General features: G+C 37.7%; 2 protein-coding genes and 1 pseudogene across 4 annotated transcripts; all 3 read left to right on the forward strand.

The window, feature by feature from the left end:
• The first annotated feature begins 28,062 nt into the window (after positions 1-28,062).
• On the forward strand, positions 28,063-55,448 carry LOC149179289 (uncharacterized). 2 transcript variants are annotated; one of them, XM_089420587.1, is made up of 3 exons: positions 28,063-28,419; positions 28,974-29,051; positions 50,178-55,448. In XM_089420587.1, exon 3 carries the CDS (start codon positions 52,190-52,192, stop codon positions 53,306-53,308), a length of 1,119 nt encoding a protein of 372 aa, XP_089276713.1. In that variant the 5' UTR covers positions 28,063-28,419; positions 28,974-29,051; positions 50,178-52,189; the 3' UTR covers positions 53,309-55,448. The 2 variants fall into 2 exon arrangements, with proteins under 2 accessions (XP_089276713.1, XP_089276712.1); XM_089420586.1 differs by having other exon boundaries at positions 28,063-29,051.
• On the forward strand, positions 29,062-36,016 carry LOC149179290 (uncharacterized). The gene is made up of 2 exons (XM_089420585.1): positions 29,062-32,929; positions 34,038-36,016. Exon 2 carries the CDS (start codon positions 34,123-34,125, stop codon positions 35,350-35,352), a length of 1,230 nt encoding a protein of 409 aa, XP_089276711.1. The 5' UTR covers positions 29,062-32,929; positions 34,038-34,122; the 3' UTR covers positions 35,353-36,016.
• LOC149179291 (protein DETOXIFICATION 27-like) lies at positions 54,984-59,949 on the forward strand (annotated as a pseudogene). Its single transcript, XR_016258455.1, has 7 exons — positions 54,984-55,082; positions 55,468-55,542; positions 55,697-55,772; positions 56,252-56,777; positions 56,872-56,958; positions 57,051-57,107; positions 57,240-59,949. The product of XR_016258455.1 is annotated as a protein DETOXIFICATION 27-like (transcript).
• Positions 59,950-72,089: the final 12,140 nt, after the last annotated feature.

A 72,089-nucleotide genomic window follows, 5' to 3' on the forward strand; every position in this document is an offset into this window, starting at 1 on the left:
GAGATGTAACAGATCTTAAACAACCATCTGCCAGTGTTTGACAAGCCTCATGAGCTTCCACCCTCGAGAGGGGAACATGATCATAGCATTACTTTGGTCCCAGGGGCCCAACCACCAAATGTGCGCCCATATAGATATCCGTTCGCCCAAAAGAATGAAATAGAAAAAATAATCAAGGAACTCTTGGAAGCAGGCGTCATTCATCCCAGCATTAGTCCTTATTCATCGTCGGTGGTCATGGTGCTCAAGAAAGATGGGGAATGGCGTATGTGTCCAGACTTCAGGGCCCTTAATAAGTTGATAGTCAAAGATAAATTTCCCATCCCGGTTGTCAATGATTTGCTGGATGAACTAAATGGGGCTCAATTCTTTACTAAGCTCGACCTTCGCTCGGGCTACCACCAAATTCGCATGAGAGAAGTAGACATTCCAAAGATTGCTTTCCAAACTCATGAAGGCCATTATGAGTTCCTAATCATGCCATTCGGTCTTTGTAATGCCCCATCCACTTTTCAGAGCCTTATAAACCACCTACTCAAACCATATCTCAGAAAATTTGTCCTTGTTTTCTTTGATGACATCCTCATCTACAGTCGCACCTGGGCCACACATCTTCAACATGTAGATCTTCTCTTGCAACTGCTCCACAAGAATAAATTATTTGTCAAGATGTCCAAGTGCTCTTTTGGCATGGAAGAAGTTGAGTATTTGGGCCACATTGTGGGGCGTGAAGGTGTCAGGGTGGACCCCAAAAAGATCTAGGCAATGTAGGATTGGCCTCAACCTAAGACCTTGAAGAGCCTGAGAGGATTTTTGGGTCTCACAAGCTACTATCGCAAATTTGTCCACAATTATGGTCATATTGCTAGGCCCCTCACTCAAATCCTTAAGAAAAATTCATTCCTCTGGAATGATGAAGCACAACAGGCCTTTACAGCTCTCAAACATGCCATGTGTTCCACTCCAGTCTTAGCACTACCCGACTTCACCAAATCTTTTGTGATTGAATGTGATGCTTCGGGTACAGGTATTGGGGTGGTCTTAATGCAAGAAGGTCGAACCTTGGCCTTCACGAGCCAACAACTAAGTGGGAAGAATCTGGGACAATCTACCTATGAGAAGGAGATGATGGCCATCTTACATGCAGTAGATACCTGGCGACCATACTTATTGGGGCAACGTTTCCAAATCCACACAGACCATCAAAGCCTTAAATATTTTTTGGAGCAACGCCTATCCTCACCACAACAAAATAAATGGCTCGCCAAAATGCTGGGATATGATTATGAGATAATTTACAAGAAAGGGTGCGAAAATATTGTAGCAGATGCATTATCCCACCAATTTGAGGAGGAAATTACCCTGCTTGCAATTTCTCTTCCCATTCCATAATGGATTGAAGAGGCTCGCAAGGAATGGTTTCACATCCCTGGCTCTCCCAACTCATTAATCAATTGCAAGCGGATCCAAATTCCACAGCGGGTTACTCGTGGCAGGATGAGATTCTTCGCTACAAGGAAAGAATCGTAATATCACCAACATCCACCCTCAAAAGCCGCATTTTGGCAGATTTGCACTCATCTCCCACTGCAAGACATTCAGGCTTTCAGAAGACGTATGCTCGCACTCGAAGATCATTTTTTTGGACAGGCATGAAAAAGGACATTCTTACTTTTGTAGCTGAATGCAACATCTGTCAGTGCCACAAAGGAGAAACAGTCAAATCCCCAGGCACATTACAATCATTGCCCATCCCGGCCTCAATCTGGACAGAGGTTTCTATGGATTTCATTACGGGTCTTGCAAAGTCAGGAAACGAGTCAGTCATCATGGTGGTTGTGGATAGACTTTCTAAGTATGCTCATTTTTGCGCCCTATCCCACCCTTTTACACCAACTTTGGTCACTCAATCTTTCATGGATCAGATCTTCAAATTGCATGGCATGCCCACTTCCATTGTGTCTGATCGTGACCCGATCTTCACCAGTAACTTTTGGCAGGAACTCTTCCGACTACAAGGTACCCAACTACAACTCAGTACTTCCTATCATCCACAAACTGATGGTCAAACTGAAGCAGTCAACAAATGTCTGGAGACCTACCTTAGGTGTTTCACTTCAGAAAAGCAACATCTTTGGGTACAGTGGTTACCTCTAGCCGAATGGTGGTATAACACCAACTATCATGCCACCACCAAAATGACTCCATATGAAGCAGTTTATGGTCAACTCCCTCCTTCCCCTACTTCTTATATCAAGGGATGCTCGAAGGTACAAGCAGTGGATCAACTCCTACAGAACTGCACAACCATGCTATCCCACCTTAGAGAGAATCTTCATCAAGCTCAAAACTGCATGAAGTAATAGGTAGATCAACATCACTCAGAATGCAAATTTCAAGAAGGGGATCAGGTATTTTTGAGGCTGCAACCATATAAGAAAACATCACTCAAACACAAAGGTTGTCAGAAACTATCTCCAAAATTCTACGGACCATATCAAGTACTTTAGCGCAATGGAGAAGTTGCCTACAAGCTAGCTTTTCCACCCACTGCAAAAATCCATCCAGTCTTCCATGTCTCATGCCTCAAGAAAGTGATTGGGAACAATTGCAAAATTCAAACCAGTCTACTTGAACTGGAAGAAGAAGAGTCATCTGGCTCCAACCTGAACAGGTTCTTGACACACGAGACCAGTACCTGCGTGGCCGCATGATCAAGGAAGTCCTCGTCAAGTGGAAAGACACCTCTCGGAAGATGCAACCTAGGAACCAACCACTATTCTTCAGCAGTTTCTGCAGCTTCAGCCTTGAGGACAAGGCAATTCTTATGGGGGAGGGCATGTTAGGGTCACACCCTAACCCCCTTATTTATGTAATAGGATCGAGTTATAGTTATAGTTAAGTAAAGAGTCAATAAAGCCCATATTAATAATTGTAAGTGGTTAACCCGCATTTAATGAAGGGACCACAGTTAGTTGCAAATGGGCCATGGTATTAGATAGATGGTATTAATAAGAACCATGGTATTGCCCCATGGTATTGCATGTATGAATCCTATATAAAGGATTGAGACTCCCCTCGAGGAGCATCGTGTCTTATTTGTAATTGAGCTCAGCTCTATTGGAGGTTGCCCCCTCGAAGAGGCAAGTGAACATTGCTTTTTGAATAATAAAATACTTGCTGTGATTTCTCATTGTTCTATGTTCTGGGTATATTTCTTCGCATATTTGGTATTCGGGTATCTTCTTGCAAGTTAAGAGCATAACACCTAAAGATTGCTTCTTTAACTTCTTGTAGCGCTTCGTCAATACAGTCAAACCCATCTTTGAAGTTGAACGTCATTATGAACCCTTCGTGCAGAATATCCCATTCGCCTGTGCCATGGCGGAGCTCTGTCTCCAAGTACCAGTTCATCAAGATGACATCCAATGTGTGACAAAACAAGTGCACCCATTCAGGTTGGGGCTTTGCTCCATAGGACTTAGCCCATTTGGACAAGTGTGCACGTGGATTGTCCTTCCCGTCATACTTGTCTGTCACTTGTACTTTCAGCTTCCCAAAGTGTGTTCTCATCATCCTCCTACACTCGCGCCAATCATCGAAACTACCCTTGTGCATACCCCACCATCTCGTGGTCGTAGCGCGTAGTGCCCAGTCCAAAGCCTGGAAGCGCTGCTTCTCTGGTACTTCCCTCTCAAATGCATCCAAAAACACATCCACATCATTCAAGCCATCATAAGTGGGCATATTTCGTACCTCTGACGACACATAGCACAACGACTGGGTCATCATGTTACAGCTTAGCGTGGTTACTTCATGTAGCCAATTCTGCCAGCGCTCTAATTCTTTGTCTGAGTCTAAGTTGCAGGAACTCTCGCGATCCCATGTAATTCGGCCATCCACTGTCAGATTCACCCAATCTTGGTCTCGCACTGTTATTTTATATATGCAGTCCAAATCGTCATCACTTTCGTAATCGCGGACTGGTTCAGTATAGCGTGATCCTTCAGCAGGATCTAGGGGTACTATTACGCGAAGCGATTTCTTTTCAAATATCATCTTTCACTTCTTTAGGTTGATTACCCCGTTCATGTCAGTAGCCCAATCAATGCCAAGGAGCGCAGGGTAGGGGTTGTTGTCATCCACAATTTCTATTACTTCAAAATCAGCCAATGCGCTCGCGCCTTCAATATCTACAGTTACTCCTTACAACCGTCCCATGGGGATGATTTTCTGCTGATTTTCCATCCTTAACTGAATCAGAGACCACTGCAGTGCGGGTCTCCCCATCCGCTCCCAAGTCTGCTTCGTCAAAACGTTCGCGTCTGACCCTAGATCCAAAATAACCTGATCCATTTCATATTCTCCTATCTGTGCAGTGAGTCTCATCTCTCGCCCTGTCCTTGCCTTATGCTTACCAATCTTCTGTACCACGCGTGGTTCACCCAGAGTGTTTCTGGTGCATCTATTTATAAGTTCCTGTAACCCCTTCACAACCTTGCTATCGTGCAGCAACTTCATGCAGGTCTCTAGAAAGGTCATAAGCATAGAAGGGTCCATTTCCTGAACAGGCTTATCTCGGCTCCCTGAGGTAGAGGCCTCAGCGAAGCTCTTCTTTGCTTCCATGAACATTTCGTGTGCGCGCTCCAAATCAAATTCAGCCTCCTTTGCCGGAGCTTTATGAACCCATGCACTGTCTTTGGGTTGTTTCCCCTTATCGTCACCCGTTGCAATTCCACTTCGGAGCACTATATTCACATTCGAATCCTCTTCATGAGGCTCAGCCCTCATCATCTGCAGGTTCTGAGTCGGTTGTGGTGGTAGCACCCCTTTGTCGCGTATCCTCGCTATTAGTGTAGGATAGTCCTCCGTCTCATGATCAAATTGAGTACAATATTTGCACGACGGACGCGTTGGGTTAGTGCATTCACGGGCATAGTGTCCTGGTCCTCCACAATTGTAACAGATCAGTTGTCCCCAACCTCTGCCAGGTCCTCCTCCACCTTGTTGTCATCCTCGCCCTTGAAATCTTGTTCACACCATCCCAACACTCTGGTCAAGAGGTCACGTTTCTACCTGAACTCTATATGCATGTGTTATGTCCATCATCAATTCATAACTTTGGAAATTGCGCTTATCATGCCCTAGCGACCTGCAAAAGTTGCAAAATACTTGTTGCGGTTTTTGTACAAACTTCTGCAACAAATGACAGTTATCAGTCATATGTTTCCCTGCTACCTGACATATACCGCACCACAACGCAGGCCCTGCGCTCGGTCCTGCTTGGGCTTTTGGCCTCAAAGGCATCAGTCCTCCTCCTACAATATAGTTTGCAAAGACCAGGCAGTGGTCTTTGTCATGCCCCTGACCTTTACATTTTAGGCACCATATCTCTTCGTGCACCTCCGATTGAACTATTTTGTTCGTCTTCAAACTTTTCATTTCGAGGCAAAGATTTTGCAACTGCGCATGGATTTGTTGAACCCCCATATTTGGATCTTGCATCAGTGTTTCATGTAGTCTTATTGCAATCTCCAAGGCCTCTGCCTGAGTTGTAATCTTCTGTTGTGACAGTGCAACCCTTAGGTGAGGCAGGAGCGAAGCCACGAACCACTCGCGGTGTTGTCCATCTGTTAAGTTCATATTAGCTTCGTGGATTTTACACTTCAATCTCTGATCCAATTCCCAAGGTGTCTCACCTGGTTTCATCGTGATTTCCTTGAACCCCACAATCGATTGCACCTCAGATTTAGGCCTACTGAACTCTTTATTCAGCGCGGTCTGGATCTCTGCCAACCCAGCGTTTGGGTTATCATTAGAGTACTTGATGTACCAAGTTAGTGCTCTATCCTGTAAAGCACTAACGAACGTTGCTTCTTCATGTGATTGTCTGTGACACCCCGAGCATCCCATACAACTTTCACGATGAACCAAAACTGGTCCAGGTCCTCATTTCCCAAGCCCTTAAACAAAGGAAACTTCACTGAATTCGCCATGTTGAGCTGTGGTGGAGGTGGTAGTCGCAAGAACCCTTGTTTAATCAACTGAGCTGCACTTCGCGGAGAAGCCTGTACTACTCCCTCTTCGTCACTCAAAGGAGGTGAAATCAATGGGCTATATTCAGGACCCTTTCTTCCTTCATTCCTATAATTCTTTCCACTTTGCGTAGCTCTGAACACCAAGGTAGCCGCATAACCCATTTTTCGCACAATGACATCTTAATCCAAGTGTTTAAAGACTTCAAGTACTTACCTCGCGGACCTTTGAAAAAGTGTCGCTCCGCCTCGTTGTAACTGACTGAGGTATCGACTGCAAATTCAGTCACAAATCCTCCTATGATACGATCGAGCCAATGATCAATAGCGCAGGCGATCTTATCCCCAGAGGCTTCTAGTCTCTGTACTAACTCTGGGATCCGTACAATAGGACCGTTAAGCCTCCACCTTCCTTGGCTATCTTCTAGCTTCGCGATCCACTTGTATAACTAAACGGGAAAGGAACAGAAAAAGATCTCGTGGATTTCTATATACAAGTACCTGTCTAGCCACTGTTCCTTTGTCAGCCATGGATTTATGTTCTCCTACACCTCAAATCGTGGATCTTTCTATCCAACCAGTCTTCGATCTCTTTCTTAGTTGGATTCTAGTGATACAACATTACACATCTCTCATCTAGATTCTGGTCCCGGCAACGGAACCATTTGTTGGCTTTGTGGGCCCTGACCTAGGTTCAACGTTAGTCAGCCAAACAAATCCCTACACTACTGGCCCTTTCGGCATCAGCCCATGGAGCGTGGACCGAAGTCTCGCCCGGAGTAGTATGGGGGGATGATGGAACCAAGTTTCCGCACCCTGAGATGGTGTGTTTTCGGTTTATACCCTCTGCCACTACTTTCGCGTAGGTCTCTTAAGCCTTAGGGCTCTGTCAGTCTACCCTTTATTCCGCCCCTCAGTACCTCTGCGAAGGTGTACTATTGACCTTCATGCAACCCTAACCCGTGGTCTAGGTACTTTCACGCAGCTATGACAATGTATTGTATAGGTTCCCAAGTTATCTCAAGTGTTTTACTTATCTTACTAATCAATCACACTTAGCGTCGTGTAAACTGATATCTTTACTTGCATTCAATTAACTGATACAATCACATACATTCATGCATCAAATAAACATTGTAAATTAAATCCAAAAGGAAATACAATCAGATGCATTAATAGGGACTAAATACACAGTAATTGTAAAATACTTATCTTTATTGATATCTTTCAGTTTAATACAGACTCTATCTGCCCTGCACACACAGCTACAGGGGTCCGCGCACTCAGCTGCAGACTTCCACCCTAGGCCTCTACACACTCAGCTACAGAACCTCTACCTATGCTAAGACCTGAAACACTTAGACTTCTCTACCAAAACTCCAATGCTTCTTTTTCTCATTTTCTTTCTTCTTCTCCCTTAGAGCTTACTTACTTAGCTCTTTTTTATACAATTCCATGGTCCGCGGATCATGGGTAGATCTTTACAGTCGACTTGACACTTTACAAAATAAGGGCAGACAACCCTTTATGACTCTTGACACCTTCGCGCTCCGCGACCACAAAAATGCGGAGACTTTACAATTTTATTACAAAATTGTCCCAAAATATGGGCTTTTAGCCCCAAAACTATTCTTGGGAGAACTCATTCCCAACAACCATGTAAACTCGAAGCCACGTGGTCTCTAACTCCCTCCATGATAATCCTCTTGGCTTTTGTTGTATCTTTCTTCCACTAAGTCAGTTGTTGTGCATTTGATGATGTTGGTTTTGGAATATTAGTTTGTTTGTACTCCAATACTCCATTCTCATCTATCATGACTTCCATTCTATCTTTACAATATATGAAATTTGAAGTTCCCGCCAATGCATACTCAAGCCTTAATCCATAGAAATACATTGTTCCTGCACTAAAGAAAATTCCCGCACCACAAATCTACTATTCAAAATTTCTTTGAGAGATGATTAGGAATTTTGTTTCTATGTAGTTTTCAATACCTTTGATACCATGTAGAAATAACTCAAATTTTGCAGTTGCTAATGAAATCAGATTGAGATCAATAGACACAAATTTATTCTGCTCAATCTGCGGAAAGTAAAACATACAATAGAAACACATGCAATCATTCAATCAAAATGAACACAATATTTTTACTGCGGAACCCAACTTGGAAAAACTCATCCTCAGTTTGTATTATATTAGATGAGAATTTAGATATATTACAATGAATGCTTCAATCCTTGAATCTCAGTATACATTGCAATATTGATCTCCTCTTAAGTCTGCTCGGGCCAATACTTAGCCAAATCTAGGTCTCATACTCCTCCTATTTCCTTGTGCAATTCCTGAGGAAATTAGCTCCTAAAGAATAGTAAAACCTCCTATCTTCTTGTGCAATTCCTAAGAGAAAAGCATCACCTGCTACTTGCAAACTCTGTACACTCAACAATATACAACAATAAATACAATTATGCCTTTTCCCTCCACTCAACTAGGCGATTCGAATTCCATGCATGACTAGGGATAATTTTAGTAAATTGACTAGTTAACTGAGAGATCAATGAGTTAACCACAATTACAACTACTCAAATGAACTCATACTAACTTTATTCATGACTAGAGCTCAAATAACTGAGTTTCACTAACTATAACTCCACTAGATTGTTATATCTTAGCATTCAACTCATGCACAACTCTACTTCGTGCCCACAAACTTGAATTAAATGACTTGACTAACTGACTTGGCCATGTCACTCTTGTTAATTGCAAATAGAGTCATCTTGCTGATGTGGAAATTCAAATTTCTCCATTTGAATAAGGCACAAGTCAAATGAAACCTTGTATTGCTACAATTTAACAAGTGCCACAATTGTCATAATGAGGGTCATATGGCATGAGATCGCAGACTCAACTCTAAATTGTTCAATAGAGAAGGATATCCTATCAATGCTAGTAGATGGGGAAGAGGTCAAAGAGGACCTCAATTAGGTATGAGTCCTCTGATCTAATACTTTGAGGAAATATTCTTCAAGACCATTACTTGTCAAATAAAAACTTGAAGAAGGAATTACATGCATGAGGGAAATACATAGACTATGATTTGATGATGATATATCATATGTAAAAGGAGAGGCAGCATATGGTAGGTATCTATAGATAAAGGAAAGAGTATTATCTTAGGGGGAATACAGGAACAAGAAATAGTGGAAGCATGGTCTCAAGGGGAGACAAATTGTCAGCAGGAAGGAAGCATGGTTTATTCAGGCCCATAGGATAATCACGAAACAGGTACACATACAAGATCACCAAAATGACAATTTTATACAAATATATGTGAGCCTTTTCCATTGGTGTCAAAGGGGGAGAGACTGCAAACATTGATGTAGACCGTGATAGTGAGAGTGGCAGGGAGATATTGCATACATTGCACTTACACTTGAGCAGGGAGAGATGGTATACATTACAATATCACTTGACTAAGGAGAGATTTCAGACACCACATTTAAGTAGGTAGAGCTTTTGGATTTGACATCAAATTACCATCAATGTTTAGTGGTATTGCCATCAATGAGAAAGGGGGAGATTTTTGCACATAGTGTTGTCATTGATAACAACAAGATGTCATTGATGTTAAAGGGGAAGTATAATACAATAAGAGTATCACTCATGATGCCTTAAAAAGTAGCAGACCCTATCTATGATGCAATATGACTGATAAATTTCTTACAAGTTCTTGACAAGTGAAGTTGAAGTTACTTAAAGTTAATTGAGTTTTGGATGTACTTATGATATCCAAATGATTCTATAAACTACATGATTGCATATAGCTTGTCAATAATTCTCCAATGGTATATCCTTTTAAGAAAAACTCCTCCTAGATGAGAAGTTATGGCCAATTGAAAATAAGCATTAGCTGGGTCAAATTGAAAGGGAAAACTATAGGGAAAAACCAAAAATGCTAAAGGGTTGAACAATGTGCATATTTTGGGTGAATCTATTGTTCATTGATTTGGTCAATGATGGATCTCAAAAGACTTTCAAGCCCATTAAATGATAAATAGTGTGCACCTTCTCACCAATCAAACAATTTAGGATCAACATTGTTAAAATGGATGATGGATGAGGAAAATAGTTGCATGACCTTTAAGATATATTCATGACCCAACATAATTGTGCCACATGGACTAGTCTCTCTGCAAAACTTAACATAATTTCATTGGCCAACAACTTGGACACATGGAAAACATCTACAAGATGTGACATGGTATAAAAGACAACGTGGCATGACACATTAGCACTGATGTCATCATGATGACATGGCACCAACAATGGCTTCCATGTGGCATGGTGATTTGAAAATTTTAGATTGGTCAAAATTCAAAAAATAGGTGACATGTGGCACCCCTCATGGGCTACCACATGGCATGATGACATCATGATTATGTCATCATGTGGGAGACCTAAGACCCCTAAGGACCTAGTCTCAAGGCATAGTCACATGGAGAGGTTGTATTGAAAATAAGGGGCCAAGGTGATTGACAAGCCCAAAGTCACATTAACAATGGCATATGGCATGATCGGCTTTGGTCAAAGCTCTGGATTACCTGGATTTACAACTAGTATTTTAGGTCAACTCCTACACATGGATCCTTTATATATATCGACACCTTCCTCCCAAGGAAACAACATACAAAAACATCAAATGATATTAGTATTGTGTGAACAATAGTCAAAGTATTTGGTTCTGGTATGGTGTATCTAATTAGCATTGTGGTTACATATAGGATGGAGGTCTGACAATCCAACAAATTTGATTACATTTTCATTCAGTGCAAGCAAGGTTTTAATTTGAATTCGTTTGGCAACATGGTTACATACAGACTAGAGGCCTAACTATCCAACATTGGTTATGTTGCATTTGACTTAAATCTCAGTTTTGATTGTGGTTGGTGAGGTTGAGGGCCCAACAACATGGATTACAATTGCATTTTATTTGAGTCTCAGTTATAATTGTGGTTGGTCGAATGCATTATACAATTTGGTTGCAGATAGCCCAAGGGCCATTGATCCAACAAACATTCGTTGGGCCTTGCGCCCGTCCATATGGGGGTTCGTGGTTTATAAATGAATAATGGTGCCAACACCTTGCAGACCAGGAAGTGCAGCATGATTCACATGGAGCTTTGTTGAGAACTTGGTGGTTACAGGTTCGATCCTCAACGGTTAACAGGTTGTCTTATTTTTTTATTTTTTGTATAGATTACCATTGTGTCACATAATTTGCATTATTCAATGGTTGACACTTGAATCTAGAAATCTAGTGAAGACTGCCCAACAAGAGCTTGTTTGTAGATTATTTAAATTGTTATATGGTTATATTTGGTTATTTTGGGTTTTTGGGCTCAATATTAGCCCAAATTTGATTCCAAAAGAAGATAGATGATTAGGAATCAGAGGCAGATGTAACTAAGGATGCATGATTCTCTTTCAACTCATATTTGATGGAAAAAATATCCTATGTTTGTTTTGAAGGTCTGTGAGCATGCTGCATGTGTTTTTTATATATGAAGTAAACATGTTCCAAGAAGGGGTTTGAATGACCAATTTAATGAATTGGTTGAAGCAAAGCATGAGAAACATTATTACAACTAGCAATAGTGATTTATATGACTTATGCAATAGTGATTCAATATAATGGTTTCATATTGTGTGGCAATGTAGTGATTGCAGATTATGTGGAAGTGATAAAACTTGTTATTACAATTTATGGTTGTCCCTTTATATGCAGATTCAATGGTATATGATGGTAGTGCATCTAGTTTAAAAATGATATGACATAGAGGTCCATAAGGAAGTTGAAGAAGGAGATCGATGCCTCTGCTGAGGTTGGAGCCTAGAGCGTGTTGGACCCTACTCGTTCTCGAGGTTGGATCCTAGAGCAAGTTGGAGCCTACTCATTATCGAGATGGAGCCTAAAGTGAGAAGCTACTTGCATCTTTTAATGTTGGTTCATAAATCAGTTTGTAGCCTACCGCAAGTGGTAGCTTACATATCTTGGGGGTAGTTGCCAATAGGTTGGATCCTGCAAATTGGTCTAAATGAATTTAAGATAAAGAAGAAGATTAATGGTTTTCTCCCATATGGGTTTACACCTAAAAGCTTTGACTCTTTGTGATGTGATGGTTTCTTGATCTATTGCTGGCTTCTTGATATATTGTTTATATGATGATGCATTGTTATAGTTGATGATATAATGTTTATGAATCATTTCTATATGGATGTATGATTAAGAAATGTTGTGAAAATATAAAATTGACCTCACACTGATTCACCAACCCCCCTCTCAGTGTAATCTTTTGGCTAACAATTCTAACCAAAACTTGATGTACCAAGTAAAATTTATTATAACCTTCCCATTTACTTGCTTATTCATGGCCCTTTTGTGATAGTGAAATTGTATATAATGTCATATGTCAAATATTTTATATCTTCTACAGAAAATTTACTTGAAATTCTATAGTTTATATTATTTCCAAGCGAACTTATTAAACTCAATTTATACTTTCCAAACTTTAGATATGACAACTCTACCATGAACATCTATTTGAGACTAATTTTAGGGATAGTAAAAAACTTTAATTTTTGCGGCCCATAATTCCAAAATCATAGGGTATCAAAACCCTAAATTGATACCATAGGTGCCTATATATGTATCCTTATACTCTATAAATTTTTGTAGGCAGTATCTTCATTGAAAAAGGTTATGGAGAAAATTCCAAGATGACTAAGACAAATTTTAGGACTAGTAAAAAATCCCCATCTCCCATAGGCTTTATCCCATAAATTATAATGGTACAAATCATGGAATTTTTAGAACAACCACTTTGATATGTCCCATCATTATTTGGAACATTTTACAACATGAAACTACCCTTAAAAAAGTTATAGCAAAAATTCCAATGACTCATTTGAAGTGGCAAGGCCCTAGTTTCATATGCTCTATTACCAAAGGTTAGGAAACGGACACCTAAAAGGCCTACAAATAGAAAGATAATTAAATCCACAGTTTGAGAGGTAGATAGAAGAATGAGAGACAAGGTTGTTCAAGGGGGGAACCTCTTTTTACAATAAAACAAATGTACAAGATGAGATGATTATGAAACTTGGCCTTATTAGATAATATAGGAGATAAAGGGTACAATTACAATTGAAGGATCTAGCTAAAGACCTCAAATAACTCAATATATAGCGACTTACATTGGTGTTTATGTTTAACATGGGGCTTTAAATATAACTTAACACCAAGGAGGAGCCTTAAATGCTTCAAGACACAATCAATAACTACTGCATTGAAGTTTTTTATCGACATATGAAAATCCTAAACATTACAGCAATACAAAACAAATTATTTCAAGTTCAAATTGTTGTACACATATCTAAGGTATCTATTAAAAGGAATTTTAATTATAGACGAGCCTAGTTCCAAAAGTTGGAATGTGCACACAACTATTATTTTCAAAGCAACATAACATAGTATTATTATGAAGAGTATTGAAAATATAACATCATTCACTCCAAAATAGCAAGAATTCTACAACTACTAAAATATAAACCAAGAATACCGCTATATCAAAAGATCATTAGATTTCAAGTTAACCTCATTAATCCAAAGGTTCTCAACACCAAGTTTCCAAGGTAATACCTCTCAATATATTTTAGGAATAGAAAGAAGATAGTGAAATAGAGAATGCTAACAACAACAAAAAAACAGATTTTGAAATTTCTTAAAGGGGAATATTTTCATCTCACTTTTATGAACAAATTTCAAAATATTCCTCTTAATCCCTCGATTAAAGATTAATATTAGATGAAGATAAGGTTCCAAATTTCAAACTTGAAGCATGTAAAACAACTTTGAGGGCTATAAAGGACAACATATACATGGTATATAATAACCTTAAGTTCCAATATTTATATACAATGAAGTCAATCTTCAAATTTCAAAAGAGATCACCCAAATCACAACTATAGAGATCATCAAACATGATGTCAACTTGACAAGCTTCAAATCCAACGATAACCATAAACTTCAACTTATTACATTTAAATCCTCATCTACTTTTCATATCCCTTCCATTCCATCTTAAAATATTTCATCACATTTTCCTTCCATTCCATCTCACAGAATTTCATCTACCATTTCACTTCACTCATTTCTCTCATCCACATAATCTTATCCAATCCATAGGGTTCATATCACACTCTCATGCACTAAAATAGATTTCTATAGGAACCTACGAGAAATTGCAATACCCATATTTATATAAGAACCTATATGAGGTTTCATGCTTAGATTTATATAGGAGTCTACATGCACTAAATCTAAAAAAACCTATGAGAGTTTATCTACCAAAAACTTATATATAAGAGTATGTTCTTGAGCCTATATTAAACCATATGAATCTATCTACCAAGGTCCTACAAGAGAATATATACCCATACTTCTACATAATATGCCATGCACACATATCTATGAGATGCTTTGTCTCCACATTTCATTGTATAATATGTGTTATATCTGCATTGCCTTCTACAAAATACTTTATCTACATGCAACAAACATAGTGGAGACTTCAACACCTCCAACCTGCTACATGAAAATCGCCACATCCAATAATTACTAACATATCTTACACCTCCTTGAAAATCATGTACTCGTAACTTGTAATGAATTGAAAATTACTCATCAAGGTGAGACTTCTAACTTGAGCTAGGTTGGGAGTGTTATTGAGAAAATATCTAACATAAGCTACCAAAGGGTTCTAATCCAACAAGTAGGAAATATTTAGATTAGTAAAGGCATGCCGCTCATTTCAATTACTACAAGGGTAAATGGATTTAAACAAACTAACAAGGAATGAGAACCAGAAGCAATTGGATTGAAAGAAATAAGCTAGTTGGATTTGATTCCAAAATTGTAGGAGTAAAATGTTAAATCTCTAGGCACTTGATAAATAGTTTTCTCACAAAAACGGATGCCAATTTTTTTGGAGTAAAATACTATATCTCTAGGTGCACAATAATGACGTCTCTTGATAAATCTTCCCACAACTACATGGTTAAACACCTCCACAAAATGTTTCAATTTTTTAAGAGCTTGAAATTTTTCAGTGAATTTTCTCTCCACTACAAGTGTGACGACTTCAAAGAAAGGATTCCTAATAACCTATGTAGAAATGAGCATAAGGTTCAATAGTAGATAAATCACAAAAAAATAAATTCTCTATAATAATTGAGAGGTAGTAAAAATCTTCTAGGAATCTAATTGGCTAAATTATTTCAATAGTCTACATGGTCACTATGATAATATAGCTAGGAGTTTTCCCTAAATCTCTAGCACATAAGAGACCAAGAATACTCCAAAATGATGAAGGGGTTATAAATCCACATGAATTACCCTGTGATAGTCAAAGTGTTAATCTTACCAATAGGGACACACTATGAAAAAGAGGATAGAAAACCAAGTATGGTTGCCAAGAAAGTATCCCTCCTTAGCTAGGAAGAATTGGAAGAAAACAAAAATGTGGTGAAAAGGGATACACTACCTAAAATCTTGGATGAGGTAGAAATACCTTCTTAAATCACATTATGCTTTAAGTAAGGTTAATTATAATATATTCTTACCACTTTAGATGTCTTAGGCTAGTTGGGAAACCTATTTCATGAAAGACTTGAAGCGAATGTTAGTGTACCCTAGTTTTTATTACAATCCTTTAGGAAAATGTATGTCAAATTCCAAAAGGGTAGGGAAGAAGCATTACCCCATCATGGGTTAGTAAAATTGATTGTAATTGATTCCCTGGAAAGACAACTTGCAAAAGTATCATCATAATAAACAAAGAAGAATTGATAGTCCTCCAAGATGCTAAGAAATAAACCAAACTTGTAAGGGACTCTAGGAGAAACAAAAAACTAGGTAAAGTAGAATTTAATAGGACGAAGAAAGATCAAAAGAGAACCAAGGTGGAGAAGAAAGATAAGGACGTAATTTCCACCTTGATCTAGATGGGGATTCTTAACAATAACCCTACAAAACTCAAGGAAAGGAGTTATTCCACATTGAAGAAAGAATAGTGCACTAAAAAAAAGAGTTAGGAAAATGTCATAGCTAGATGGGAAGTTGGAAATAACTCTTCCTACCATCCCTATGAATATAGGTGAATACCTAGGTCCATTCAATGATCTAATTAAGATACAAGAAGAATAAATAATAGAATTTTCTACAGAAAATAAGACAGAAGTACAAAATCTCATGGGTGAATTAGATGAGGTCAATGTTGAGGCCTTCAAAAGGAGAATTCTTGAAAGAACAACATTATGGATGGAAGGCATTGGTGAAGGGATTGACTAGTTCCATCTTGAGCAACAAATTTAGAACTTGTAAGAAAAAATTTAGATCATGAAAATGTAGATATTAATAGAAAGAGACAATAGAAGGAAGAAGACAAGACTTTGATAACTTATGTAGATAATTACAAAGAATAATTGACTAGAAATAGTGAAAGAATTGACATCATGGAAGCCTCCATTTCCAAGATGGAAAGTTTATCAAAAATGTTGTTGAGATTCAGACCTCCAACTAAGACATATAAATTTTTATTAAAGAACATTGGCACAAATCTAAATTGAAAATAATAAGCAACCAACTCCATTACCAAGTTAATACACATAAGGAGTTCATAGAAACACGCCAATAAGGCGGTGGAGGTGAAAAAGATTAGTTGAGTTACGTATATCTTTATAATTATGTGCACAACCATTACAAATAGTGTAATATTCCTAGGGAATATTTACAATAAATAACAAAGAAAACATAGACATAAAAACCATGAAAATCAAACACATGAATCAGTCCATGAAATTGCACCAAAAACTGCTTTGCTGAGCCATTTTATTATAATATGAAGAGGGTACAATGAGGTGCTGGAAAGAGTGCACTTGGGCTTGCTCAAGGCAAGCTAGCTAAGCCCAAATGAATAATAAGAAGTCCCTCCCAAATCTGATGCGACTCTCTCCTGGCTCTGCGCTGAAACTGTCAAGAAATATGTTGTTGGCTATGAAGAACTGCTACTAGGGCCTCCTCTGGTGCTCAGAAAATTATGGGAAATTAACCCCGAGCTCTCCACCAAAAACCCGCGAAGGAATTGGCCAAATGTTGACCTTGAAATTTCGGCCCAAATTTCCCCTAGCTCCTCTTGCTGCTGGCTGAGTTGGGACCCTTGTTTGACCCCTCAAATCTGCCTAGAAAATTCTGTAATTTTAGATATGAGATCCTTGTCAAAAACCCAGAAAAACCCAGAAAGGGTTTCCCTTGGTTCCAAACTTCAAAATTTGACCCTTCACAGCTTGGCCCTCCACCAAATTCAAATTCTATTACTGTGGCTGCTCCTATCAATCTCTGCTCTCCAAACTACAACAATCCTCCTCCAATGGCCCTCCAAATGAAATCCCAATAACTCAGCTCCTAAATCCTTCTCTCAAGCCTCCCCACAATTAGCTCCACCAATGATTGTGCAGTCCTGGGACAAGTCTACGTAGGCCCAACCAAAGAAATATGTCTTGCTGAGAAGGGCACTCTCAACTCCCATAAATTCTCTTCCTTCACCTGCAATTTGGACAAGGAATTGCCCAGTAATGGTATAGCCTCTAATTTCAGTACCCCACTTCACCCAAGAACTATGTGGTTCTTCTTCTGTGTCCAGGCTGAAGCTAAGGCAAGTCGTACCACCTGAGACTGGTCCCCCAAGTCTCCACAAAGTCATGACAATACCTCCCTAGGGTGGCACTTGTGGTCCACTGAAGAAGAGGGTGAGATTTCCCCTTGGAAACCTCTAGTGCTAAACAACACTTGTGACTCAGCTGAACAACTAGAGCAACAATGTGTAAATGTCAAATTATCAAAAGGTGCCCAATGTTGCCTTCAACCCTCTATTTATAATTGTTGCCTCACCTTTCCTTGTGGGTCCCTCATCCAAATATTTCGACCTCCTTTCCACAAAATCAATTTTTTCTCCAAGGGATGCGTATTTCATGAGGGGTAGCCCCCATATTCCACTAATATTGAAGTTTTCAATTTCTCCTAAGTCCCAATTACCAAAAATGTCTCCAATGCACATATTACAAAAATTTGCTATGCTTAGCGATTCCCCAATAAACTTAGTTAATCTTGTTAAATAAAAAATCAAAATTGGGGATATCACAATCCTCCCTGCCAAAAATTGCTTGTCCTCAAGCAATGCCTGAACAAGCACGCTCTCTGGTTGTTGATCCCCACTGTCACTGCAAAATATGCTAGGGTCCCAGATGCACCACTGAATCGTCCTCAACCTCTGCACTATCATGTCATGAAGGAATCCCTCAATACTAGGATCCCAAGCCATCCTGTCCAACATGAAGCTCCCCTTGCTCCATTCACTACCCTGCCAGGTATAAGTACCAAAAGCCCTCTGCATACCATCAATGAGTAGGGAATCATGATAATGTGGCACCATGTCCAACCCCTCACGAAGCAGCCCTACCAAGTAGTCCATCTCATACACTCCAAGAGTAAACTCTTGAAGATACCACCCAATCCCTGTGGAGATAAAGTCTCGCTCACATGAGCTTCTCTAGATATCATCCTGGTGACCAACCTTCCATGCTAATGAAGTTACCGACGCCATCAATGACTCATTAAATCCCAATGGAAGATCTGAATGATCTCCCCATGTAGTAGCCAGCTCATCCCTAAAGGTCGTTGAGCTGTGAAGTATTGTGTTGCTCGGGTCCCCTGCTAGTCTCAGAAGGGTGCCACCATGCTGGCGTTATGCCACTCTGACTATGACATACTCCCCATCGTGACCAGACTGTACCCTCCTCTCCTAGGACCTGATGGCGAAAAATCTATGAAGGCCAAGCTCATCTTGCCCAGGAATCTCCATGATGCCAATGTCTACCCATCCACTGCCAATATTGGTCCTGAGAAACAATAAGATAAATATGCCTCACCATATAGTGGAGGTCTCAGTGATCCCCCATGTGTCAAATCCAAGGTGAACTAGATCACCCTCTGCCATGTCTCTGATCATCACAAAGTGGAGTGACATGTCAGCTGACTGAATCCCTGGATCCCATAACAAAATTCACTGCGACATAGACCTAATGATTGTTGGAACCCTCCTGTTCCATATCTTTTCTCCTTGTATGTAATCAATGTATAGACTCTGCATGTCGTGAATCAACCAGGTGAACTCAAATGTGCCTTGCACCTTCCATACCACATCGTGAAATCTGTGATCTTGCCTCGTGAAAGCGCACCCCGATATTGCCTGGAGTCCAAACATCTGCTTGTAGATGAGGTCTACCATCCACTGCACCTCATGCTCATATAATGCCTCAGATTGTCTTGCTGAAAGTGCATCATGCAGCTCCCTCGCAATCATCCCCCAAGTGTGAGCCTAGGGGTGGAACATATGCTACCTCGGTAGTAAACCATGCCATCCCTAAGCCTGTATCTGTCAGCTCGTGCACCCACCAAATGTCTCAACTGGAGAGTCTCCCTCTTGCCCATGACACATTGTGTCTCATCCATCTGCCTAGGGTGAGCCTCCCATGTCCTATTACCTATACTGAGAGCATCAAAGAGAAACAACCAAATGCCCTGCGACTGTAAGAAATACTGGAGCGTGATAGGTGGGTAAGTCCCCAAGGGTATGACCCCAAGGGTATGACCAAGAGTCTATCGGGATACTGAAGAGTAACCCTATGGATGTCCCTCCCTTCACCTTAGATCTGCTGATAACCCAATCGAAGACCTGTCTCCATTGAACATGTTGTCCCTAGATGCTCAACAATGTCCCCATCGATCCAAGGTGAGTTGCTCCTGATGGTAAATATAACGTCCATGCCCATAAGTCTCCTTGGAGGAAACACTCCAAGAGCCCATTGTGTCACACCATATGTCACTGCATACCACCAAGTATCCTTGTACTCAATGTGATGTGAGCTGCTCCTCCTACTCCACAACGCAATCCAGCACACTATGACACACCACAATGCACCTCCATGTCCACCTACCAACCACTGCTCAACATTGGATGCTCCTACGCATCCCTGGGTGTCATGGCCTAAAGTTGTGATAGTACACTTCAGCCTGCACTTGACTGACATCATCACCTCTATAGTCACATCACCAGGTCCTATAATGAATGGATCTCCATAATCTCGGATAAGTGGATCTCCCCTCCTGATCCTCCCTAAGATATCTAACATGAAAATCTCCCTATGTACCTGTGGGGGTGTCCCTAAGGTGCTATTTCTCGGCGACCATTGTGCCCCATATATACATGGATAATCCTCCTCTCCATACAAGGAACTATCTAGTGGCTTGTCGATACCACCACATTTGACAACCTCCTGCTAAGGTACATTGATCATCTTATGCCCCCACACATCGCCAACATGCCAAGACAACTCACGACATCTTCATGCCCCTCTATCAGCTCGACCTGTCATGGGTGTTTCCCAAAACTCCGGTGGGAATATGAAAATGGGGATGATTCCAATCATTGGATCCACTATCCTGCTACCACCCTGACTGACCCAATCCATGGAGTGGTGGGGAGTCCCACCTGGGTCCCAATGATGATCCAATGCTCGAGCCCCTCTGGAAAACCACGACTCCTGTTGAACTATGCTCCCGACCATGGATGTATCCCAAAACCTAGTCAGCCCTACCAGGTACTAGCTAAATAACTCATGCCACCCAACCCCATGAGAGGTTTCAAATGAAAGGGTCCCCAAATACATAGCAAGTCCATCATGCAAGTGTTGCAGCCTACGCATCTCATGTCACCTCATCTCACTGGCCCGATCAACATATACAATCTGTCTATGTAATTTAGGCACTATCCCTCCAACGTGCATAGGTAGCCTAACAGTACTATAGGCCCCATCTATGTAAGCCTGAAGAGAGCTACTGAATGGAAGTACTGCAACTTTGCTAGCTTCCTGTGCATCTATCTGCTCCATGTTGATGACAGACCCAAAAGATGACTGCCCATCCTCCTCCATCATGGACTCAACCAGAGTCTCGAGTTGCCCCACCACAGATACCTCCTCAAGCATAACATCCTCATCTAGCTCATGCTTCTCAAGGTGTTCTCCATGCTGTTGTATGTAGATATCGCATGGGAACTCTGTCACAGATCTGGGTACCTCTATGCCTACTGGCACCCCGTCAATGGATGGTCCCATGGGTGTGTGCCCAACTGTCTCCACCAATGTGTCAATCGGGTCTACCAAAGGAAACTCCCACAAGGGTGGCTCCTGTGTCACGCTATGTGTATCTACGTGCTCCTCACAACCTTGTGTGGCCTCAACCTCATGTTCGACCTCCTCATCAGTCTCCTGATGTCTAAAACCAGGTCTCCACTGGCAAAATTTCCCCCGGGTCTCATCCTCTAACTACCCACCTCTACATGATGATATCGTCCTTGACCCATGCCTCTCCTTTGGCTCGTCCAGAAAATGAGGGATGGTAGGACAACCAAATTGGCCATACGTATGGGTGTTGTATTATTGGGTTGTGCGTGCATGCACATGGCTTCTTTGCTGGGTATGACTCAACATCCCCACCATTTGTTGCATCCTCTCTAGAGCCTGTTGGTTTTGTCTCCTCGCTTGTTGGTTCTGCCTCATCAACTCCTCCATGATCCCCTGTGTACTCTTCTCTTTCTGTTTCATTGGAGTGCCCATAAATTCACCAGTCACTATGCATGCATGGCCAAAACCTCCATGATCTTGTTAGCTCCCCAACAAATGGCCAAGATCATGCTCTAATACCACTATAATATTCCTAGGGAATCTTTACAATAAATAATAAAGCAAACATAGACATAAAAACCATGAAAATCAAACACATGAATCAATCCATGAAATTGCACCAAAAACTGTGTTGTTGAGCCATTTTATTATAATATGAAGAGGGTGCAATGAGGTGCTGGAAAGAGTGCACCTGGGATTGCTCAAGGCAAGCAAGCTAAGCCGAAATGAACAATAAGAAGTCCCTCCCAAATTTGATGTAACTCTCTCCTAGCTCTCCGCTGAAACTGTCAAGAAATATGTTGCTGGTTGTGAAGAACTGCTTCAAGGGCCTCCTCCGGTGCTTGGAACATTTTGGGAAATTAACCCCCATCTCTCCACCAAAAACCCACAAAAACTCACGAAGGAATTGGCCAAATGTCGACCTCAGAATTTTGGCCCAAATTTCCCCTAGTTCCTCTTGCTGGTGGCTGAGTTGGGACCCTTGTTTGACCCCTCAAATGAGCCCAGAAAATTCTGCAATTTTAGATATGAGATCCTAAGTTGTCAAAACCCCAAAAAACCCCAGAAAGGGATTCCCTTGGTTCCAAACTTCAAAATTTGACCCTTCACAGCTTGGCCCTCCACCAAATTCGAATTTTGTTACTGTCGCTGCTCCTATCAATCTCTGCTCTCCAAACTACAACAATCCTCATCCAATGGCCCTCCAAATGAAATCCCAACAACTTAGCTCCTAAATCCTTCTCTCAAGCCCCCCCACAATTAACTCTACCAATGACTGCACAGTCCTGAGACAAGTCTACATAGGCCCAACCAAAGAAATTTGTTTTGCTAATAAGGGCACTCTCAACTCCCACAAATTCTCTTCCTTCACCTGCAAATTGGACAAGGAATTGCCCAGTGATGGTATAGCCTCTAATTTCAGTACCCTACTTAACCCAAGAACTGTTTGGTTCTTCTTCTACGTCTAGGCTGAAGTTAAGGCAAGTCGTACCACCTGAGACTGGTGCCCCAAGTCTCCACAAAGTCGTGACAATACCTCCCTAGGGTGGCACTTGTGGTCCACCGAAGAAGAGGGTGAGATTTCCCCTTGGAAACCTCTCATGCTACCTTCAACCCTCTATTTATAATTGTTGCCTCACCTTTCCTTGTGGGTCCCTCTTCCAAATATTTCGACCCCCTTTCCACAAAATCAATTTTTCCTCCAAGGGGTGCGTATTCCATGAGGGGTGGCTCCCATATTCCACTAATATTGAAGTTTTCGATTTCTCCTAATTCTCATGCACCAAAAATGTCTCCAATGCTCAAATTAAAAATTTTTGCTATGCTTAGCACTTCCCCAATAAACTTAGTTAATCTTGTTAAATAAAAAATCAAATTGGGGATATCATAAATTGTCACCAAACCATTATGTAGGAGATGTAGAACTAAAATCAATATTCTCTTAGATTAACCATGGGGAGATAACAACTATTGAATTACAAAAGTATAAAGAGGAAGAAATGAAGAATCATTTATGGATTAAGGCCTAAGAAATAAGGCTTGCGGAGGTAATTAAGAACCATGTGACCTTGACATCAAATATAGAAGTTAACATCTATCTTAGAAGAATAACTAAGGGGAGAAATTTCCCACTATGAGGTAAAGATTAATTATTTCAAAGAGAAGAAATTGAAAGCTTGCCAAAGTAGATGGCATGGGCTTCCCAATAATCTCAAAAGATTGGAGCCTCATTCTCTCCAAGACCTATAGGCTACTTTATTCAAGGCCAAGTTGTGCAAGGAAACCTTAATAAAAGCAATGCTCAAACAGATTGATCTTAAGTCCAAATCCCCTCTCCTTTCACATGCTACACCTACAAGGGAATTGGATGAGAATACGACAAAAATGAGTTGGAAAGTAGAGTAGGAAACAAGCTATCATGATATAAGTGGCATAACATAGTTTGTAAAATACGATTTTAAACACAAGTGTAGAGAACAACATGATGGACTAGCAAGCAGGGTAAGTAAGAAGACTCTTGTGGGAGATAACTTTTGTCCAACGAGGATTTGCAAAATTTCCAAGTCTGGGGGTGGTGATGCTAGTCATTAGGTGGTAGGATTTCAAAGCTCATCTTATAGTTTATGAGTTTCTTTTTGTTCCCTATGAGACTAAGGCCTACATGAAAATCTAAATATTATGATGAATATGAAATACTTGGATTATGCATGTTTGACATTTATGATTGTTTTAGTCTCATAGTATATAGATATCTCTTAATTATGATTTTTTCAATGAATTTATGCATTTTTAAGATTATGAGTTAATGTTGAAGCAAGTAAGTTAAATGTTTGGCCCCTTTCAAACTAACTCCCATCACTGAGCAATTGGCTCCACATGAGAAAAAGAGCAATCATGTCAAAATAACTGAGGAACCCAGGCACTTAAACCACTCAATCATCCATTATCCTCATTTAATTTGTTGTTGGAGGCACTCAAAGTGAAGGGAGGATAAAACAAGTCCCTTCAAACAAGGTTGCTTGATTCTAGGAACCAAGGAGGCAATCATTCTTCAATCAAGGATTGATTGAAGGAATACTAAGGATTTTTCATTATGAGTAAGGCTAGGATTACGGTGAAAAGGGGAGAATTTTTTCTTGGTGTAACATTTCCATAGTGCATTTGAATAGTAGATACATTATGTTGCTATGAATTTGAGTTTTGATTAAGGAAGATTACTTTCTTGTATTTGAGTATTTGTCACTTCATTAAAGGTTCATGTGATAAACTTGAATAGGGCTCATTCAAGGGATTGAAAGGATCCCCTATAGTTATAATAATTTCAAATCCACACTTGATTACAATTTTTTGTAGTTGTGTTATGAAAATTACTTCAACAATCTTTATTTGATTTTGCAATTCTTTCTTTTCATTTCAATTCAGTAATTTCCCTTCTTGATTTGAACATTTACATTACAATTACGGTGTTTAACATCTTGGTATATATCCTTTGAATATAAAACTAATGACTACTTAGATATTCTTTAATGGTTGAATGATCTTTGTTTACACAAGCTATTTCACCATAGAGAATATCAACAACCACCTATTTTATCCCCTATTTATTAAATTGGGACTTAACATTGCATATCACCAACCTAAGTGGATGGATAGATAGGAAATAAGGGACTAAGGTTTCACTTCCCATTTTCTTTTGAATTATATGCCTTTTTTTAGTATCATTAGTTCTATTATCATCTAGTTACCTAGTTTCCTAGATATTTAGATATGCAACACTTGAATATGTTCATATAGTTATCTTAGGGTGTATGAAAATGAAGAGTTTGTTGAACCTATGACACATCACCTCATTAACTATCAAACTCCATGCGATTTAGCCTTATAGTAACCAACTAATAACCCTATAATGTTATTTTTTTCTCATAGAAAGGGGATTGAAGGATTGAATTAATTGCTTATAGAAGAAATCCCATACACTATTCAAGAAAAGTGTTAGATTGCATTTACCCCATTAATTCATAATTTAGATTTCACTATTGTAGATGCATATTAAATGTATCATATTATAAACAAACATGGTCCTATAATGTTAAGTTGAGTTCAACAATCTTATTGTAACTCTTTGGCCCATCAACTAATAAGACTCAGTTATAGCCACCACTGAGGGCCATGTATGCATTTGAATAAGTAGATCTCTCATGCTTATAATTTTGTAGAGTGAAGCTATTATGATGAAGGTAATTGTATATATCTATTGATATGAATACATGGATGACTTAGCTATGGAACAAGAAATTGTATTTATTATGCTTTGGTAATGCCATTGTTACCTAGTTGGCTTGATCTTTAAGGTTGCATTATAATGTGTCTTTTAATTGCTAGTTTCAAGTGGGTTGTATGTCACTCTTTAGAATGAGCCAATGTGAAATTTATATAGCAAGTGTGTAAGAGTGTTATGCATGACATGGTACAAAGAATCTCTTCTCATGTTGTTAGCTACCATATGAAAGAGTGAAACACACTTTAGGTATGCCTTTGAATCTTATCATATAATGATTGTGAACATTCATATAACAACTAATCTGAAGTCTACATTGAATTCAATATGAATTGTTGCTAAATTATTGAAAAGATGATTTAGATAGGTAAGTGAAGCCATTATATGTAAATTGACATATGAATTGGCTTCTCTTGATGATGTTCAATTATTTCATAAATAATTCATAAATGACCTTGGTTAATGTGTCTTATTGAGTGGTAGAAGAATACCACCATTTTGAATGACATTAGGCCATTATGCCTTGGATTGGGCAAAGTTGGCAAAGACTCTAGTTGGTAAAGAATTGATGTAAGTGGTTTCTTCTCAAGATAGTTCTACATTATTTTTATGACATTATGACATTAGGCCTTGGATTGGGAAAGTTGGTAAAGACTTGGGTTAGGAAAGAATTGATGTTTGTGGTTTCTTGTCAAGATGATTCTAAACTATTTCATTACGTTTAGAAGAAGGGGTTTTCTTTATGTATAAAAGAAGCGATCTTGCAAATTATGTTTTTTGTGGAAACATTTTAATATTGTCACCACTTTAGAATTGAATTGGACTAGTAGGCCCTATTTTGGTGATTAGATAGCCGTGTTGCTACAAACAAGAGCACCATAAATGCATATAAAATATGGATAATAAACTAAATATTTCAACAAAAGGGAGGCATATTGAGAAATACTTGAAATTCTTGATTATGTGTAGGTGGGTGTTCGAAACCCTTCATAACATTTGACTTCTTTTCCTTTTGGGTATTCACCTTTTTCTTAATGGATGCCTTAATGAGCTTAAATTTAGAGGTTTTAAGATGTGCATTTGCAATAGGTTTGACAAAAACTCTATAACATCCCTTTGGCAAATAACTTTCCAAATAATCACTCTTCCTAAAGTTTTTGTAATTGTAGGGACTGGTCTCATTTGTAAGTCCACAAATAAGACCAATTTTGTTACATTTCCCTCTATTATAAATTGCTACAATTGAAATTCTATCTTTCTCTTTTTGGCAACTACCAAATCCCATTTCTCATTACCACTTAAACATAACAATTTAGAACTTATGTCAATTGATTTTAAATACATTCATTCAATCAAAGCTAAGATTCACATATACCTCTATCATGTTTCAATATTGATAAAAAGACACCAAGATTTACATATACATCTACCAATTTCCCCATATTGATAAAAAAAGTCGCCAATGATGTGTTGGCTAGGAATCCATTCACCAACTTTATGAACCTACAACACAACAATGTCATCTTTTTATAGAAAGATTATTATATAGTCTTTGTCTATGTGAGAGTTCAACCATATCAGAAGGTTTAGTTGTTGATAAAGTTTATTGTTCAACCATATTAGAAGGTTTAGTTGTTGATAAAGTTTATTGCAATGCATTCACTGTGATATATTTCTAAAAAAATTAAAGCTATTTAAATCTAGATTCTCTGCCATCAAATTCAACATCTAGTTGTCAAAACCTTAATGACACATTTCTCAATAGTTTACCAACTAAAAAATAAGCCTTGAGCAACAATATAAATACCTAAACAATGGCATATCAATTACAATTTTAAATTATTATCAAAGAAAATCACATTTCATTTAACTTCAAGAAGAGTTCATTCCATCTGATCGCTATATACTTATACCAAAGTAGAATATTTTAGATCTTTATTTTCATTAGAATGTAATTAAACAGTAACACATAATAGTTAGTAAAAATGTAATATAAATCAGTTGATTTGACTGACATTTAATCCCCACCAAATATCCTCGTAAACTCATAAAAAAAATTAGAATATAAATCAAATTAGGAATATAAATGAACCACTTACAAAGCCAAATAATAAACAATAAATGAACCACTTACAATATGCCAGATAATAAAACCCTCTGTAATCATTAACTTAATACGTCTTCATAAGATATAGAGAAATAAAAGAATTCAATATCTCTTCATGATATATAAAGAAGATAAAAACAGTGATATATATTTATTAATTAAACACACTAAAATCAGTCTCTCATTATTAATTTAATAATTCTTACCTGTAATGAAGATAGAAGATGTAATATATTATTAGTGCAAACCCTTTAAAGTCAATAACCTGAAATGTGGATATTGTCGAGTTGTACCCAACTTCGGTTATCCTTATCCTTAGCTGCATCCTTATCTGGAGTGCAAATTCCGGTGTTTTGGTTCTGTTTCACAAACGAGTGAGCGTTATTCTCTTCTTTTCTCAGCTGCAATCAAGGACTGAGTGAGCGATATTCTCTTCTTTTCTCAGCTGCAATCAAGGACTGAGGAGGATGAATGTATTCCATTTGTGGTATAATGGCTGCCCTTTTATTGGGTATTACAACTGCCTTCTTGTCAGCACCAAATGACTGTAACAGCATCTGAATTTCTGCGGGAGGCAATTTGACCAATGGTACTGGAAGCATGTTTTACCGCTGAAACACGCGGAACCTTATATCTGGTAAGTCCCCTATTAATCCGAGGAGGGAACGAGGGCTTTGTGTGCGATCTGCTATTTATATGAATGTTACCACACTGACCATCTACATTGAAGCAGTAAAGAACAGAACGTTGTGGGTTGTTACAGGGATGCTATGCAGTGTGGGAACATTAGGCATGGTACGATTGGGAAAACTTGGTCGATTTGTTATACTCAGTTTTCCCAACCCCTGCCATGCCTTTATTCCTCACTGCACATCCCTGTTTTCCTACCCACTCATGCCATTGCCTCCGGATTTTGTTTGTGGATTTGCGGGCCTTTGTTGTTTTTATGGCCGTTTGCTTGTTTGGGCGTTGTTCTCTGCGGAAACAAGGTCGATCTGAAGAATAGGCAAGTGAAACCCAAGCAAGCTACCTTTCATAGGGTACTGTGGGATATCTGCAAAAAGTAACTATAACTTTGACAAGCCATCCCTCTCCGTGGCACGCAAGTTCTCAGGGTCAGCCTTCAGTCCTGTTTGTCATGATCTGTGATACACATGTTTGTAGTAAAAACATGGGTTGATTCTATTCCAGGGATTCATATGATATTTTGTGGAGTCGGCTGCTCCTGTTCCTCGGATTCAGATTGACCTTGCAAGCCAGCAGCAGTCGGTAAGTGGAATGATCGAAACCTTTTTCTGTTATCTTTTAAGAATAATGTGAGATTACTAGCCTCAAGCAGTGGAGTTGTTTTTAATCTGTTATTTTTTTTTTTTTTATGTTGGCCAAGTTAATCTATGTGTTTTTCAATTCTTATTTTGAAGTTTTTTCACGTTTCTTTGATTTGGTAAGAAAATATAGAGTCCAGGTGTTACAAAAATCTGAGTTTATATTTACTGCATATTTGGGTATTCAATGAATATGCACTTGGTTTAAATAGGTCACGTTTTTTTTGTTGAAAATAATAGAAATTTTAATATATTTAAAAAAAATTGGGGGAGAATTTTTTTGCAGCGGTCAAGTTTTAAGATTTTGGATGCCTTAGGAGTTTTTGATGGTGCTGAATCCATTTTCATTATAAAAAAAACCTATTTAAAAATTCTTATAGACAAAATTGTGGATAAATTCCTTTTTAATTATAGATAAATTCAAGAAAAAGAACGCCTTGTGGCAAAAAAACCAAGAAAAGCTAAACTAGAATAATCCAAGTTGGTAGAAAATATGTACCAAAGGCAGTGCATTACTAGGAATATATTATTTTTAATTTTAAAATTTTATTAAATTTATATTGTGTCTTTTTCAGATATATCAATAACTTCATAAAAATTAAAATGTCCAAACCTCTATCCTTTTAACTTCATTAAAAAAATCAACATTTATAAAAAAATCGATATTTACATCTAAAAAAATTAATCGAAGTAAACAAAATGACAAAAAAGAAAAAAAAGAAAGAGAAAGTATTCCCAACCACCCCCAACGTAAAACTGACATTTTATTAAAATATTTTTTTTCATATAATTATAATGAATTTGAGTAATTTCAAACACCTTTACCAGCTTTGTTCTTCACTTCCATTGATATAACTTTTGCTAAATTTGATTAGCTTCCAACACATTCCCAGTCTTCATTGATATTCTCTTTCATTGTTTATTCACCAATTGCTTGACTTAAAAAGGATAAGTCAGTTGACCAGGTATTCATTTTATTCACGTCTGTGCTTCTAATTCCTAAGCAGTGGACACTTGAATTATTTATGATTCCATGTTTAAATTCTGGATGCTCCAAGCCTGATCTAAGATGGGAGAAAATGGAGAATCTGAGTGCCTGTATGGAAACAAACAAATTTATAGTTTGTCACTTTCGTTATAAGAGTTCTTTTATGCAGTGTTCCTATCCCATTTTCCGTAACCGATGTTCCCAAGTTACAAATAATCCAATCAATTGTTTCTAAGTTACAAATACTCCAATCAGTTGATCTGTGGTTGAGGTTGATAGTTAATGTTGGATGTTTCTTAAATTTGGTTGTAAATTATGAAATTCATAAGATGGCTGTTCACACGTTTATGAAGGCTGTTTTTTCTTTTGGGCCTGGGCTTGAGGATGAAAACATATTAGTTAAAAATATATTTTATTTTTTATTATTTTAGGGATTTATAAGTTAAACTGTATTATTTTTATAATTAGTATATATTATTTGTTATTGCATTTTTTATTTTATTGTATTGTTAGAAATATTTTATGGTTAGAAGTATGGTTGATTAGGTTTTAATGATTATATCATATGATTATTGATTCTGATTATTATTAGTAATTGTATTACTTTTTGCAAAGGAAACTTAGTAAGGCAATAGTACTCAAATCATGGATGTGGTTAGTACTCAAAAGTTTTAACAATTTGAAACATTGGGAAAGCATACAAAAGATTAAGAACTCTATTTCTTTGTTGTCAAATACAAAACAAAAAGGCAAAATGCAAAAAACCAGTAAATTAAAACAATATTAGCCAATAGTATTGCAATCTGCACCATGTCATCCTAGAGGTGGAATCTGAGTTTTTGCAGGATTTCTTTTTCCGTCCTCAATTGAGAGTAGAGGCAACATTAGCAAATTCAATTCCATCTAACCTGACTTATAACATAAGATAAAAAAAAGCCAAAATCAATTATTCTCAATAAAAATACTCAGAAAATTTCTGAAATGATTTTCAATATCTCAAATTCATAAAACATAGATTTTCTCTAATATAACAATCCAATTTCAGCATCTAAAAGCAAATTTGCTCTGACTTTCTTAAATTTTTAATTTTTTCCAATTTCAAGAGCTTTAACAAATTCTTCGTGATAGATAACCAGAAAAGTGAGAAATGGATCAAGACCAGCTCAAGTTTAGGGCTTCCGAACCAAAACAGTATATCCATTAGTTGCACTACTGGAGTTCCTTCAACCACAGGATACCCCTCGTGTATTTCTCAAGCCCTTTCTATGATGATTAGTTGTAACTTCAGTCCAAAGACCATGTTGATGGTGGCAGCCACCATTTATAAATTTATATATTTACTGAACTTACCAGGTAGATTTGTAAATACTGAATAAATAATTCGCGGATGTAGGTGATAATTATCCATGGTGCCGTGATGTTTAGGACTTCTTTGACACTCAAATGGGTCTTATGCTTATAATCATTCGTTACCATGAAAATGAGTGAGTCTACCCAGCAAGTTATCTTAAAACCACAAAACAAAAAGATTTAGGATCCCGCTGCTGTACTTAATCATCGGTGACCAGTATTTTGTGTTAGCTTATTAAGCGGGATAACTTAATGGCAAAACTTATCTAGATTCCTGCTGTAGCTAGATTTACATGTGAATATTAAAGTTATTTTTAGTTAGATTCTTTGAATTTTGAATTTTTTTTTGGTTTAAGTAGTAATTTATTGAAATCACAAGTTTAATAGATAACTTGATTTTTGGGGAGCCTGGAGCGGAGCCATAGCCTCGACGTGTCGTCTCCATTGAATTTTCATCGCCTGCTCGCCTCATGCTCAACCAACCAGCGCCTTCGACGGGTCATTGCCATCCTACGTCTTGAACATGCGGCAAAACTCGTAAGTTATTTTATTGCTTTGTCCCCCATGCATGCAGTTTTCCTGCTCAAAGCTCTTTCCACCACCCTTCTGCCCTGGCTGCTGCAACTCTGAAACTTGCTTGCAGTTCTCCCTGTGCTTGTTCCCTCTGCCCCTTTTAGCCAGGCTGTGCTCTCCAGCCTTGTTGCTTTTATCTTAGTTCTGTTAACTCAGATACCAACTTTTCTCCCTGCCATCCTGGCTGTATGATGTTCATATGTTTCATGGAGTTCGTGCGCTCTGGGTGTCATGGTTCCGTCTCCAGGTCAGTTAATTTCCTCCCTCCCTTTTAGTTTTATTTCGATGAATGTTTTAAGTATTTTGTTTTTCCAGTATTCTCTGCTGTAGAATCTATGGGACTTAGACTGCAAATGCATTCCGGCTTGCTATTTTTGTTTTAGCACCATTCACAGAACTGAAAGGATGTGTCAAACCTTCCTCAACAAATTCAGGAACCTTTTCGTCTTTTACAAGCCTTGTAAAGATGTTAGGTTCAATATTGGAGGCTGGTGGTGCATAGTAAAGGTTTACTGCTGCTGCATCCTCTGTGACGAACCCTTGGCATAATCTTCTTGCCTTTCTCAGCGGTTCCGACATCGAACCCTGTTCTGCATTATTCGCTTGTCTCTCATTGAGGCCTCGAATTGAACTCTGTCCCTCTGTCTTCGCCTTCCGGTAGCTTGGCCGAAGCTACGTCACTTCCCGACCAATTCAAATTTTCTGGCCATCGCTATCTTGTCCAGGCATTATGCTCTGATTAATTTCCCGGTACGAATATATCCGTTTCGGGATTTTGAAGTGCATGGATTATACCTTCTGGTCTCGAAAGTAATAATCCCCGTACCCTGCTGCACCTTCCTTTGTCCTTCCTCTCTTGTTCTTATGTTCTGGTCATTACTATCTATGAAGCAGTGCCGTATAGGTGGTTGGTTTTGACCTAAGTCACCTGACACGAGGATTCGGGACACGTAGGATTCGGGATTCGTGGTGTCGGATTCGGGAAACGCTGACCCCGGAACAAGACACGGTTAGGACACGTTATATATTATTTTATTAAAATATATATATATATATATATATATATATATATATATATATATATTTAAAATATATATATATATATATATATATATATATCTTAAAAATTAGTTATTAGCATATTTCTTACACAAATTTTAATTAATGATACAAATTTATTGATTTCAAACATAGATCTTCATCTATAGCTATTAGCATGCATAGTACATACAAAATTCAAATAAATGTCAGTGGTACTGGTCACATAAATGAGTTACTAATGAAATTTCCCTGTGCCAAGTGTGCCAAATAATTAGAAAATTTTCAGTACTTTCTGAGCTGTACTGGAGCACTTTGAAACAAACAGTGAAAATTATAATAAGGTTATGCCACTGTCATATTAGATTTATGCACATTGCAGATGTGAGGGGTTTTTATGTTGATTTAAGTTTGATTTTCTCACTGTTATGAAACTAATAGGACAGCTGTAGCAAAATGATGAAGTAGGAAACATTAGGAGATCAAACCCTGGAGGCTCAACCACTAGAAGTCTAGAACCCACTTGCACGAGAACCTAACTTCAATGCTTCTGCAAACCCACCAGGGATCAGCTCAAGAAACAAACATTTGCTGAAGCCTGACAGTGACTGATATGAAAGAAAAGGAAGAAGATAAAGCAAAACAGTCATTGCCAGAGAGCTTTTGCACAACTCCCAGTCTCAGAGTCATTGATGTATATCAGTATTAGCTTCCAATTTGGAAACAGTGGTCTTGTTGGTCTATACAGAAGCAGTGAATGCGAATGAAAACAACGAACTTAAACCCCTAAAAACGAATCCGAAACCAAAAATCGTTCCAAAAATCGTGACACGTTCCAAATTTTTCTGACACGCTCATGACACGACGTACCCGGATATGACACGACGAGTCATGGAAATATGACACGTGTCAGGACAGAATCGTGTCCGATTCGTCCGATTCGGGATTCGTCCAGGGGTTAGGACGAATCCGGTTTCATAGGTTTTGACAAATATCTGCACCCATTCTTAACTATCGATCCTTCCCGACTGTACTCTTTCCTCGTTTTCTCCCCTTTTGGCGGTGCATGGAGGGAGTTTATGACTCCATTGCACTTGAAGATCTTGTCAACGCTGCTGTCAACGCGGAAAATGCTTGGTCAGCTGCCGCCCTGGCATCCTTGGACAGCCTAGTTGTCAAGCCATCAATGTCAAAGGGCTCTTCGCACATCAACAATTCAGGTGGCAACTCAAATAAGCAGCACAAACCTGCCAACACTTCACTTCCCCCTCGGGCGCTTCGTATTGAGATTGCCCAGCTGAATGAGAGGATCGATAGCCTTCAGCAGAATGCACTCATCGGAAAATGGCATTTCCCTGAAATGTCTGACGAGGATATGAGGATCTGGTTGGCTAAATTCTGGAAACCGGTCATAGGCTACGTTCCGGTAATATCCAGCCTTATGCGAGACTGGTACTGTTTCCATTTCCTCTGCGCTGAAGACACTGAAATTATCCGAAGCCGACCTTGGGTTTTCAAGCGAAGTTTCCTTGCATTATACAAGTGGTACATAGGGTTCAACCCTCTGAAAAACACTCCGGTTAACAACCTTATCTGGCTCAAATGCCCCAATCTTCCTCTGGAACTTTGGTCAAATGAATCTCTAGAACTGATAGGTAATGCCATTGGGCGTTTCGTTTACGTCGACCCCTGGTGTCTGGGTGAACGTGACAAGCGCATTGCCTGGATTCTAATACAAAGACCTTTTAAGGGCGGCTATCCCGATCATATTGAGATCAGTTGGAAGGACCAGGTCATTAATCAGAGATTAGATTTTTGGGGGATTCCGTTTAGGTGTGCAGCCTGTAAAAGAACTGGTCATTTGGTCAAAAACTGCCCTAGTGCTAAATTATATGAACATAGGAGGCACATCAAAAAATCCTTCCTTAGCGGCAGTCAATCATCGCCCTCATCTTCTATTCCGCTTCACAACCCCCCACCTCACCCTCCGTTAAATATCCACTCTCAATGCAGCCCGCCTCCCTCTAACCACCCGATCACCTGTGACGATTCGGGCTGCCGCGTGTCTCCGTTTTCTGAGCCTACAGAGGCCCACCTGTTCCTTCTCCGCCCCCCATGCATCAGAAGGACTTTATATCGGACTCTCTTCCAGGGCCTTCAAACCACTGTTTTACAAAACGGCCGAATCGACTCCGACTCGGCCGAGTCGAACCGAGTCGATGGCCTGGGCAGTGAAACGGTTGGAAACCCGGCTCGGTTGACTGAGTCACATATGACTCGGCAGAGTCATATGTGACTCGGTCAACCCGGCCGGGTCCGTTATGACTCGGCCGAGTCAAAGTAGGGACGGCTGGGCAGCGTAACAGCTAATGAAATTTCACTTTTTATGTGATTTTTGCAAAAGTTAAATGCAGTTAGTGGATTCTAAAGGGTAATTGTAATTTGTTAAATGCTTTTGGGGTCCATTTCCCCCTCCCAAACCCTATTTAAGACAGCCAAATGCTCTCATTCACTCACAGCAGTCTTATGCATTTGAGTGAGAGTCTTCTTTGAGAATTAGTGAGCAATTCTTGAGCTTGTTTTGGAGCAGCAGTGAGGAGTCTTGGAGGAGCATTGTAGCTGGAGTGAGGAGCTTCTTGGGCAGCCATTTGGAGCAGCATTGAGGAGCTGATTCTTGGAGCAAGCTTGAGGAGGCAGTTTGTGCCTGGAGGTATTTTTTTCCACCTCTATAAATCTGTTTTTGCTTAGTAAATTTTAGGTGCATATCAAGAAAGCTTAGAGAGTGTTTTTTGTCAAATAAATGAACATTGAATCAATTTTTTTTTTTTTTTTTTTCATTTTCAGATTGTTTTCCTAGTCAAAAAATGGCACCTAGAGCAAAAGATCCTGCTTGGGCATATGTTGAAATGGTTGATAGTCAGATGCATTGCAAATTTTGCCATAGGAAAATTAAGGAAGGTCCTGGGGGGATTAATAGGCTGAAACAACACTTGGCAGGGATTAAAGGCCAAATTACTGCATGTCCCTCATCAGAAATTGAGGAGATTAGAAAGAATTTGTTGGCCAGCTTTGAGAAATTTAAAGAAGATAAGGCTAGGCAAAAAGAGATACAGGCTGAAATTGGGAGGAAGAGGGAGATACAAAGAATGATGGCTACCAACCCCCACTATGATTTTGAGGGTTCTTCCTCTATCCCTCAAACTGAGGCATCCAACCCTTTCCGTTATGTTCCTCCCTCTTTTGGTTCTGTTCAAGATAAGGGAAAGGGTAGAATGAATTTGACAAAGGGTGATGTGACTATCAAAAGTTATTTCACTCCCTCCTCTCCATCAGATGCACATGGTCCTGAAGTTAGTAAAGGTCAAATTCAGCCCACTTTAGATGACCATTGGAAGAAAGAATTGAGGGAGATTGCTTGTGACTACATAGCTAGATGGTGGTATGATGTTAATATCCCCTTTAATGCTGCTCGTTCACCATATTATGAGCCTATGTTTGATGCCATACATGCTGCTGGAAAAGGCTTCAAAGGCCCTACTATGCAAGAGCTAAGGGGGTTTCGTTTGCAGAAAGAAATTCAATCCATTAATGAGTATTTGCAAGAGTTCAGGGACTCATGGGCAAGAACAGGGTGTACCATCATGTCAGATGGATGGACTGATCAAAGAAACCGTACCATCATAAACTTTCTTGTCTTCTGCCCACAGGGAACCATGTTTTTAAAATCAGTTGATGCATCTGATAAGGTAAAAGATGGCCACTTGTTGTTTCAGCTATTGGATGAGGTTATTGAGGATGTGGGGGTGGCTAATGTTGTTCAAATCATCACAGACAATGCCTCTAACTATGTTCTTGCTGGTAAACTGTTAGAGGAAAAACACATGACCATCTTTTGGACCCCATGCGCTGCACATTGCATAGACCTCATGCTTGAGGATATTGGAAAATTAGATTGGGTCAGAAACACTGTAGATAATGCCAAAAGCATAACAAAATTTATCTACAATCATACACTGGTTTTGAGTCTCATGAGGAAACACATTGGAGGCAAGGATATTATTAGGCCTGCCATCACTAGATTTGCTACACATTTTTTGACATTGCAATCTATGCTTTCCCAACATAGAAACTTGCAAAAGATGTTTTCCAGTGATGAATGGAATCAAAGCAATTGGTCTAACAAACCAGAAGGCAAAGAATTGAAAAGGAAAGTCCATGATGAAACTTTTTGGAGAAAGGCAGCAGAGATTGTGAAGCTTGCTGAGCCACTAGTTAAGGTGTTGCGGTTGGTGGATGGGGAAAGGTTGGCTATGGGCTTCATTTATGAGGCTATGGATCAAGCAAAGGAGCAAATAAAGATAGCATACAAGGATAGAGTGGCAAAGTATGGGCCCATTTGGGCAATCATTGATGAAAGATGGAACAATCAACTCCATCGCCCTATACATGCAGCTGGGTATTTTTTGAACCCACGGTATCATTATAAAGCTAAGGAGTCAGGAGCTTTGAGGGGGGAGGTCAGAGATGGACTGGTTGATTGCATTGAACGCATGATCCCATCGGAGTCTGATCAGCTGGAGATACATCAACAGGTCACATCCTTCAGCAATGCAACAGGTACCTTTGGGAAGAACCTAGCAAAGATTGCAAGAGAAGCAGATGAGCCAGGTAAACAAAAATTTCAATTTTCAATTTCTTAATGGTTTTACAGTTTTACTTTTTTTATTAAAGACTAAAGTTTGTTAAATCATTTATAATTTGAAAGTTAGATATAATTTGTAATTTTGTTGAGCTTCAGCCGTCATCTAACTCATAATTCATTACACTCCTATGTTTTTTGCAGCACAATGGTGGGAGGCCTTTGGTGGCCAGTGCCCTCAATTGCAAAAGTTTTCAATTCGTATTTTGAGTCAAACTTGCAGTGCATCTGGGTGTGAGCGCAATTGGTCTGTCTTTGAGAGGATTCACACAAAGAAGAGAAACCGTTTGGAGCAAAAACGGTTGAATGATCTAGTTTTTGTCCAATACAACCTTCGGCTCAGACGGAACCAATTGCTGAACAAATGCCCTGATTCAGATCCCATTGTGTTGGAAGACATTGATCCAACATCAGATTGGGTAGTGGAGAGTCGTCCACCAGAGTTTGATCCTGATGAGGATCTTGATGAACTTGAACTGGAACATCCACTTCAGCCTGTTCAGTTGAATGCAGATCCCAATCCACCAGCCTCAGTCTCACAGCCAGCAAGGAGTAGGACTCCAGTTGTAGGTGCTTCCTCTGCTCAGCCACGACAGAAGCGCAGCCGCATATCTACTCTATCTCAACTTGCATCTGCTGCACAGCCTGCTAGTGGTACTGGCACCACTTCTACAGTTGCAGTTGGAGACGATGATGATGAGGAGGAGCCATGGGGCCCCTTGTCTGACTCTGATGATGATGATCCAGAGATTGGTCGAGATGATCTTGGCTCCTCTGGCAGTAGCTACTAGCCAGTAGTACTAGTATTGGAGTCTGGTCACCATCACAGTTTACTTTTGTTGTAGAGGCCATTTCTAGCCTCCTTGGTTATTTGTATTTTGTTTTGAGTCTTTGATCATGTATGACAGTTGACTATGTATTGCCATTGGGTACCATTTTGATATAATGGATTGGTTCATGAGCTTACTTTGATCATATGTTGTCTTCCATCTATATTATAATGCTGTGTGTTTGGAAACATGAATGAAAATCTTTAAAATTATGTTTAAAATATTTAAAATTATGTTTTTTTATAAAAAAAATAAATATTTAATGTATTTTTTACAACGACCGAGTCATTGAAATCGAGCCGGCCGAGTCATTACCGAGTCGGAGTCGATCCTCGGCCGAGTCGTAGTCGGAGTCTTAAAACATTGCTTCAAACAGAAAAGACTTCTCTGTCGGCTCCATTCCTATTCCCATTTCGTCTTCGTCTCCGCATCCCCTTCACAAAGACAGGAAAGGGAAATCGCAATGTGTCGATCCGACCCCTCCTAACTCTCTTGTTTCTTCTCCTGTTAATCTCATTGACAGTGACCTTGACCTTTTGCTCAGCCGAGACTCCCTTGAACTGGAACCTCTCTCGATCCATAAGCCCGGGCCAGCCTCGCCTGTTATCAGCCCAGAATCGGCTAAAAACATCACTGTCCGGAAGAAAGGAAGAGGTGGCAGTCGTCACTTCCGGGGCAGAACTTTACTGTCAAATGAAGGTATCAGAAATATGTCACTTGTTGAGGTCCCCATTCTCGATGCTTCCGATTCTCAGCCCCTTAGAGCGAGCCAGGCTGCATCTTCCCCCAAATGATCCCCATCATATCTTTCAACATTCGGGGCCTCGGCGTGGACCCAAAATTCATCACGCTAAAAAGTTTCTTTTTTCATTCCAGGGCTTCAATCATTCTTATCCAGGAAACCATGCACAGGAAGGAGGACTCCTTGTCGTATTTCAGGAAAATGATGCCTACATGGCACATGGCCGCTATAGAGGCAAATGGATTATCAGGCGGTATGATTACCTTATGGGATCCTACCAAGGTCAAAGCCAAGGCATACAGGTGTTTTGCAGGAATTCTAATATCGGCTTCTATCAGAGGTGTAGATGTTCCGATCAACATCCTCAACCTCTACGCTCCATATAAGACTCGAACCCCTTTCTGGACCAGGTTCTTCGCATCCGAGCTCTTCAATATAAATAATCTTCTCATCGCAGGCGACTCAAATGTAGCCTTGTATTCCAACGAGGTCTGGGGACAGGGGAAGATAAACAATTGTTTGGCGGACCTTATCAACTCTGAGATGATCAATAAGAACATGGTTGACATTATTCCTGCCAAAAGAAAGCCGACCTGGTCAATGGTAGGATTGGAAAAGCCTATATAGCCAAAAGGCTTGATAGAATGTTTATTCATTTTAGTCTTATCGACAAAATGGGTATGCCAAGGCTCTCGGTGGAGAACGTCATGATATCAGATCATTTTCCTATCCTTATATCTTGGCCTGCGAAAATATTCAGAAAAGGTTACTCCTTTAAGTTCGACAACAACCTCCTTCTGGACTCTGCTTTCAACACCTTCATTCAGAATGCATGGCAAGAAATCAAAGGCCGGGACAAACAATTTATTTTTACAACTTTCAGGGAAAAACTGGCTGAGATTAGGGATATGGTGAAAGAATGGCAGTTTCGAAAGCACCAGCAGGACAAAGAAAATCTTCAACGGATTCAACAGGAATTGGACCAGATGCTGGAATCTACTGACTTCTCCACATGCTCTCTTGAAACAAAATGCCGATTTAGAGCTCTGGAAAATAAGAGATTCTGTTTGCTGAAACAAGAAGAATCTAAATGGAGGCTCAAAAGCCGAGCCATATGGCTGCATGAGGGTGATAAAAACACGAAGTTCTTCCATAACTTCGCAAATGCAAGGAGGGAAAGGAATTTCATATGGAAAATCAAGGATGGTCACGGTGGTTATGCTGTCTCCCAAGAAGACATCTCAGAGCTGGCTGTAAGCTTCTTCAAAAAGCAATACAGTAGATCCAATGAAAGCAGTTTCAGCGATATAAGATGGGGAATCGACCTGATGCCAGTGATGTTTGATCAAGAAAAGAACGAGGCACTGTTCCGCCCTGTTGATGAAAACGAACTCCTTATGGCCATGAAATCTTTCAAAAAGGACAAGGCCCCGGGGCCTGATGGATGGTCAATAGATTTTCTCATCCTTTTTTTTGACCTCTTTAAAGATGACTTGCTTGGTATGGTGGAGGGCTCCAGACTCTCAGGCAACATTCACAGCCATCTTTCGTCCACTCTTATTGCCCTTATCCCCAAGAAGGACGAGCCTGAATCCTTCCTGGATTTCCGCCCTATCTCCCTCTGCAACATCTCCTTCAAGATTATCACAAAAATCATTGCAGCTAGGATTAAAAGCACTCTGGCATTATATCTCACTTCAAATCAACATGCCTTTTTAAAGGGCCGAAATATCCATGATGCAGTGGCCAGTGCGCAAGAATGTCTTCACTCCATGTCTGTGCACAACTCCAAGGCAGCCATTCTGAAAATCGACTTGCAGAAGGCTTTTGACGTCTTAGACTGGGGATATCTTCAATGTCTTCTAGCCAAAATTGGGATGAATCCGGGTGCCATTCGTTGGATTATGGGCTGTATTGAAACTGTCAACTACGCCATTTTGATCAATGGCTGGCCTTCTCAGTTCTTTCAGGCCGAACGGGGCCTCCGGCAGGGTTGCCCGCTGTCGCCCCTCCTTTTTATCTTGGCCATTGATGCTTTGAGCCTTCACATCAACCATGCAGTGGAGTTAAAAGAATTTTCTCCGGTCAGGATATGCAAGCATATCCATATCTCTCATAACCTGTTTGTAGACGATATTCTCTTATTTGCTATGCTATCCAAGACAACATGGCTGTGCATTAAATCAACTTTGGACCGTTTTCATAAAGCCTCGGGCCTTGCCATCAATAAAGCCAAATCGATTCTCTTCCATAACGGCTCTGATGACACTCTGATTTCCTGGATAACACAACTTCTTGGAATCGAATCCAGACATCTGTCTGATGGATTTAAGTACCTTGGTTTTCGCCTCAAAGCAAAGGCCTACAGGACGTCGGACTGGCGATGGCTTATTGATCGCTTCTTCAGCAAGATTGCACTGTGGGAATTTAGATCCCTTTCTCTGGGCGGCAGGGTTGTGCTTGTCAAATCGGTTTTATCGCAGCTTTCGGTTTACTGGGGCCACCTTTATCTCCTCCCGGCTAGCATCATTCAAGCCATCAACAGAATTACAGCCAATTTTATATGGGGAGCAAAAGCTGAAAGGCGAAAAATCCATCTTGCGAAGCTGAAACTCTTAACATTGCCAAAAAAGCAAGGCGGTTGGGGCCTGTTGGACATAAAACTCTTTGGGACTGCTCTTCTCTGTAAATCCCTCTGGAGAGGCATTTTCGGCACCAACCCCTGGAGTGATATTATTCGCCAAAAATATCAAAAAGGTCGAGGCATAGAATTCTGGTTCAGGTTTCATTCAATTGGGTCGCAGCATGGGTCTGCTATTTGGCTCAGCTTCAGGCGGATCCAGCGTTATTTCCTCAGCAACCTTAAATGGAAAATATACACAGGTCGGAAGGTTCTCATTGGCATTGATTCCTTTGCAGGATTCAAGGGTAATCTTTTTGTTCCTTCTTCTATCATATTTCACCTCCACAGAGCTGGCATTTTCTCATGGGACAAAGTTATCAAGGATTGGAGAGGCCCCTCTCCAACGCTTAAGGACGTTCGCGACATTGGCATTCCTCTGGATCTGTCCCCTCAATGGGATATTCTCAATAACTCTCTCCTTCAGGGTGGTATAGTGCGCTCCGCTGATGATGACCATTTGGTTTGGTCCTTATCTCTCTCCTCCACTCAAGCAATTGTCAAGGACATTTATCTGGACCTTATATCATTCTCAAATAGACTGAAATGCCAGCGTTTTCCTGCACTCTGGTGGAATCTAGGCTGCCCCCTCAAAGTGACTTTATTCTCTTGGATGGTGTTCTTCAACAAAAATCTGACATGGGAGTCCTTAAGGAAGCGCTCTTGGCATGGGCCCAATAGATGCGCCCTCTGCAAGCTGGAGGAGGAAACCAATTTTCACCTGTTTTTCAAATGTACAGTCTCCCAACAAATCTGGTTCAAACTAGCACTGCTCTTCTCCTTTTCGCACCTTTGCTTCATTTCTGTTGATGCAGCTTTTGCATGGTGGGGAAGACAGGATGCTTCCCTTCGTCCAATCCTTCCCATCGCTATATGGAGCCTCTGGAAATGGAGGAACAAAATTTTTTTGACGACTCAAACCTCTCCTCCATATATGTTCTATCTCTTTTCTCTGCTCTCTATTCTCCAAATCGCTGAAGCAGACCCTCTGTGGTTTTATTTTTGTCTCTATAATCATGGCTGTCTCTGTAGGCAACCTCCTTTTGGTTTTTTTCTGCTCATCCTTTGATGCTTATGTATTGACCATCAGTCTTTCTCTCAGGCGATCTTTGCAACCAATCCATCAGAACTATTCTGTATGTCTCTCTCTCAGACGATCCTTCATTGATCTTTTAACAGATCCATCATAACTATTTTGTATATATTACCTCAATATAATATAAAGCTTTTCTTTCTGAAAAAAAAAGTTTAATAGATAACTTCTGTACAATCTAAGTGCCTTAAAAATTTTCAGGGCATTGAATCCATATATAAAATTAAAAAACAAATTTAAATAACACAAATCAAAATTTCACCAGAATTTTTTCTACCAAACTTTTACCCCTAATAATCCAAAAAATAAAAGAAAACAACTCCTAAAACTACTACATTAAACTAAATAATCATGAAAGTAAACCTATACTTAAAAGATCCATATTGATGTGTGAAATATTGCTTTGTCCCCTGCTGCGCCGAAGCAAGCCCACTACAGTGATCTAATAAATATATATTTATTTCCTTACTTGAGAATTTGATTTAATCAATGTTTTGGTTTTGTTTTTGATGACTAGGTTGAACATTTATTTGTTCTGGCTGCCAAAACTTTTTTCCAGCCATTTGCGTTGTGTGACAACACAACTGCTTGCCAGATTGACGTTTCTTTATAAATCTGGGAATCCAGCCCTAAAGCTCTAAGTATCTCCGATAAAAATCTTACGTTTCTTTATAAATCTGGGGAATCCAGCCCTAAAACTCTAAGTATCTCCAATAAAAATCAAGATACCGACTCACCAGTATGAATTTTCTATGGCATCCTGGATGATTAGGGGCACTATCCTCATCTTGAACAATGTCGGCACACAGTGCATGCGTCAGGGAGGGAGAGTAGAATCAGGTACGCCATGGCAGCCGCACAAAATAACAAACTTTCATGATTTTCAAAAAGATGTCATTTCTCGTCATTCTTAACAAGATATACGTGCGAGACCGTCATCAAGTCTCCTAAAGAATATGGAGGAGGCAAACTGGGCCGTTGCAGGTCTTCTTGCGGTTGCGGGTATTGTGGAGCGATTTGAACATGTTTCTCCCATCGAAGAGAGTCCCTTGCTTTTGTTAGACAAGATGTTAAGGCTCGCTCAATTAGACTTTCCAAACTCTAGAGATGACAACTCTACCATGAACACCTATTTAAAACACCTATTTGAGGTTAAATTTAGGGATAGTAAAAAACTTTAATTTCTATGGCCTATAGTTCCAAAATCATAGGGTATTAAGACCCTAAATTGATATAACATAGGTACTATCTTTATATTCTATAAAATTTTGTAGCCAGCTTTTTCATTGAAAAAGGTTATGGAGAAAATTCCGAGATGACTAAGGCTAATTTAACATTGGTAAAAAAATCCCCATCTCTCATAGGCTTTATCCCATAAATTATAATGATACAAATCATGGAATTTTTAGAACAATTGCTTTGATATGTCCTATCATTATTTGGAACATTTTACAACATGAAACTACCCTTAAAAAAAGTTATAACAAAAATTCCAATGATTCATTTGAAGTGGCAAGACCTAGTTTCATATGCTCTATTACCAAAAGTGAGGAAAGAGACACCTAAAAGGCCTACAAATAGAAAGATAATTAACTCCATAGTTTGAGAGGTAGATAGAAGAATGAGAGACAAGGTTGTTCAAGGGGGAAAACTCCTTTTACAATAAAACAAATGTACAAGATGAGATGATTATGAAACTAGGTCTTATTAGATAATATAGGAGATAAAGGGTACAATTACAATTGAAGGATCTAGCTAAAGACCTTAAATAACTCAATATATAGGGACTTACATTGGTGTTTATGCTTAACATGGGGCTTTAACTATAGCTTAACACCAAGGAGGAGCCTTAAATGCTTCTTGTCACAATCAACAACTAGTGCATTGAAGTTTTTTTATCCACATATGAAAATCCTAAACATTATAGCAAGACAAAACAAATTATTTCAAGTTCAAGTTGTTGTACACATATCCAAGGTAGCTATTAAAAGGAATTTTAATTTTAGACGGGCCTAGTTCCAAAAGGTGGAATGTGCATACAATCATTATTTTCAAAGCAACATAACATAGTATTATTATGAAGAGTATTGAAAATATAACATCATTCACTTCAAAATAGCAAGAATTCTACAACTATTGAAATATAAACCAAGAATACCGCTATATCAAGAGATCATTAGATTTCAAGTTAACCTCATTCATTCAAAGGTTCTCAACACCAAGTTTCCAAGGTAATACCTCTCAATATATTTTAGGAATAGAAAGAAGATAGCGAAATAGAGAATGCTAACAACAACAAAAAAACAAACTTTGAAATTTCTTAAAGGGGAATATTTTCATCTCACTTTTATGAACAAATTTCAAAAGATTCCTCTTAATGCCTCGATTAAAAATTAATATTAGATGAAGATAAGGTTCCAAATTTCAAACTTGAAGCATGGAAAACAACTTTGAGGGTTATAAAGGACAACACATACATCATATATAATAATCTTAAGTTCCGACATTTATAGACAATGAAGACCATCTTCAAATTTCAAAAGAGATCATCCAAATCACAACTTTAGAGATAATCCAATATGATGTCAACTTGACAAGCTTCAAATCCAACGATAACAATAAACTTCAACTTATTACATTTAAATCCTCATCTACTTCTCATTTTCCTTCCATTCCATCTTAAAATATTTCATCACATTTTCCTTCCATTCCATCTCACATAATTTCATCTACCATTGCACTTCACTCATTTCTCTCATCCACATCATCTTATCTAATCCATAGGGTTCAAATCACACTCTCATGCACTAAAATAAATTTATGCGGGAACCTATGAGAAATTGCATACCCATATTTATATAAGAACCTATAGGAGGTTGCATGCTTAGATTTATATAGGAGACTACATTCACTAAATCTAAAAAAACCTATGAGAGTCTATCTACCAAAAACTTATATAGAAGAGTATGCTCTTGAGCCTATGGTAAACCATATGAATCTATCTACCAAGATCCTACAAGAGAATATACACACATACTTCTACATAATAAGCCATGCACACATCTATAAGATTCTTTGTCTCCACATTTCATTCTATAAGATGTGCTATATCCACATTGCCTTCTACAAAATACTTTATCTACATGCAACAAACATAGTGGAGACCTCAACACGTCCAACATGCTACAAGCAAATCACCACATCCAATAATTACTAACATATGTTACACCTCCTTGAAAATCATGTACTCATAACTTGGAATGAATTGAACATTACTTGTCAAGGTGAGACTTTTAACTTGAGCTAGGTTGGGGGTGTTATTGAGATAATATATAGCATAAACTACCAAAGGGTTCTAATCCAACAAGGATAATAAGTAGGAAATATTTAGATTAGTAAAGTCATGCCACTCATTTCAATTACTACAAGGGTAAAGGGATTTAAACAAACTGACAAGGATTGAGAACGAGAAACAATTGGATTGAAAGAAAGAAGCTAGTTGGAGTTGATTCCAAAATTGTAGGAGTAAAATGTTAGAGCTCTAGGCACTTGATGAATAATTTTCTCACTAAGGTTGATGCCAAATTAATTGGAGTAAAAGGCTAGATCTCTAGGTGCACAATAGGAGTCTCTTGATAAATCTTCCCACAATTACATGGTTAAACACCTCCACAAAATGTTTCAATTTTTTAAGAGGTTGAAGTTTTTCACTCAATTTTCTCTTCACTACAAGTGTGACCACTTCAAAGAAAGGATTCCTGATAACATATGTAGAAATGAGCACAAGGTTCAATAGTAGAGAAATCACAAAAAAATAAATTCTCTATAACAATCCAGAGGTAGTAAAAATCTTCTAGGAATCTAATTGGCTAGATTATTTCAATAGTCTATATGGTCACAATCATAATATAACTAGGAGTTTTCCCTAAATCTTTAGCACACAAGAGACCAAGAATAGTCAACAATGATGAAGGGGTTATAAATCCACATGAATGACCTTGTGATAGTCAAAGTGTTAATCTTACCCATAGGGACACCCTATGAAAAAGAGGATAGACAACCAAGTATGCTTGTCGAGAAAGTATCCCTCCTTAGCTAGGAAGAACTGGAAGAAAACAAATATGGGGTGAAAAGGGATACTCTACCTAAAATTTTGGATGAGGTAGAAATACTTTCTTAAATTACATTATGCGTGAAGTAAGGTTAATTATAATATATTCTTACCACTTTAAATGTCTCAGGCTAGTTGGGAAACATATTTAATGAAAGGCACGAAGTGAATCTTACTGTAGCCTAATTTTTATTACAATCCTTTAGGAAAATGTATGTCAAAATCCAAAAGGGTAGGGAAGAAGCATTACCCTATCATGGGTTAGTAAAATTGATTGTAATTGATTCCCTAGAAAGACAACTTGCAAAAGTATCATCACAAAAAACCAAACTTGTAAGGGACTCTAGGAGAAAGAAAACACTGGGCAAAGTAGAATCTAGTAGGACGAAGAAAGATCAAAAGAGAACCAAGGTGGAGAAGAAAGATAAGGAGGTAGTTTCCACCTTGATCTAGTTGGGGATTCTTAATAATAACCCTCTAAAACTCAAGGAATGGAGTCATTCCACGTAGAAGAAATAATAGCACACCAAAAAAAAGAGTTAGGAAAATGTCATATCTAGACGGGAAGTTGGAAATAACTCTTCCTACCATCCCTATGAATATAGATGAATACCTAGGTCCATTCAATGATCTAATTAAGATACAAAATGAATAAATAATAGAATTTTCTATGTAAAATAAGGCAGAAGTACAAAATCTCATGAGTGAATTAGATGAGGTCAATGTTGAGTCCTTCAAATGGAGAATTCTTGAAAGAACAACATTATGGATGGAAGGTATTGGAGAAGGAATTGAATAGTTCCATCTTGAGAAACAAATGTAGCACTGGTAAGAGAAAAATTAGATCATGAAAATGTAGACATTAATAGAAGGAGACAATAGAAGGAAGAAAACAAGACTTTGAAAACTTATATAGATAATTAAAAAGAATAATTGACTAGCAATAGTGAAAGAATTGACATCTTGGAAGCCTCCATTTCCAAGATGGAAAGTTTATCAAAAATATTGTTGAGATCCAGGCCTCCAACTAAGACATATACACTTTTTAATAAAGAACATTGGCACAAATCTAAATTGAAAACAACAACCAACCAACTCCCTTGCCAAGTTAATACACATAAGGAGTTCATAGAAACATGCCAGTTGGGTGGTGGAGGTGAAAGAGATTAGTTTGGTGAGGCACTCAAAGTGAAGGGAAGATAAAACAAGTCCCTTTAAACAAGGTTGCTTGATTCTAGGAACCGAGGCAATCCTTCTTCAATCAAGGATTGATTGAAGGAATACTAAGGATTTTTCATTATAAGTAAGGCTAGGATTAAGGTGAAAAGGGGAGAAATTTTTCTTGGTGTAACATTTCCATAGTGCGTTTGAATTTTAGATACATTATGATGTTATGAATTTGAATTTTGATTAAGGATGATTACTTTCTTGTATTCAAGTATTTGTCATTTCTTTAAAGGTTCATGTGATAAACTTGAATATGGCTCATTCAAGGGATTGAAAGGATCCCCGATAGCTATAATACTTTCAAATCCACACTTGATTACAATTTCTTGTAGTTGTGTTATGAAAATTACTTCAGGAATCTTTATTTGATTTTGCAATTTCTTTCTTTTCATTTCAATTCTGTAATTTCCCTTCTTGATTTGAATGTTTACATTACAATTACGGTGTTTAACATCTTGGTATATATCCTTTGAATATAAAACTAATGACTACTTAGATATTATGTAGTGGTTGAATGATCTTTGTTTACACAATCTATGTCATCATAGAGAATATCAACAACCACCTATTTTATCCCCTATTTATTAACTTGGGATTTAACATTGCATATCACCAACCTAAGTGGATGGATAGATAGGGGACTAAGGTTTCACTTCCCATTTTCTTCTAAATTATATGCCTTTTTTTTAGTATCATTAGTTCTATTATCATCTAGTTACCTAGTTCCCTAGATATTTAGATATGGAACACTTGAATATGTTCATATAGTTAACTTAGGGTGTATGAAAATGAAGAGTTTGTTGAACCTCTGACACGTCACCTCATTAACTATCAAACTCCATGTGATTTAGCGCTATAGTAACCAACTAATAACCCTACGATGTTATTTTTTTTTCTCATAGAAGGGGATTGAAGGATTGAATTAATCGATTACGGAAGAAATCAAGAAAAGTGTTAGATTGCATTTACCCCATTAATTCATAATTTAGATTTCACTATTATAGATGCATATTGAATGTATCATACTTTGTCAACAAACATGGTCCTATAATGTTAAGTTGAGTTCAACAATCTTATTGTAACTCTTTGGCCCATCAAATAATAAGACTTAGTTATAGCCACCATTGAGGGCCATGTATGCATTTGAATAAGCAGATTTCTCATGCTTATAATTTTGTAGAGTGAAGCTATTATGATGAAGGTAATTGTATATACCTATTGATATGAATACATGGATGACTTAGCTATGGAACAAGAAATTATATTTATTGTGTATTTATTATGCTTTGGTAATGACATTGTTACCTAGTTGGCTTGATCTTGAAGGTTACATTATAATGTGTCTTTTAATTGCTTGTTTCAAGTGGGTTGTATGCCACTCTTTAGAATGAGCCAACATGAAATTTACATAGCAAGTGTGTAAGAGTGTTATGCATGACATGGTATAAAGAATCTCTTCTCTTGTTGTTAGCTACCATATGAAAGAGTGAAACACGCTTTAGGTATGCCTTTGAATCTTATCATATGAATGATTGTGAACATTCATATAACAAACTAATCTTAAGTCTACATTGAATTCAATATGAATTTTTGCTAAATTATTGAAAAGATATGTAGATAGGTAAGTGAAGCCATTAGATGTAAATTGACATATGAATGGGCTTCTCTTGATTATGTTCAATTATTTCATGAATAATTCATAAATGGCATTGGTTAATGTCTCTTATTGAATGATAGAGGAATACCACCACTCTGAATGACATTATGCCATCATGCCTTGGATCGGGCAAAGTTGGTAAAGACTCTAGTTGGGAAAGAATTGATGTAAGTGGTTTCTTCTCAAGATAGTTCTACATTACTTTTATGACATTATGACATTATGCCTTGGATTGGGAAAGTTGGTAAAGACTTGAGTTAGGAAAGAATTGATGTTTGTGGTTTCTTGTCAAGATGATTCTAAACTATTTCATTATGTTTAGAAAAAGGGTTTTTCTTTATGTATAAAAGAAGTGATCTTGCAAATGATGTTTTTTTGTGGAAACATTTTAATATTGTCGCCACTTTAGAATTGAATTAGACTAGTAGGCCCTATTTTGGTGATTAGATAGCGGTGTTGCTGCAAACAAGAGTGCCATAAATGCATAAAAAATATGGATAATAAACTAAGTATTTCAACAAAAGGAGGGAGGCATATTGAGACTTACTTGAAATTATTGATGATGTGTAGGTGGGTGTTCCAAATCCTTCATAACATTTGGCTTCTTTTCCTTTTGGGTATTCACCTTTTTCTCAATGGATGCCTTAATGAGATTAAGTTTAGAGGTTTTAAGATGTGCATTTGCAATGGGTTTGACAACAACTCTATAACACCCCTTTGGTAAATAACTTTCCAAATAATCGCTCTTCCTAAAGTTTTTGTAAATGTAGGGATTGGTCTTATTTATAAGTTCACAAGTACGACTAATTTTGTTACATTTCCCTCTATTATAAATTGCTACAATTGAAATTCTATCTTTCTCTTTTTAAGCGGCTACATAATCCCAATTCTCATTACCTACTCAAACATAACAATTTTGAAGCTATGTTAATTGATTTTAAATACATTCATTTAATCAAATCTAAGATTCACATATACCTTTATCATGTTTCAATATTGATAAAAAAGGCACCAAGATTTACATATACATCTACCATGTTCCCTATATTGATAAAAAAAGTCATCAATGATGTGTTGGATATTAATCCATTCACCATATTTATGAACCTACAACACAACAATGGCATCCTTTTTATAGAAAAATGATTATATCATCTTTGTCTATATGGGAGCTCAACCATATGACAAAGTTTAGTTGTTGATAAATTTATAGCAATGCATTCACTTCGATATATTTCCAAAAAAATGAAGGTTATTTAAATCTAGATTCTCTACCATCAAATTCAACATCTAGTTGGCAAGGTTATAAACATTAATGACACATTACTCAATAATTTACCAACTAAAAAAATACGCTGGAGCAACAATATCAATACCTAAACAATATCATATCAATCAAAACAATTTTTAATATATTTTCTAAAAATATCACATTTCTTTCAACTTCATTAAAAGTTCATCCATCCGATCACTATATACTCTATACTCTTACCAAAATAAAAAAGTCAAATATTAATGAATAATTTTAAGTCTTCATTTTCGTTGGAATGTAATTAAACACCAACACATAATAGTTAGCAAACATGTGATATAGATGAGTTGATTGGGCTAAGATGTAAGCCCACCAAATATCCTGTTAAAAATTCATAAAAAATTTTAGAATATAATCAAATTAAGAATATAAATGAACCACTTACAATATGCTATGCCAGATAATAAAAGGGTCTGTGATCAATAATTCAACATGTCTTAATAAGATATAAATAAATAAAAGAATTCGATATCTCTTCCTAACATATAAAGATTGTGATATATATTTATTAATGTAAACCCACCAAATTCAGTTTTTTAATATTAATTTAATATTTCTTACGTGTAATGAAAATTTTTCTTTAATATTAATTTAATATTTCTTATCTCCTGGCCAAATTCCTCGCCGCTAAGTTAAGACCCTTGGTTGGGCAGACTGAGTCCTTTGTCAAAGACTCAGCTTCTTTTATCGAGGATCTTAAGAGAATTAATCTTGAGCCCGAGGACATTTTGGTTAGTTTCGATGTGGTTTCTCTTTATACTTGCATTCCTATCAATGAGGCCATGGTGGTAATTAATAAGCTGACCGACCCTGATACGGCTAAGTTGGTTGAGCTTTGCCTGACCTCTACCTTTTTCAGCTTCGAAGGAGAATTCTATGAGCAGACTTGTGGGGTTGCCATGGGCTCCCCCTTGTCCCCTGTTGTCGCTAATCTCTTCATGGAGGATTTTGAGTCTAAGGCTTTGGCCTCCTCTCGTCTCTTACCAAAGCTTTGGAAAAGATTTGTTGATGATACTGGTGTTGTCTGGTCTCATGGTCCTGACGAACTAGATAGTTTCTTTTGTCACCTCAATAACCAATCCGCCGCCATTAAATTCACGATGGAAAAAGAAGAGAATGGTTGTCTTCCGTTCTTGGATGTTCTCATCTCGAAAAAGGTGGATGGTTCCTTTTCTCATCAGGTGTTTAGAAAGAAGACGCATACTGAGCAATACTTGCATGCTTCGTCGCATCATTTCCCCGCTCAGAAGTTAGGGGTTCTTAGCACTCTTGCCACCCGTGCTGTGAGAATTTCGGATAAGGAGAGCCTGGAATCGGAGAAAGCTCACCTCCTAGAAGTTTTTGAGAAGAATGGTTACAATAGGCACCTCGGTCAGAAAGCCTTCCTCAAGGCCAAGAAGGAGCCTTCAATCCGAAGGGTTCCTAAAGATCTTGTTCTAGGTGTGAACTTTCCTTACATCCAAGGAACCACAGACAGGATTGCGAGGATTCTAAGAAAGTTTGGTGTATCCGCAACTTTCAGACCTCTCAATACTATCCGTGGCTCCCTCAAGTCTGTAAAAGACCCGGTTGACCCGAAGAGCATGAAGGGTGTCTATATCATTCCCTGTTCCTGTGGGACCCCTTATATTGGTGAAACTGGTCGCTCTATCAATCAGCGGATCAGCGAGCATTCGGCTGACTTAAGACATGGTAGGACCAAGTCCTCGGCCCTGGCTGAGCATGCAGGGAAGACTATGCATCATGTTTGCATAGAGGAGGCTCAAGTCATTGCCAAAATTCCCCAGTTTCACCATCGCAAATTTAGAGAGGCCCTGGAGATTGAGAAAAGGCCGAACAATCTTAATAGGGATGATGGCTGGAAGATTAGTCGTTGCTGGGTCCCAGCCCTGTCTTCCTAGCCTCCTCATCCCCCTTTGTGTTAGGTCTTAGGGTTTCTGTCCTCCTTTAATTTCTCTTTTGGCAAGTTTGTCCTAGTATTATGGAGTTTTTAAGTCATTATAAGTTATGTTTTAGTTTCGGGATTCCTGGTATATTAACCTTAACCTGTTTTTTCTATTGGGCAATTTATAATTAAATTTGATTTTTCCTTATATCTTTATTATTTCTATTATATCCTTAGAATCGAGTTGCCCTTTAACTTATGTCTAATAAGTATTTTTATTTTATCTAATTAAATATGGATTATTAATGATTGTTTATGGGTATATTATGATATATTTAAACTTGAAATATTGATTTAATATTGAGTAGTTGACCATTAGGTTTAATAGATATTTACGATATACCAATTTGGATTTTAACAACCCTAAAATCTGTTTTTTCCTTAAGGAGCTAAATTCTAGGAATAATTATGATTTAACAATTTGTTGGAATTATAAATTATTAAGTGGTTTATTTAATAAACATATATAACTTACTAAATTTAATTTTGAATAGACCCTTATATTTAAATAATAAATAAAAATAATATATTCTATAATTCTAACTTACCATTATTACCATTTAACTAATAATGTGTAAAAAAATATATTGGAATTATATTAAATATGGATAAACGCGAAATAACCATGATAACTAGATTATTAATATATGAATTCTCTTAATAATTAATATTAGATTTAATTATTTTTAATTAACTCCTTTATTATATAATTTTAAATATTGATTAACTAACTTGACTAGGGTCATTGGTCAAAATTAGCCGTTGGAGTCTCGCACCTCTATTTAATCAAGCTAGGCCAGATTGGTTCTTCAACTTGTCCTGACGATGAACCACACTGGTTGGTTCGAAACGCGTCGACAAAAGATTGGTTATGTGATTTTGCCGAAGATTTTCTAAACAATGTTATGGATCACAGAAGTCTAAATTCCTTAATAAGATAAAAGATGTGATGTATATCAGTTTTTCATTATTAATTTAATATTTCTTACGTGTAATGAAAAGAGAGAATATGTGATATATATTTATTAATGTAAATTTTTTGAAGTCAATGACATGGAATGAGAAGATAGAATTTGTGATATATATTTATTAATGTAAATTTGTTAAGGTTGGAATGAGTAAGTTTGGGATAGTTTAATTAGTAATAGTTATATAAATGAAATTTCATTAAACTAAAAATTTTGGGTTAATGTGTTATTTTTGCATTTATAAAGTAAAAAATTATATGATAAAAATATAGTACTACCACACTTATTAAGAAAAACAAAAACAAACCTAAAATAAAAATAAGAGATAATATTAAATTATAAAATAAAATAAGAAATAATGTTGAATTGTACCCAATTCGGTTATCCTTATCTGGAGTGCAAATTCCGGTGTTTGGGGTCTGTTTCACTCACGAGTGAGCGATACTCTCTTCATTTCTCAGCTGCAATCAAGGAATGAGGAGGATGAATGTGGGCTAATGGCTGCCCTTTTATTAGGTATTACAACTGCCTTCTTGTCAGCACCAAATGACAAATGGTACTGGAAGCATGATTTACCGCTGAAACACGCGGAACGTTATATTTGGTAATTCCCCTATTAATCTGACGAGGGCACGAGGACTGTGTGTGCGATCTGCTATTTATATGAATGTTACCACACCGACCGTCTACATTGAAGCAGTAAAGAACAGAACGTTGTGGGTTGTTACAGGGATGCTCTGCAGCGTGGGAACATTAGGCATGGTACGATTGGGAAGACTTGGTCGATTTGTTCTACTCAGTTTTCCCAACCCCTGCCATGCCTTTATTCCTCACTGCACATCCCTGTTATTCCTACCCACTCATGCCATTGCCTCCAGATTTTGTTTGTGCTTTCGTTGTTTTTGTGGCCGTTTGCTTGTTTGGGTGTTTTTCTCTGAGGAAACAAGGTCGATCTGAGGAATAGGCAAGTGAAACCCAAGTAAGCTACCTGTCATAGGGTACGGTGGGATATCTGCAAAAAGTAACTACAACTTTGACAAGCCATTCCTCTGCTTGGCACACAAGTTCTCAGGCTAAGACTTCAGTCCAGTTTGTTATAATCTGTAATACAAATGTTTGTAGTAAAAATGGGTTGATTGTATTTCAGGGATTCAAATGTCATTTTGCAGAGTCGCCTGCTCCTGTTCCTCCATGTTCAGATAAACCTTGCAACTCAGCAACAGTAAGTGGAATGATTGGAAGCCTTTTTCTATTATCTTTTAAGAATAATGTGAGATTAGTAGCCTCAAGCAGTGTTGTTGTTTTTAAGCCTGTTTTTGTATGTTGGCCAAGTTAATCTATATGCTCCTAAATTCTTATTTTGAAGTTTTTTCCAGGTTCGTTCTATTTTGGTCAGAAAAGATAGAGTCCAGGTGTTACAAAAATCTGAGTTTATATTTATTGCAGATTTGGGTATTCAATGAATATGTAGTTAAAACAGAGTAGTCTAAACAAGCCATGTTTTACTGGCGAAAACAATAGAAGTTCCCGTTTATTTTGAGAAAATCTGGGGAATTTTTGCAGTTATCAAGTTTCAGAATTTTGTGTGTTCGATAGGTTTTTTTGGATGATACTGAATCTATTTTTATCATAAAAAATAATTTAAAAATTTAATAAGATTTCTTGAATAATTTCTAGCCCAATTCTAGTGAAAATTGGCTTCAATAAAAAACCGAAAATATCCCGTATTAAAAACACAAGAAAAGCAAAGTAATCCAAATGTGTAGAAAGTGTTTGCCCAAAGCAATGGCTGCGTAGCTTATGCTATCTTTAACTTTTTATTTGATTAGATTCATGTTTTTTATTTTATTAAATTTATGTGGTCTCTTCCCGAGTATAGTTAACTTGTACTGTTTACAAGTTAGATATATCAATAACCTAATGCCAGTTAGGTATGGGTAGTGCCCTGGAAACTCTGTGCGGCCAAGCTTATGGAGCTAAGCAATACCACATGCTGGGAGTGTATATGCAACGCTCTTAGATTGTGCTCTTTCTTGTTGCAGTCCTCCGACCAATTTATATCTTTGCCACCCCCATTCTCAAGTTGATGGGTCAGCCAGATGATATTGCCGAACTATCCGGATCAGTTTCAATCTGGTTCATTCCTTTTTCAACACTTTGCATTTGTATTTATGTTTCCCATTCAGAGATACCACCAGTCACAGTTGAAAAACATGGTCATTGCCTGGCTTTCTGTAGCTTCCTTGGTGCTTCATATTGCCCTAAGCTGGCTTTTTATCGTTAAATTGGAAATGGGACTTGTGGGAGCAGCCATTACATTGGCTTTAGCGTGGTGGGTGCCTGCAATTGGCCAGTTTCTGGAGGTTGCCCCCATACGTGGATCAGGCTGTCGAGAAATGCATTCAGAGACTTGTGGCCTTTTCTCAAGCTCTCTGTCGCATCGGGTGTGATGCTATGGTTAGTTGAACACAACTCACTCTTGAAAGGATTCCTGTTTGGTTGATTCTAATTTCAGCACAAAAGGAGCTGACATTATTTCTCTCCTCTTCAGTTTAGAGAATTGGTATTACAGAGTGCTGGTCCTCCTGACAGGGAAACTACCAGATCCTCAAGTTGTAGTGGATTCCCTTTCTATCTGGTAAAGCCTGCTTCTCTGTTTCTTATTAGAATGATGCATGGTAATTAAATTCACATTCTAATATTTTGAGACTTGAACTTCGTTCCTTTCAGCATGAACATTAATGGCTGGGAGATGATGATACCCCTTGGATTCTTTGTTGCAGCTGGGTATGTTCAGTGTTCTAGTATTTTGGATAGCACCTAATGTTTTTTTTTCTAAGAATGTGCATGGGTTTCATTTGGTCTGTTATAATATTTTCTATTTGAGACTTAGTTGTAATTTGAACCTGATTATTGCAGAGTGAGGATTGCCAATGAGCTAGGAGCTGGAAATGGCAGGGGAGCTAAATTTGCAATAATTGTTTCTGCAACTACTTCAAGTGCAATAGGTGTTGTGTTTTGGGTTCTCATAGTGGTGTTCCGCCAGGATTTTTCTCTATTGTTCACAAGCAGTTCAGTCATCAGAGACACGGTTTCTAGAATGGTTATTTTGCTGGCGTTTATGATTCTCTTCAACAGTGTTCAGCCAGTACTTTCAGGCAATGCACTTGCTTTTCTCGTCTACTCGACTTTGCCAATCTTTCATAGTAGATTTCTGTTTTACATTATCTAGGCATTCTGCAGCGTGGAATGCTGTTACCAACGGATTTTGATGGATGAACAGATGGAAACATTTCTTGCTTCTACACCATCTGGGTCAAGTGCTTCTTCTTACAGTGGCAAATTTTTTTAACCAGTACAGATATGCTGCATAACAGAGGAATAAGAGTTGTCCGTCATCCATACTGTGTAAAATAAAAGGTGTTTTAATGTATGTGTTGTTGCCTCTGAGGAGCCGTAGCAAAATACAGTCTTAGATGACATAAAAATATGTGTTTTTAATGCTGAGGAAAAGGGATGGGATGGGGTGAGCTTTTCTGAAGCACACTTTTTTGGGACAAGCTTTTTGTTGTCTGCAAGTTTTAAGTTCTATCACAAGCTATGTACAGGGATGGGCCCCAAATGCTTCCCAATGTACATGAGTTTCTTAATAAGATACTTGCCTGCAGTCAATCCCATATAAATCTAGAAGGCTGAAAGAGCTGAGGCAGACCTGGAGGGAGGTAGGCTTATTCAGGCATATGCGCTTCTGTGTCGTTATGATGGCTGAAATGCCAACTACAGTAGAAAACCATATGCTCTTATATTCGGTATAATGACTGAAGATGGTCATCATGTTGACAGAAGATTAGTTAAGTATATAGCTGATTTTTTATGTGTTTTCCACATATTGTGATCAGAACTTAGCACTAAATGCTCAGAACTCGAGCTTTATTATGTGTTCTCTGAGTTTCGTTTGAGGATGAATTGTACTGCATTGGAGAATGATATTTTTTGTTTATGTTGTTTCTGCACATTATATTGCAAGGATGATGTTTTGTTTTGAAGTTTCACAAAGAAACTTGAAATGTAATTTTTGGATAGTGTTTGTGGATTCATTCAATGGATAAATAACAGATCTGATGTTATATGGGAACATGGTTTTAAGGACTGCACGGGTGAAGCCATTGCCAATTTGAGTCAGTTGGCCTTCTTAAGCCTGGGTAGAAGTAGCCTCAATAGCAAGATATAAGAAGCCATCATGAGTTGACCTTAAATCTATATGCAAATAATCTTGTGGCAGAATAGCTAAAGCAACTACCGATTTGAGAGTTGAACCAAGATTTTCAGCCAATGGCAGTTCTCTGTTCTCATTCTAATCCCTTCTTTGTCTATATTTTGCAATTTTTGGCTATTTGCATCAAAGCTTCAGTTAATACTCAATGGCAACTGGACAGAGGCTTTCTAGCATCTATGTCAGTTTTCTCTGTTCATTGTTCCTCGGCCAACTGTATCCAGTGTGCTGCTCAATGGGAATATGGACACAGCATTTGCAGCTTCTATAACAATCTTCGTCAGTGTAATCACTTCTTGGTCACTAGGGCCAGAATCTTGGGCTAACTCTATCAAGCTGCTGGATTTAATGGAAAATGCAGTGACTGTGATTTTGCAGGTACCTAGCACTTTTTCAATGACCTTAGAATTTTAAGTTGAGCAGTGGGTTTTGTTTCCCTTAATTGTTCATATGGTTTTTGTATTTGTGAATTGATCACAGATCTTATTTACTTATTATAATAATTGTGCAGGTGTTGATCTAAACGGATCTTTGAAGCTTGTTTGTTATGGTGTTGGTTTTATCCAACAGTAAATTCACCATGACAAGTTCTGAGAATTTGCAATCATGAATATTTGGAACATCTGGTGAAATGAACAGAATATACTTGCTTAACAATAGCATGGGAAGTCTTAAGAGCCTGCCATTTGTCTGAAAGGGCAAATACATGTTTCTCTTTCTCAACAATTACTCTGGACTAGTTATAGCCAAGTATCTGAGTATTTTATTTAACAGCCATTGTTGACAAATCCGAACAGGTACACAGGTTCAAATCTTTGATTGTGATTTCATTTCAAAGAAAAAGTGCATAAAGATCAGACCAGCCAGAGGCGTGCAGTGCAGTGGTTCTTTTTATCTAACAGTAAATTCACCATGACAAGTTCTGAGAATTTGCAATCATGAATGTTTGGAACATCTGGTGAAATGAACAGAGTACTTGCTTAACACTAGCATGGGAAGCCTTAAGAGCCTGCCATTCGTCTGAAAGGGCAAATATATGTTCCTCTTCCTTAGCAATTACTCTGGACTAGTTAGCCAAGTATCTGAGCATTTTATGTAACAGCCATTGTTGACAAATCCGAACAGGTACAGAGGTTCAAATCTTTGATTGTGATTTCATTTCAAAGAAAAAATGCATAAAGATCAGACCAGCCAGAGGCGTGCAGTGCAGTGGTTCTTCTCCACGACCAAATCCTGTTGGATGGTCCCTCTCAAAAGTTATATGGAAATTGAATCCATTTGAGGTGTGTGCAATTAGACAAAGCTTTTGGATTAAAACCCATTGCAAAATAAAGGGGATGTCAAGTAATATTCCAATAGTGCTTTAAGCTGTCCAAATTCTGATGAAATTCTTTCTATCAAATATTATATGAAAAAGATTCAAAGTGGGCAATAACGAGAGGTTACCAAATGAACTAAATGTTTGTAGGTATATAACTAGCAAAGATTGAGATTTGTAAACATATAATTAGTAAAGCTCCCATCCTATACCTGGAAACAATTATCATGACTAGATATATTGAGCTTTTGTTGATTGTCAATGGATGGGTAATAACTAGCGTTTAGATTGTGACCTTGTCTGAATCGCAGCTCAAAGTGGCAATATTGTGAGATAGTCTTCTAGTTTGTGGGAAAGTGGATTTACGTCCAAAAATAAAAAATCGAAAGAACTATAGAAGCAATAAAGTTTTTGATGATAAATCTTTCAACGGACCTTAGGTGTAATCAGTTTATATCTCAGTATCACAGCGCACTAGTTCAAAGGGGTATGTGCCAATTCAATGCATGGAGTTCAAATTCAACTCATCTAAGTGTTTTTTCACAACTGTTTTTCACAAGTTGAAAGCTTTTGATGGACATAAGTTGGTAAGATTCTAGCCGTAAAATTTTGCATGTACATCTGAAGTATCAGAATAGAATAGATGAAAGTTAAGTACATACAAATTCAATCAAGCAAATTCCAATAAGTTCTTTGAAAATGGTAACTTTAAATACTTGATAAAAAGAAGTTACCAAATTAGGGAAAGTAGAACAAATACTATGGACTGTAATTTGCAATGCCAACACTGAAACTGAATTGTTAAAACTTTATTACTTAAAACTGAATTCATGGAGATTTTTATTTGGACATGCATTTGAATTTCGAAACAAACTTTAATCACTTGAATTGTTAAAACTTTATTACTTAAAACTGAATTCATGGAGATTTTTATTTGGACATGCATTTGAATTTCGAAACAAACTTTAATCACTTGTTCATGTGTTGTTGATATCATCAATTAAAAGGGCTTTGGTATCCTAGTCTACCTTCATAGCCCTTTCTACGATTCAAAGACTAAATGTTTTGATCTTCATTATTCAAATTTACCATACTTGTGGTAGAGTATGGTAATTTGAGATTTTCAACATCCTTGAGTTCAAAAGCTTCATATTTTGGCTTCAACTTGATCATCTTATAATTTATCCAAAATCATTCGATGCAGGTTACTTATCAAAAAGAGAATGATACAAATGTTTGCTAGAGTTTGAATTGGGGGAACGATGTAAATGGATCTGAATGAAACCTAAGAGAGCTATATTAATTGCAAGAAATCTTGAATCCCAAATAAAGTTGGCATATACAAATAGGGTGTGGATAAATTCCAATCATTCAAGTAGTCAAATACTTCAAAGTTCAAACACAAGTGTTTCCAATGCAAATACATATGGTTGTTTAACCAAAAGACCAGATCAAGGTCTTCTGGTCAATAATTGCCAAGGATAGAGATTTTTGCTATCTCTACAATGCATTCTTTCGCAACTACACTAATGAACCAAAAAGAGAGAACTTGATACTGTGCATACTCATGTCATGTCAATGATGCAATTCCCGAGACCCCCTTCTTAACTAAGATCCAAAATTCTACTTACACCCTTTCGCAACATCTCGTGACAATTAACTGTCATCATTGAAGAGTAACAATTTAATTGCTAGTATTAGATTTATATTGTGTCTTTTCCGGAGTATAGTTAACTGTTTACAAGTTAGATATATTAATAACCTAATAAAGATTAAGATGTCTAAGCATTTATCTTTCTTGTGAATGTCTAAGCATTTATCTTTCCAACTTTATCGCAAAAATCCAACATTTACATTTACAAGAATTAAATTGAAAAGAAAGAAAATAAAAACAAAATATACTTCCAACCACCTTTTATTAGAGTAATTTAATTACCTTTACCAGCTTTGTTCTTTGCTTCCATTGATATATTTTTTTGCTAAATTCGTTAGCTTCAAACACCTTCCCAGTCCTTTTTTGGTATTCTCTTCCATTGTTTATTGTCCAATTGCTTGACTTAAAAGAATAATTTAGTTGACCAGTTATTCATTTTATGCACATTTGTGTCTCTCATGGACAATTTGTTGCAGAGAACTCCTAAGGAAAGGACACTTGAATTGTTTATGGTTCCATGTTTAAATTCTGGATGCTCCAAGCATGATCTAAGATGGGAGAGTGGAGAATTCGAGTGACACCATGGAAATAGACAAATTTATAGTTTGTCACTTCAGTTATAAGAGTTCTATTATGCAGTGCTCATATCCCATTTTCCGTAACTGGTGTTCCAAAGTTACAAGGACCCCATCGATTGATCTGTGGTTGGAATTTCAGCGAGGCTGGTAATTAATGTTTGATGTTTCTTAAAAGTTAGTCGTAAGTTATGGAATTCACAAGATTGTTGTTCACACGTTCAGGGAGACTGCCTTTTCTTTTGGGACTAGGGGTAAGGATGAGGATGAATACATTAATTTAAAATATGTTCATTGATTATTTTTCCCCTCTTATATGCGAGACTCTACAATCTCTATAATTAATATATCATTGTCATCGAATTTTTTTATTTTATCGTTAAAAGTATTTTATGGTCAGAGGCATGGTTAATTAGGTTTTTAGGATTATGTGATATGATTATTGATTTTGGTTATACATTGTCTATTTTATAATTAGAAATATAAATGATTAATTTTTTTATAATTATAATAAATGATCAATTTTCAAGATTATAATTGAATATGGATGATTATGAATGATATTATGAATAAATAATTAAAAAAATCATAATAATAAATTTTTTTGTGAAGTTAGTTTTATTATTTTTTTTCATGAAATTACATAACCATAGAGTTATTGCATACTTCTCGTCTATCGTTAAGGAAATTAGACCCATGGAAATGTAAAATGATCTTTGTTAAAAGAGGTTTAAAATCAAAATTTATACAAAAAAAGAGTTATGATGTTTAGAACTAAAATGACTAGTAAATGAAAATGCCTAGGTTGGTAATTAGTAGAATAACAATAAAGACTACGAAACCAAACAACTATCATGCAATGTATGAAGAAATAGAGGGGCCCACCACACTGGAGTCTTCAATGTGCTTGTTACTATTGCCTAAGCTTGACAAAGGGCTAGATGTACTTTAATGTCAGCGAGTCATCTGTCTATATCTTTCATATGGAGGAATATCTCATCAATCATGATCAATTTTTCATCCTTGTCATCATTGTGGTTCAAGAGCACCTTGCCCAAGAACATCTTCAGTTGTCAGTATAGGTCTATAATGTGCAAATATTGATTCTGTCTTTCTCTAATGTGCCCTGTGTCCAATACCCATGTAGCCACCTTTGAGATTATTTTTGAATTAGAGAGACAATCTCTCTCTTTAGTAGCGTCTCTAAACATCATGCAAGTAGAGTTGAATATTCGATAGGATTTAGGCTTAATATTGTCTAGCCAAGGACTCAACTTGAAATTGAGCACATGAACGTCCTTTGATGCTTGCTCCTCGTTTGCTTCAACCACGGTGCTTCATCATAATTGGAGGTGGAAGGAGAGACAAATAAATAGAATAGGATGCATAAAGAGAGGGATAACTGAAAACCCATCAAGGATAATTGCGAGATCAATTAGAGAAATGCTAATCATGAACCCACTCAAACAATTGCCATAGTGCCAGGGAAAACCCTTAAAGGCGATTAAGAAGCACTAATGGAAAAATCCACAGTAGAGGAATGTCCACAAGAATGTGGGGGAAGGAAATAACAAGTCCACCAAGCAAAGGAATTGGGGATGGGATGATTTGAATGTGGAAAAATCTCTTGATCTGAGGGAGATGAGTGGGGAGAGGATCTTATCATTGGGGCAATGATAGGGAGTAAACATAGGTCATGTATACTACATATATTGTAACATTAATACCTCATCCTTCTCACATGAGGAGATCATTCTTGTAGTAAATAACCATAATTTTTAAAGCTACTTTGAAATGATCTAAGAGTAATTAAGTGGGGGAGGGGTGACATGGCACATTCTCCCTAGTCATTTCCTATTGGGACGATTACCTAGCCTCCCTCCCAATTGTCTTATCCCATGTCGTCCCATCAAGGGAATTCAAATCAACTTGCACTAGCCTAGCACAATCTTCTTTTAGTATATATGGAGTAAGTTTGTTGTAACAACCATTTTATTTACCCCCATATTTGTAAATATGATTTTGTAATGCGCGTGTAGGAGCCACAACTCGCTGAGACAATATGATTGTAAACACATGAAATTAATTTTTGGTGATGGTTGACTATAGGAAGCGATGAATTTATGGATCCACTGTTTAGGGAGAATAACTTGTGTGCCTTGAAAGACCCTAGCCCTAGACTTAGTGTAGAGCCACTGTTGCAAGAAAATCAAACCACATGTTGGTAGAAAAATTATTAAGACATGATTAGTTAAAGAGTGGGCACATGATACTGTCCCCATGCCCCTTGTGGAGCGAGGCAAGGCTACAACCTCTCAGAAGGAAAGTGGGAGGCCGAGATGAGGAGAGTAGAAAAACATTGCACAACAAGAAAAGAGGAACACACAAAAAAGTGCTATCTCAGGATCTCTTTGGTTTTCTGGTTGTTTGTGATTGCAACTCTCTCTCTCTCTCCCTTGCTTTAGGATAGATGACACTTGACACCGAGCAAGAAGCACATGGAGTTGTTGGAGCAATGATTGTAGAAGACAAAACAATTCTAGAGCCAATTGTTGAGCCTCGTTCATGAATTAGACCTTTGTGAATATGTGTTTGAGGCCATTGGACTATGTGTCTATGCTTGTGTGGCCAGTGGGAGGCTTAGTGGATCACTGAATCACTGTGGTGCTTGCTATATAGCTGATAAACCACTTGGATGGGACAATTTGGGTCACTGTGGTGCTTCCTAAGGAGTTGATAAACCACCTAGATAGTGGACTACAAACTATGTGGTGCTTGCTATGAAAAGATAGCTGAAAAACCACACAGACAGTGGATTCTCTCTCTGGGACTAAGCATTACCCCATCTAAAACTTGGGTGAATCCATGCGAATTGAACTCAAAAGAATGAGAATGTCACTTTGATGTTCACTACTAGAGGGAAGTTGATAAACCACTTGGACAATGGAATCCATCTTATGAGTGTATAACTAAGCCTTTTGTGAATTTCCCTGAGCCAACATCCCCTTAGACATTAGATGTAGCTCGAGAGTGGTTAGCTACAAGAAAGTTGCAATGGAGCTAGCCTATGGGTGGGTGGATAGTGGAAGTCCCTTTTTTCAGTTGCTAATTATCTTAAAACACATAGATAAGTAGATTTCAATTGCAATTCAATGATATGTTATGATTGATATGGCATCAAAACCTATATGATGTGTCTAGTTAGTATGGACTGTGTTGTTAAGTCTTATGCTTATGTTTATGAATTTGTGTGTTCTCAGTTAATTGAGGATCATGGTTCTTTCGATATGTTTAACCAATTAGTAGTAGACCAATATGGGTTAATTTGATTTGGTAATGTTTTCCTTGTAAAGATATGACTTCTATATGAATTGGTGTTGGGGCCTTGTCCCTTTTATTTTAGGATTCAATGCCTTTTAGCATTAGAGGCCCCTACCCAATTACTTTTCAATACTTAGATATTTGAGGCTATGGGCTTGCCCCTTTATAATGATAATCCAAGGAGAATTTGAGGTTTTAGGACGATGTCGTTCTATCTCACTACTTCCCAAATTTATTCAAGGGTGTAATAGGTTATAGTCTTTTAATTAATCCATTTGTTTAAACCAACGATTAATTCTCTAGAAAAAAGAAATTCCTTCTTTTCTTTCACGCGTAATCGAAATCCAAAGTCGTAGGTTCAAATTGATTTGAGTGATTAACCTCTTCAAGGCCTGGATTACTTCAAAGCTAGATTTATTTCCAAGTGATGCTTGTGTCTGAGGGGTCACTCCTTGTAAGGGTCAAATATGTTTAAATCTAGATATCTCTTCAAGTGATAACCTACATCCAGTATTCAGGGTCTGGGAGGTTGGGGGTGATTAACTTCTATGTGGCCTGGATAGAAATTGGACTAGACCACTTTCAAATGGCACTTATATCCAAGGATCCAAAGGTAGCAAAGGGAAACACCTTTCAATGGTTTGGATGTAACTTAGGCCCATATATAACCTTCTAGCCTTAAGGTGGATCCCACACAGGATAAATTTTGTGGGTCCTATGCATATGACACGAGAGTTGGATTTAGACTATCCCAGGATCTAGGGGTAGTGAAGGAAAACACCTTTCATAGGCTTCGATGTAATATCAGCATACAACTTTCTAGCTTTAAGGTGGGGCCCATACCACAAACTTTGTGGTTCCTACACATATGATACAAGAGTTAAATCTAGATGGCTCATGGATCAAGGAAAACAACTTTTGAAGGCCTACATATAAATTGGGCCAAATATAGCCTTCTATCCTAAATTTAGGTTCCTGGAGGATCCCCCCTGTTGGTGGCGTGGCACCATGTGGTCTTGGTGGGCCACGTGGGTGCCACATGGGTGCCGTGTGGAGCTTCTTAATGAAATAACCTTGTGTAAATGGGCTAACTTCTAAAAGGTATAACTTTCTAACCTAGACTCAGATTGAGGTAAAATTTATATTGTTAGAAGGCTGTCAACACGCTGAACATAATGGTCACATTAGTTTTAAGATTTGAATACTTTGAGAAAAGAGGTTGTTGTAAGTCCATCTTCATAACAGACCTTGGATATTTGGTCAAACAAGTAGCTCTCCGAAATCCCGAAGTGGCATAACAGGGTGGGAGGTGTTACAAGTTGGTATCAGAGCTAAGGTTCAAACATTGGACCTAAAGGGGCTCACACACATAGAGTAGAACTTAATTTAATATGGATGAGTAAATTAAATTGTTGTAGGAATGTTGATTTAAACTTGTAGTTCATGTGGTTTCTAACTTTGATAGAATGCTTATATGTCTATTTGTTTCCTAGAATATGTAACTAACATGGGTCGTGCTTATGTGAACAACTTCAGATCATCATGCTTGGTGCTAACATGCTAAGGTTATGATTAATATGTTTATGGTTGATTTTGATGAAAATTATGTCCGTGTGTGTGACAACACATAAAGAGACACAATCTACAACAAAAAACAAAGAAATGAGCACCAGAATGACATTGTACAACATGGAAAAAATACATCCTAACTAGGAAGAGGATTCAATTGGGAACATGTCAGAAGAAAATTCCCCTGATTAAATGGATACCCTCAGAAGCTTGAGCGCTGAATTGACGAGATGTAAGGAAGATAATGAAAAGTTTTTTAGAGCCCAAGAAATGCAATAAGAGGTGAATGGAGTGATATTGCAGATCTTATCAGATCTATAAAGAAAAAATCAACATAAACATGTGCTAGTTATCTATATAGGAATAAATCCAAGCGGTGTCTATCTGAAATCCAGAAGAATGGATTGGAAACCAATAAGGAAGAAGGTAGCAAGTCCAAGAAGAGGCATAGACAAACAAGTGAAGACATGTGAGAGGAAGCTGAAATCCACTCAACACTCCAAAAAGAAACAAACAACCATGACCAACTATCCAATGCCACAACTAGGAAAATAAGACACCATTGGAAAATGAAGAGTGAGAAAAACATAATGTCAAGAGAATTAAAGAAAGCAAATCCCCCTACCTCTAATGGAGAGATTGAGAAGAGTGAAGAAGTAGAAGTTTGGATTTTGGGCTTCAAGAAGTAATTTAGAGTCCATGACTACTCTGAAATATGAAGGCTAAGGTTTCCATTTTTAATTTGAAAGGGAAAGATGAAGTATCACATAAGGTATTAGAAATGTTAAAGGCATCAGAGAAAATGACTTGACTTAGAAATTATTTGATTTTTTTTGGGAAAAAGTACCTATCTAAGAGGTACTATGAGAACAAAATTAAAGAGTTCCCTGAGCATAAGTTGGGACAACTAACCTTGGATGCTTACACCAAAATAATTTTGGAGCTATTGAGCCTGTATGTACCCTACATCAAGGATGAGAAGCTGAAGATTCAAAGATACCTCAGTGGGTTACCATAGTTTTTTGGGTAATTAATTGCTTAATAAAAAACAACTAATCACGTGGAAATTAATTATCAACCCAAGGAGAATCTTTTTATTTCAAGGATATCAACAAAGTTTATGCAAGAAACTACCAACAAATAATATTGGTTCTACATGAGATTCCCTATGATACTTAACAACTACTCATATTGGCTAAAAATAAATCTAGTTTATGCATTCTCGATAAACAATAAAATCTAATAAATCCTAGTAACCAAAGCTAATATTGCATAATTTAAAAAGAAAGTAGCGAGAATGAAAATTATACTATGTTTCTAATCAAATCAAAGATAGAAATCTAACTGAGAATTATAACACTCCTACTGAAGTCAACACTAATTCTAACAACTAACTCCTAAACTTAAAAAAAGAACAACAAAGGAAATCTTTGATTCTGATTCTAACAACATATCATTCATTCATTAAGGCATAAACCAATTAAACCTACAATAAGAAACAACAAACTCTATTTAAAAAACAACAATTGGAAATCAAGGAAACAACATATAACACTCGAAAGACAACTCTATCAACTATATCATTATCAAGAACATGGTATAGCATTAGAACTCAAGATAATAATATCCAATATTCGAGCCAAGGAACAACACTCATTAACAATACACAATCTTATATGGAAAGAATATACCTTATCAACACAAATGAATCTACTCTATATACATGAGACAATGCTTCATTGAGGGGAGCAGGCCCAACTGCCCAGGAGTCAACTTGTTTAAAGAAAAATCATATCAAATTGTAAAATAAGGAATGCTAAGCTTAACTGATAACTATTTTCATTAAGAAAACTTAGAAGTAATTACAATTGAGATATAGTTCTTAATCTGCTTCAAGTTCAACAATTTTCCATCCCCCCATCTATGCTCTCTGGCTTTATTTAAATACACAGAAAGCAAAGGGAAAATCATAACCAACTCTTCTAAACTAGACATCATGATTTATAAGATGATTCAAAATTGTTTTCATTACAATTCTCGAAGATCAATAGAACAAGATTAGATATTAAAGATCTTTTCAACAATAACTCGTTGAAAGCGAGCCGAATCTGATTGTGCACTTGGGGAAAATTGACAACTAGCTGCGATAGTAAATCTAGTAAAATCACCTTCAGTGAACCACATGTATCTCTCAAACCAGAGAAAATTTTGGAGAACAGCTCACATGAAAAATCAGGCCATTCTGCACACAACTGATGTCATGTAATTTTGAGATTCATCCTCATTTTATTACAAAATCCAATGCAAAACTGTCTTTTTATCCAACGAATTTTTGAGTTGGAATGTTTGACTATGAGTTGGAGCTTGGATTTGTGATTTGGATAGGAACTTGGATATTGAAACCATGAGTATTGTTATAAAAAATATCTTCATAAACCATCATTGGAAAAATCATGCATAATAATGTTTAATATACTAAAAATAAAGGAAGATGAACATTACTTAACCACAAGAGCATAAATACGTATGAACTGACATTATATGAGAAAATATGATAAATGGAATGATAAAAGACCAGTAAAAAGGAATGAATTAGATAACAAGAAATGATAATGATAATGACAAATTAGTGGCCAAACAATAGTCCTACTAAGACATGATCAAATTTAATGAGCCAAGGACATTGGAGGACACCATCAAGAAGGCCAAGTATTATTATGATTAGTCTAAGCATAAGGTCGAATTTCAAGCAGATTGGAGGAAGAAAGATAAAACCACCTTTAAGGCGAAAAGGACCAAAATCCCCAAGATACAAGTAAATGGGAAAAATGTCAATTTCAACACACCTACTAAAGGTGAGTTCTAGAGAAATTTCCTTGCTACAAATATAGACTGGCCTATCAAATCAACAAGAGAAGAAGCAAAGGAAGCCACTACAGTTTTGAAGATGTGGAGAGAACCACATGATAAAGACTATCCTCACCAACACCAAAGTAGCAAATAATTTGTATAATTTCCAAGAGGTAAAATGGTGAATGATGTGGCGCAAAACATACCTCGGATTTATGTGAGGACAATAGTTAGGTAGATCATCAATCGCTAGTGATGAAAATGAAAGGTATGGTTGTCAACTGGCTTGTTTCAATTTTAATACATTCGAGTTCTAATTTTAGTTATGTCAGCCCCCAAAATTTAGATACATGTGCTTTATAAAGGAAAACATATGCTGAGTTGTAGTTGATCCAACTAGCCATGGGAGATAAGTAGAGGGTGACATATTTGGTGGAGTAATGTCACCTGGAGCTAGGCAACATGCCCATGAAAACCACACCTAATATATTACTGTTGGGTTTGTATGACGTTTTAATTGGCATGGACTAGATAGAAGCCCACAGAAAGAAAGTGGACTATTATAATAAATCGCCAGAGTGCTCCATCAATGAAGGAAAGGAAAATATATTGCAAGGGATGTGAAATCTTGTCTCAATTAGGAATATTTTAGTGCTACAAGGGAAGAAATTCAGTACGAAGGGGTGTGACCTATATGTGATCTAGGTAACAAGTGTAGTAGAGAACAACGAACCTAGGATTGAAGACCACCCTATTCTAAAAGAATGCTAGGATTAACACCCGGGAGGGAAATTAATTTCTCCATTGAATTGATTCCCAATTTTTTGCTAGTCTCTAAAGCCCCATATCACATGAGTACACTAGGATTAGTATAATTAAAACTATAGCTAAAAGAGATGTCGAATAAATGGTACATTAGACCCAACCATAAAGAAAAATGATTTCACACTACAATAATGCATTTATTATATGAAATTAAATAGAGCGACAATGAAGAACAAATATCCATTTCCCAGAATCAATGATCTATTTGATCATCTAAGAGGAGCCACAAAGTTTTCCAAGATATACCTGATATCTGGTTATCATCAAGTTAGAATTAGGGACAATACCTTTGGATTGGCATTTGATGATTTGGATAGGTCATTTTGTAGTTTGAGGGCAACGAATGATACATGACACTTCAATGATTTATTTTTATGGTCATCCTTTCATTGCATGACACATATACACATTGTTGTGTGTTATATATAGAATGACAAATATTGGTGTATTATGGTGCGTTATATGGTGTTTGTGATGATATGGTGAATGCATTAATATGGTGCATTAATAATGGAGGCAATACGAAATATTTGGCTGAAATTAATTTGATTGGTACCAATTTCTTCACGTATGTCCGCTCAAATAATTTCACTATAAGCAACTTTCATACATGCATATCAGAGATTTCACACATCAGAGAACACATACATAAGAGAATTCTAAAATACATTTGCACTTTATTGCAATGTGAGCTTAGTTTCTTGGCTAGAGAGAAATGTCGAACAAATTTTAGAGAAGGATACTACTGCAAAATAACATAACTATATATGACACTAGCGGAAGCTTCAATTCACTTAGCAACATTTACGAGGTTTTGACAGTGCCATTTACGAAGTCCGATCAAATCTTTTGCCTTTGTGGTGTCACCTGAGAGATACAAACCCACGACCACGTACAAGATTCTAAGATCTGTTGCTACGCACGATGGCAAGTCAATGTTGTTTCTAAGCACAAGAGTGTTGGGAAACTCAATACTTGTGGTGGTCAATTAAACAATTTGTATTTAATTTTCGTGGGGTCAATATCTTTAGGGTCCGATTTAGCAATAGACACTCATGGTTGATCTTTATAATCTTCTTCTTGTTATTATCTTGGAGGTTCGAGGTAGTTCCTGGTGTTTATTCACATGTTCCCTCGACACTATGCATCATTCCAACTAGGCCCCCCGTCCATTGTGGCCAACTAAGTAGTCAACAATTACTATCAACTGTGCAATCGCTGAAAGCGTGTGGACTCTGGAACATATCTAAGCCTTATAAGCATGGAGTAATTTTGGGTTTGAAACCTTGTTATTCAATATGAGACAAAACTTGTAGTAGTTGTGGCCCAACCTCTTCCAGATGACGATGATGTTTTCAAATGGTTTTGTTAACATGATTCTGCA

The sequence above is a fragment of the Pinus tabuliformis genome, chromosome 4_1 (genome assembly GCF_031772625.1).
Source record: "Pinus tabuliformis cultivar Carrire ecotype Pingquan chromosome 4_1, CPIR1, whole genome shotgun sequence".
NCBI lineage: Eukaryota > Viridiplantae > Streptophyta > Pinopsida > Pinales > Pinaceae > Pinus > Pinus tabuliformis.

Bases quoted from the DNA above. Each gene is read 5' to 3' on its own strand.
- LOC149179289 (XM_089420586.1), top strand. From the start codon at position 52,190: ATGGTGGTAATTAATAAGCTGACCGACCCTGATACGGCTAAGTTGGTT.
- LOC149179290 (XM_089420585.1), top strand. From the start codon at position 34,123: ATGGAGGGAGTTTATGACTCCATTGCACTTGAAGATCTTGTCAACGCT.